Source organism: Octopus sinensis, linkage group LG3 (assembly GCF_006345805.1).
Source record: "Octopus sinensis linkage group LG3, ASM634580v1, whole genome shotgun sequence".
In the NCBI taxonomy this organism is placed as follows: Eukaryota; Metazoa; Mollusca; class Cephalopoda; order Octopoda; family Octopodidae; genus Octopus; species Octopus sinensis.
This window is the reverse complement of record NC_042999.1, coordinates 69,733,618-69,805,706: the sequence shown is the minus strand read 5'-3', so window position 1 is coordinate 69,805,706 and position 72,089 is coordinate 69,733,618. Positions and strand designations below refer to the sequence as shown.

At 37.5% G+C, this 72,089-nt stretch overlaps 3 protein-coding genes across 7 annotated transcripts in view; 1 reads left to right on the top strand and 2 right to left on the bottom strand.

Moving 5' to 3' along the window:
• Positions 1-1,664, top strand: part of LOC115209609 (fibrillin-1-like) — a 289,329-nt gene extending 287,665 nt beyond the window's left edge. Inside the window, exon 24 of the mRNA XM_029778049.2 lies at positions 1,364-1,664. The gene's annotated coding sequence lies outside the window, so the exon portion shown is untranslated. The remainder of the gene's footprint in view (positions 1-1,363) is intronic.
• Positions 1,665-12,493: 10,829 nt separating this feature from the next.
• LOC115209751 (ER membrane protein complex subunit 1) lies at positions 12,494-59,321 on the bottom strand. The gene is made up of 25 exons (XM_029778261.2): positions 59,165-59,321; positions 54,480-54,607; positions 51,827-51,892; positions 49,546-49,648; positions 48,320-48,351; positions 43,459-43,549; positions 42,647-42,805; positions 41,769-41,874; positions 41,510-41,671; positions 37,878-37,949; positions 36,672-36,776; positions 35,669-35,765; positions 34,280-34,396; positions 33,040-33,095; positions 32,251-32,433; positions 29,247-29,411; positions 27,696-27,866; positions 26,475-26,600; positions 25,861-25,942; positions 24,896-25,015; positions 21,374-21,495; positions 18,489-18,699; positions 15,534-15,618; positions 14,124-14,272; positions 12,494-12,758 (listed from the first exon to the last, which is right to left on the bottom strand). Exons 1-25 carry the CDS (start codon positions 59,263-59,265, stop codon positions 12,598-12,600), a joined length of 2,970 nt encoding a protein of 989 aa, XP_029634121.1. The 5' UTR covers positions 59,266-59,321; the 3' UTR covers positions 12,494-12,597.
• An 8,528-nt stretch (positions 59,322-67,849) lies between these two features.
• Positions 67,850-72,089, bottom strand: part of LOC115209295 (cytosolic carboxypeptidase 1) — a 93,801-nt gene continuing 89,561 nt past the window's right edge. For 4 of the 5 annotated variants that reach the window (XM_036501068.1, XM_036501069.1, XM_036501071.1 and 1 more), the window contains one exon: positions 67,850-68,190. In XM_036501068.1, coding sequence (XP_036356961.1) covers positions 67,920-68,190 — 271 coding nt within the window. In that variant the 3' untranslated portion in view covers positions 67,850-67,919. Of the gene's footprint in view, positions 68,191-72,074 lie in introns of all 5 variants that reach the window. The other variant, XM_036501072.1, reaches the window with a different exon arrangement.

The window sequence follows — 72,089 nt, the reverse complement described above, 5'->3', positions numbered from 1 at the left end:
TCCTTTCTACCAGAAGCACAAGATCTCAAATTTGGGGGAAGGGACTAGTCGATTACATCAACCCCAGTGCTTGACTGGTATTTAATTTAGTGACTCTGAAAGAATGAAAGGCAAAGTCAATCTTGGTAGAATTTGAACTCAGAATGTTAAGACAGATGAAAGGCCACCAAGCATTTAGTCCAGTGTGTGCTAATAATTCTGCCAGTTCATTCTACTACTTCTACTGCTGCTGCTGCTACTATTACTTGTAATAATAATAATATTGGGTTGCCTGGAAAGTTTGTGCCGATTTATAGTAGCTTACCTTTCGACTTATTTTAGAACATGGCTGAGTCCATAAAACAGGATTTGACTACACCTTCATTTAGAGCACAGTTTAAGCTATCTTTTCATGGAAGAAGGTTTATGTTCCTATAACCTGCGTGTTAATTCTGCAACCCTTTAAAATGGAAGATAAGAAAGTTCATTTTCGGGACTTGATGCTTTGGGAACCAGACAAAAATTTCTGCAGCTCGGCTGGGATGTGTTACCCCACCCTCCATATTCACCAGATTTTGCTCCTTCGGATTTCCACTTATTTAGGTCTCTGTGTGCCAATGATTCTGCCAGTTAAATAATAATAATGATAAATAATAATAATAATTAAATAATAATAATAATGATTTCTTTATTAACAACAAGGGATTTACATTAAGGAAAAAATGTTATGGACAGCACAGAACAAATACAATGTGGGTTTACACGAAAGTTGTGTAAACAATGAAAAAAACAATCAAATATAACAACAAAATTCCTCAGAAAGAGGGAGACCTCTTTGGACAGCTTGTGGAAAACCCACAACAATCCTGACCACAAGGGTAAGTGCCCTCTCCACTTTGTCTACAGGTCTGAAATTCGATGGAAGGGGACAAGTCGATTACATTGACCTCAGTGTTTCACTGGTACTTAATTTGACACCAAAAGGATGAAAGGCAAAGTTGACCATGGTGGACTTGGAGTGTAGTTGGCAGATAAAATATCGCTAAGCATTTCGCCCGGCATGCTAATGATTCTGCCAGCTCACCACCTTCATAATAATGATAATAAAGATTTCAAATTTTGGTACAAGGCCAGCAATTTCACTTTGTCTACAGGTGCATGCTTAGAGTAGGCCCATTCACTCAGTCCATTCGTGCAACATTCACCCACCTTTTAACAAAATTACTGGGGATCAGAATTTCCCTCTCCAGTCATTTTCCTTATCAAGTGAAACTTGGAAAAAAAGTTGAAGGCTTGGCCATAGAGGAAAGTATTTGTCTTCAGCCCTTTCAATCTGTGATGTCATATTAGTAGTTTCTTACTTTTTTTTTTTCTTTTTTTCCAGATGATGAAGCTGGAAGCAGATTATCCTCGAACTGAAACAAAATTTCACTGAAGCCTATTTTGTTGAAATGGTTCCTTTTACAAATCCCAATCTCTTCAACACATTCCATACAGTGATACCAAAAGTTTGTTGAGTAAGAAGCAATTCATTGGCTCTAAACTGGCACCACTTGAAGAAATCCGTGTCTGTCCAGGTTCCAAGGGTCAGGTCAGCTTGAAGTGAGCCCAACCAACTTCATGCAATGCTACTTATAGAATGATTACAAATAATCATAACTAATTAAAAATGAACATTCATCATTCATGCAGTGTTGCTACAAGGTGGACTGTGTCATGTGAGAGATAAGTGTTTTGGCCATGGATATTATGGTGTCAGAGATTGGATAAACACTGTATATTTCTCTATCAGACATCTGAGATATTGACCAGCTACATACCACCAATGGCATGTATAAACTGTATGTTGCTTCAAGCAACATTGATGGCAAGGAATTAAGTGAGCAGCAGATAGTTTAATGTCTGGCTGTTTACACATGATGTATATGTGATGTGGTGTATAAGTAATGTGTATATGCATGTGATTGTGTGTATATGTGTATATATATATGGAGAGTGAGAGAGAGTTTATGTCATAAGTATTTCAAGCATCAAAGGAATATGACATAGTTCATTTTTTTAATGGTGGAACTCAAAAGTAGATAAAATTATAGATTAAAAAAAACCATGTCAAAACAGACGCATAAATCTGGTGCAGCCTTCTGCCTGGCTGGCTTCTGTCAAACCATTCAACCCATGCCAGTATGGAAGGTGGACATTAAACAATGATGATGATTTTCTTTATAAATTTATCTAATTTGAGTCCCACTGTTAAAAATGGAATGTATATGTATATATAGATAAAATAGTGTACATTTAAATACAAGAGAAAACTACCTTTAACAGGTAATTTTTACAAGCTAGAAGAAGCAGTCAAAACGACCAAGACCACATTTAAGAGCAATTATTTTAGCTTGTAAAAATTACCTGTTAAAAGTAGTTTTCTCTTGTGTTTGAATGTACACTATTTTATATTGAGAATATGTTGTCTATTGACTTTTTATACATGCTAGGCCACTGGTGGTGAAATTTCTAAAAATATTCACCATCCTATATATTTACGTATATATATATATATATATATATATATATATATATAATGTAAATAAAACTGGTGTATAGGTAACAAGCATGTGCATGTATGCATATATATATATATAGTTTGCTGGTGTATAGAACATAGATGTATAAGTGTTTAGTGTATATGTGGCTGTCTAAATCACTGGTGTATATACATACATGGTTTGTGTATAGATCACTGGTGTTTTCATCACTAGTGTTTTAAAGTGAAATTACAGCTTTAAGAAATTTATAATATAATCTTGGGCCTGTAAGAAGAATGATGTGATGTAAGATTCATTCCCTGCCCCAACCCACTGCAAGAAATTATCAATGCAAGTGGAACAGCGTACCAAAACACTAGCAATTTTATAAAAGAGAGTTTGTGGAACATTGAATAAATTTAACTGCTATGCGAAGTAGAATGTTCAGTGTTTTAGGTTTGGAACACAAACATAGAAGCAGCCAGAGATATGTAGACCCCTTTTTATTGATAAGTCTTTATAAATCTCTTATCACTTTTACTTGTTTCAGTCATTTGAGTGGAACACCGCCTTTAGTTGAGCACATCGACCCCAGGACTTATTCTTTGTAAGCCTAGTACTTATTCTATCAGTCACTTTTGCCGAACTGCTAAGTTACGGGGATGTAAACACATCCCCGTAAACACACCAGCAGTTGTCAGTTGTCAAGCGACGTTGAGGGGACAAACACAGACATTCAAACATATATACACACACACACATACATATATATGACAGACTTCTTTCAGTTTCTGTCTACCAAATCCACTCACAAGGCTTTGGTCGGCCCAAGGTTATAGTAGACACTTGCCCAAGGTACCACACAGTGAGACTGAACCAGGAACCATGTGGTTCATAAGCAAGCTACTTACCACACAGCCACTCCTTCGCCTATATAAGTGTTTTATAAATATGTCTTTATTTATGACATATCTCAAAGCAAATTCATAGATAAATATTAGCTTATAACAAGTTGTGCTACAATCTGATATATTATATAAGCTTATTATTGTTTGGTAAGTTATTTAATGTTTTAGGCTGTTGGCCTTGGCAGTCATTGGACTGCAGGCATCATGCTGGAACACCACTTCGAGGATTTGGTTTTTTTCTAGTTAAACTTATAACTCCAGTACTTAATTTATTTTTTCTGAAAGTTTGACACTTATTCTATTGGGCTCTTTTGCTGAACTGCTAAGTTATGGAGATGTAAACAAACCAACACCCATTGTCAAGTGATGGTGGTGGTACAAGAAAAATGCACGCACACACACACATGATGGGCTTCCATACAGTTTCCATCTACTAAATTTACTCACAAGGCATTGGTTGACTTGGGGCTACAGTAGATGACGCTTACTCAAGGTGCCGTGTAGTGGGACTGAACCTGAAAACACATGGTTGCAAAGCAATCTTCTTAATCACACAGCCATGTCTCCCCCTATTTAAACAGTTTTAAGGAATAATTTCCAAGTAGATTGAAATAGAAAGAATTGTAAAGAAATAGTCATAGTTTAAGTTGAATGTAGCAGCAACTAGCTACAACAATCTGTGCAAAATGTCCTAAGATATAATATTGTTTAGTGTAATGCCATGCAGTTCAAGGGCCAACCTAACATTTTATACCTTGATGACAAGAGTGATAAAAATATCAGTTACATATAGCAGTTGATTATAGTGACTGTACTGTCTGTGTGCTTGGTAAATTTTTATTGTAGGTTACTGTGAAATGAAACTTATCTATTTTAAAATACTTATACCTGGGTCAGCCTTGGTTCTGCAGACTTATTGAACAAAACCTTTCCAGTTCTCACCATCTTGTCTTTCCTTTTTACACAATGTATTTTTAGATACATTGTGTCCTTCATTTTTTTAGTAGAGTAAGGTGTGGAATCTCTAGCAACTCCAGTGATAGTGTGGATGTGTCCCTCATCATTAAATGTGAAGTTTATTGAGAGGTTATTGAAGTGAATGTTTGTTAACAGTGTTATTTTAATTCAAGTAGTTTATATGATATTTTATAATAAAAACAATAATAGAAAATTGCAGTAATGAAGCTTGTTATTTTATTGTTGTAAATGTCTACAAGTTTACAATAATGTTGAATTCTTTGCCATGAAACCACCTCAGTTCTGGGAAGAGGGTATTTTCAAGTTAAAGGAAAGATGGAGACGCATTGTCCAACAAAATTTGGTTGATTAAAAATGTAATGGCAAGTATTTATTGACATTTTTCTTTCTTTTAAAAATCGACACAAACTTTCTGGACAACCCAATATAACAGTGTTTATGTCTGACAGACATAAACACTGTTATAGTATACATTTTGTCAGACATTAACACTGTTATAGCATTCTACCAACCATTAACAGATATAATATGCATTCTGTCAAACATCAACATAAATATAGCATTCTGTTACACTGAATGCTGCTATAACATACATTCTGTCCAAACATCAACACTGTCATAATACTTATTCTGTCAATGTTATTAACAATCATATACATCACCATCATAATGACAATCCAAGATGGATTTGTAATTATATATTCCTTCAGACTCTCTCTCCAGTGCATGCTAACATTCAATTTTTGATGTATTTGGATTTCAGACTTACTTCCCTTAACTATCCTTTACAATAATCATCATTAATGTTAATATTGTCCATTTCTTTTTTTGTTTTTCATTATAGGTGTAATTCATTAAAAAATATGTGGATGCTGACTATGAAGTCTATTAGATCCTATAGGTTAATCCTGCAGAAGGTATTGGAAATTTTCACAAATTATTTTTCTATGATATCGTAGGCAAGAAGCCAGGTTTTGTTGGAGCAATTGTTTTTACAACTAAATATATATATATATATATATTATGCAGGCATACCTGTGTGGATAGTCGCAGGCATGGCTGTGTGATAAGAAGTTTGCTTCCCAACCACATGGTTCCAAGTTCAGTCCCACTGTGTTGCATCTTGCGCTAGTGTCTTCTACTATAGCCACAGGCTGACCAAAGCCTTGTGAAAGAAGCCCATCATGTGTATGTGTGTGTAGCTCACAAAAAGTATATATAATCAATATATAATAAGTAAAAAAAAAACTATGTTAATGATACGCTTTTTGAGAGATAAGTAAACTTTTTTATTTAAGAAATATTATTGTACTCTATATAAATATTGATTGTTAAATATGAATTTATAATTTTTTATTTGTTAAATGATAATTTAGATATGTACATTTATCTAATTATTATATCTGAACGTAAATTTTAAGATATTAGTTAGTCACTTTGCGATCTAGATCGTAAAAATGTTTCAATTTAACTATAAGTTTCGTATTATATTTCTAGTCATCTTATATTACATTTAGTAATAATAAGTATTTTATAAAGATAGTTTATATGTTTTTAATTTGGTATTTTTCAATACTTAATATGTATAAATATTTTCTAAAGATATCTATAATATTTATGTAAGTAATAATGGACTAATTTATATATTGGTTATATGTTTATTGAGAGAAAAAATATAGATTTTTAATTACTATATTTGTTGATTATAATTAAGATACTTATTTTTATGTATTTATCATTTTATAATTATTATACGTGAACTAAAATCTAAAAATATTAATAGTTATTGTTTTGTTAAATAGTTTGGTAATTAAATATTAGAGTATAACTAGGTTAAAGATATTCTATAGTTTATTAATGTTTTTTAAAGCTAAATTATATTTTCACAGATAAATACATTTTTCTGTTTTTTTACCTTAAATATTTAACATAATAAATGTATTGTAGGAAACTTATCCTAATGTTTTCGGTTTCAAATTTAGTTAATGGAGTTTCTTCTATAATAAAAATCATTATTTTATTTATTTAAGAAACACACAAAAACCGTTAGATTCACTTCAACATTTAAATTTAATTTGTCAAAATATTTTCATTGCTTTGAGACAGCGACCAGTTCACTGACAAAATGTCATGCAGATGACGCTTTTTACGCACCACCTGCACAGGAGCCAGTCGGGCGGGCCTGGTATCGATCACGTCACCAGCACCGGCAGGATCACCAACTACCTTGCAAGGTAACAGCCCCTCAACTGTACTATCATACATTCCACATTTAAGGTGGTGAGCTGGCAGAATTGTTAGTGGCATTTTATTTGTCCTTATGTTCCAAGTTCAAATTCCACCAATGTCGACTTCACCCTTCATCCTTTCAGGGTTGATAAAATAAGTACTAGTTGAGCACTGGGGTCAGGCTTACCCTTTTCCCTGAAATTGATGGCCTTGTGCCAAATTATGAAACTAATGTATTTTAGATTTGCATCACTCAATCATACTTGTATACTTTTGTTTGTTTGGTACTGTTTAGCCCCAGGTCAACTCTGAGCGGACACATCATCAAAGCCATTCTAGCTGTGACCAATCAGTCTTTTTAAAGGTATCTAGGACTACATTTTCTAACTTATTCTTTCCTTGTTTAAGGCAGTACAGTGTCATTTGAAGAAGTTTTGGTTGCTATTTCTAGCAAGTTGAGCAACAACATAATTGCTCCTCTCTGGCTTCTGTTTCTTTACAAGCTGACTATTGGTCAGCAAGTTACCACTTTCTGGCCCTCTCATTGACAGTAGAAAGTTTTGACTAGTTTTTTTACCATTTATCTTTAGTTTCTGTTATAGGACTGTGGTCATGCTGGAGCACCACCTTGAAGGGCTTTAGTCAAATGAATTGATCCCAGAGCTTATTAATTCTTGAAGCCTAGTACTTATGCCATTGATCACTTATGCTGAACAACTAAATCAAATGCTAAGTGGTGGTGGAGGACAAACAAAGGCACATACAATAGGCTTCATTCGGTTTTCATTTACCAAATCCACTCACAAAGCTTTGGTCAGTCAAAGGCGCCGAGCAGTGAGACTGAACATAGAACCATGTGGTTGAAGAAGTAAACTTCTTATCACACAAGCACTGCTGTGCCTGTAAGTATCTCTTGACCAGACAGGGCCCTGGGATGATGGGACCTCAGGGCCATAATGTGCATTCGAGGTGTTAATGTTTACTGAGTCCTGTGATTCACATCATGCCGATAGCTGTGCTCTTCATCTACAATCAAGCCATGTTGTTGCTTGTCCTGAACACTTACTTGCAACACTTATACAACCAATAAACACAATTTTAATTCCTTACATTTAAATAATTTTCTTAAAAAAAAGTTTAAATCTGATTTTGAAAACAAAACAATGAAGTTAAAATATTTATCAAAATGATACTTAATATTAATTTTATTTATTTATTTCATTTGTTGATTAATCGATAATTTATGAGATCATTACAAATTTGTGTAATATGTTTATATCAAATGATATTGTCAGAAGCATAGTTTAGCAAGCTGTTTGTCGGGTGTAGTTAGCAAATAGGAGTGGCTGTGTGGTAAGTAGCTTGCTTACCAACCACATGGTTCCGGGTTCAGTCCCACTGTGTGGCATCTTGGGCAAGTGTCTTTTGCTACAGCCTCAGGTCGACCAAAGCCTTGTGAGTGGATTTGGTAGACGGAAACTGAAAGAAGCCCGTCATATATATATATGTATGTGTGTCTGTGTTTCTCCCCCCAAAATTGCTTGACAACCGATGCTGGTTTGTTTACATCCCCGTAACTTAGCAGTTCGGCAAAAGAGACCGATAGAATAAGTACTAGGCTTACAAAGAATAAACCCTGGGATCGATTTGCTCAACTGATGACGGTGCTCCAGCATGGCCACAGTCAAATGACTGAAACAAGTAAAAGAGTAATTCAAATTTAGTAAAAATATTATCATTATATAATGCAATAGAAATAGCTTATTTTATGAGTTTGTTTTAAAAGTCTCCTATTGTAATGAAGGGGCCAGTATACATTTAATGACAGATTGCAGTGACAAGTTAAATATTGTCAGTGAGGCTAAATATGGCAATTGTGCATTGGGGTACATGTGGTACCAGTCAGTTTACTTGCATTTCTCAGTAGACAGGTAAACATTTTTGGTCCCTCATCCTTTCTTAGAATCAATTATTCATGTAAACTATATTGTGACAGTGTCAGGAAGAAGAAAACATTTATCAAATCCATGTCCAAAGTGCCGCACAATGAGATTGAACCCTAGACCACAGGGTTGGGAAATAAACTTAACCACAGAGCCATACCTGTGTGTGTGTGTGCGCATGTATATATATATATATATAGTGTATGTGTATTATGTTGCCATGTCTTGACATCACATGACAGTTGTAAATGAGCAACACTATCATATAAGGGATATCTCACATTTCCAATCTTCAATGAAAGCATGGCTAGCCATGGGGACATATTCCTTGCTGGGCACAGAAAATCTGCCAGTGAATTCTACCGGGCCCATGCAAACATGGAAAATGGATGTTGATGATGCTAACCAAATATAGATTAGTTAAAAAAAAAAAAAAAAAAAAAAAAAAAAAAAAAAAAAAGAATTTTTGCCTACAGGGTCACATATTTAATACAGATGGCCAGTTCTGTTTGGTCTGCAGGTCATAGTTTGCTGAATCTTGGCTTAAAATAGCAAATTTATTAACAGAGAGTTTCAGACTTAAGAAATTCAAAAGAGTAATGTGAGACAAATACTCATAGAACATAGTAAGAAATGACAAGTTGCTTATGAATACCTTCAAAGATACCAAAAAATAGTAATTATGGTTGTGTATATAATTACTGGTACAAATCAACTGGTCTCAAAGAACTTGATTATTTCTATTAGAAAAAAAAACAAAAATAAATCTGAAAAGACAGTAAGCAGGAGTGTGTAGCTTATTCATCATCATCATTTAACGTCCGCTTTCCATGCTAGCATGGGTTGGACGGTGCAACTGGGGTCTGGGAAGCCAGAAGGCTGCATCAGGCCTAGTCTGATCTGGCAGTGTTTCTACAGCTGGATGCCCTTCTTAACGCCAACCACTCCATGAGTGTAGTGGGTGCTTTTTACGTGCCAGATGAGGCTGGCAAACGGCCACGATCGGATGGTGCTTTTTACGTGCCACCAGCACAGAGGCCAGTTGTAAAAATCCTGTCAAAACAGTCACAGAAGACTGCAGACTTCTGCCTGGCCAGCTCCTGTCAAACCATCCCACCCATGCCAGCATGGAAGGCAGATGTTAAACAACAATGAGATATATTTTTTAACTTCTTTCAGTCATTTGATTGCAGCCATGCTGGAGCACCACATTTAGTCAAGCAAATCAACCCTAGTACTTATTCTATCGAACTGCTAAGTTAAGGGGACGTAAACACACACATATATTTATATATATATATACGATGGGCTCTTTCAGTTTCTGTCCACCAACTCCACTCATAAGGCTTTGGTTGGCCCGAGGCTTTAGTAGAAGACACTTGCCCAAGGTGCCATGCAGTGGGACTGAACCTGGAACCATGTGGTTGCTAAACAAGCTACTTAACACACAGGCGGCTGAAGAAGGGGAATTTTCCTTGTGTTGTATGTCTTGTACTCTATTTTTTCGTTGTTTAAGAAAAATGTCCATTTCTTTGGTTTTGTGTTTGTTTTTGTTTCTCATTGTGTTCAAAATTTTTAAGGTGTCCTGTACCCATATATGCATGTATATATAGATGTAGGTACGTACATATATGTATGTATGTATATATGCATATGTTTTATTTATTAATTTGTTATTTTATATATATATATATATATATACACACACATATATATACATACTTACATCTATAATATAAATTGGACATGGGCGATTGTTGTATTCTTTCTTATCTTGAGGTTCACAGCCAAACGGCTGGGTGGATTCGCGTGAAAAATGGCACACATGTGGAGACGGGTACATAGTTTGGAATGCAGTTTGTATTTTTGTCCCAGCCCCGATACTTACCGAGAAAAATCGATTAAAAATTTTTCTAATGGAATTCCCCTGTTTCTTCCGCCATTAAAACAAGTTGCTCACACAGTTGGTATATACCATTTCGCTAGCAACAAGGGGAGTACAGGATGACAGTCAGCCAAAACTTTCGCTATACTGTCCCTCTTACTATGTACAAATACGTCAATCATCACGACACACACCTTCATTCACTCTCTCTCTAACTCTCTTTTTCACTCACATACACACGTGAAAGCACGGACGCACACACACACATGTCCATTTCATATATCTTCTTTCAATTTCTGCTCTCTGCAAATAAATTTTTTACGTATACAACTGCTTACAAAAATTGGGATTAATGTATAATTTATTTCTATGTTCATAATGAAATCAATGTTTTAATGATTAGACAGAAGTCCAATAGAATAGCTTTCAAACAGACTACGTAGAAATTTGTTCTTCACAACTCCTGAAGCTGTTTTCTGACTGAGATGGGAAGTCAGGAAATTTTCACAGCTGGAGGCTCCAATTGAAACAGGGGACCCGAAATGATAAGGTTGAGAAACACTGTTATAGATTATGCCAAACCGAAAACGATCACAGCCACATCATCCAAACAGACCGGGTGAAAACGGGCTTAGCTGCTAGTATATATATATATATATATAAAAAAAAAAAAAACTTACTTGGAGGAATGTATTTTTTTGTAATTGTATTTTTATTTTGTATTTTATTTGTATCGTTTTTACGTCCTGTTTTTGTCACATTTTTTTCTTTCCTTGTTTTTACCCCTCTGCAAAGGAATTTTATTTAATTCTTTCGCAGGAAGGGCTAGTTCGACGAGTCGTGTTCTGTCCTCACCTTTGAAACACGCATGGAGTCGAACTAGGGATAGTTGATGAAGGGGAATTTTCCTTGTGTTGTTTGTCTTGTACTCTGTTTTTCCATGTTTGTTTTTACGTTTTCGTTTCTCGTTGAGTTCTACGTCTATTTGTGGTGTCCTGTACTCACGTATATATATTTATATATGCATGTATATATACATGTAGAGGTAGGTACGTACATATATGTATGTATGCATATATTTTATTTATTAAATTATTATATATATATATAGATTCAGATGAATATGGTACTTAAGTTGAAGGCACAATAATTTAGTATGGTATTATCCTTGTAATTTAAAATAAGGTGATTATAATCAAAATAAGCAACAAGGATATCCAGAGGTAATGCAGTATGATCGTTTCATGCAACTCCATTTAATTGAACAATGCAAAACATTACATCAATTTAAAATGTAGAGCAATCTTCAGCTGCATAAAAATATAGAATTTAGTTAAATTCGAAGGATTCATTTGTATAGTTTTCTTATTATCCAAAATCACAGAGACGATAAGTAGATAGACAAAGAACATGTTTTACCAACATCATCATAGTTGTAACAGTTTCAACAATGATGTTGTTGATAAAACATGTTCTTTGTCTATCTACTTATCGTCTCTGTGATTTTGGATAATAAGAAAACTATACAAATGAATCCTTCGAATTTAACTAAATTCTATATTTTTATGCAGCTGAAGATTGCTCTACATTTTAAATTGATGTAATGTTTTGCGTTGTTCAATTAAATGGAGTCGCATGAAGCAATTGTACTGCATTACCTCTGGATATCCTTGTTGCTTATTTTGATTATAATCACCTTATATGTATACACATACGTTTACATACATATATACGTACGTATATATATATACATACACGAATATACACACACACACACACACACACACACACACACACACACACACACACACATATATATACACACATATACACACACACACATATATACACACATATATACACACACACAGACACACACACACACACACACACACACACATACATACACACACACACACACACACATATATACATACACATACAACAATAGCTTCCACTTGGCACCCAGTGGAGGTTTTGGTACTTCGAGATCGATCATTCAACAAAGATTTTAATTTTCTTTTTATTTGTAGATGTAGAAAAGAAATAAAAAAAAAACGGCACAAAAAAAATCTGATGAATAACAATAATAATTTACATAGAAAATATAAGAAAAGATTATTTAAATATTATTAATTAAAACAAAGTGACAGTTATCTCCACGCTCTGTTCAAAGCTTTTCGAGCTGCTAATTTTTGTGACACAACAGACACCACAATCATACCAATTAGTACACTGCTAATAAATATATAATCAAAGTCATCTTTAAGGACATCAAACATCTTTGAAGGATTCACCCGGGTGTAGAAAAGATCTGCAAACAGAAAGAATAAAACAAATAACTCAAGGGTGAGCAGATGAAGAAGACACTATTAGTGTGTAGTTATGAAGGGTTTCATTTGTATTGGTCGGGAAGGTTTTTTTTAAGCAACATTCACCCTTTTGATATTCATCTGCCTGAAACTATCTTCTTGTTTCAAACTGGCAGGAATTAAAATCTTTCATCAAAATCTTGTGTCGTAAACACCAGCTTAGTAACAGTTTCAAATTTTTGCCACAAGGGCAGCAATTATAGGGGAGGGGGTGAGTCAATTACATCGCCGCCAGTGCGTAACTGGTACTTATTTCATCTGAAAGGATGAAAGGTAAAGTCAACCTTAGCAGAATTTGAACTTATAACATAGCGATGGGTGAAATACCTATTTCTTTACTACTCACAAGGGGCTAAACACAGAGAGGACAAATGGATTAAGTTGATTATATCGACCCCAGTGTGTAACTGGTACTTATTTAATCGACCCTGAAAGGATGAAAGGCAAAGTCAACCTTGGCGGAATTTGAACTCAGAACGTAACGGCAGACGAAATACAGCTAAGCATTTCACCCGGTGTGCTAATGCTTCTGCCAGGTCACTGCTTTACACCAGCTTAATCATCATCATCATCATCATCATTTAGCGTCCGCTTTCCATGCGAGCATGGGTTGGACGATTCAACTGGGGTCTGGGAAGCCAGAAGGCTGCATCAGGCCCAGTCTGATCTGGCAGTGTTTCTACAGCTGGATGCCCTTCCTAACGCCAACCACTCCGTGAGTGTAGTGGGTGCTTTTTACGTACCACCCGCACAGGTGCCAGACAGAGCTGGCAAACGGCCACGGACGGATGGTGCTTTTTACGTGCCACCGGCACGGGGGCCAGGCAAAGCTGGCAAATAATAATAAAGCTATTTTACAAAATTTTTCATTATTTTCAAAACTAACTGAAACAAAGGTAGTGTATATCAGCAGAAATATGCTAACAAAAGGGTGAAACTGCTCCTCCGAAACTCCAATCCAGGAAGAATGAAATAAAATGGAGAGAAGGAATTGAACTACAGGAAGTGGCTTTGTGCTAGGTGAGAGGATAATAGAGGGATAGAGATGGGGGTCAACTGAGGTACCATATCTAAGGTCAGTGTTGTTCAAGTAGGGTACCACTGAACCTAGTGAAAGTTCAGTCTGAAATATATACATGTAAGAAAAACATTGGTTTTCAGAGGGTAGATGCTGAGAAGAAAGATTAGTTGTAATGGAGAATGTCGTGCTTGAGAAAGGTGAAACACAGAACGGTTGACAAGAAGTAGTGAGGGATGATACAATTGAATTGAGAAAACAAATGAAAAGTAAACATGGTTTAACTTACCGAGTCCATAGCCTAAGATTAGAGACGTTGATTCTAACCCAGCAGAACCAGTGTAGATACCACTGATTCCATAAACACTCTTGTTGTAGTTGACAATAGCTTCTATGTTGATAGGAATCTCTGGCATGTAAGGAATAATTCCTTCTTCCCTGCAACAACAAATATGGTAAATAGATAATACAATAGTAAATAAAGTGTATTTTCATTGTTAGTCTTACAGTTGTTTCTGGGATATCCCACATACTGCGACGGGCTTTTCCCGGTTTCTGTCTACCTAATCCACTCACAAGGCTTTGGTTAGCCCAAGGCAGCGAGCTGGCAGAAACGTTAGCACGCTGGGCGAAATGCGTAGCCGTATTTCGTCTGCCGTTACGTTATGAGTTCAAATTCCGCCGAGGTTAACTTTGCCTTTCATCCTTTCGGGGTCGATAAATTAAGTACCAGTTACGTACTGGGGTTGATGTAACTGACTTAAGCCCTTCGTCTGTCCTTGTTTGTCCCCTCTGTGTTTAGCCCCCTCTAGGCAATAAAGAAATAAATATATAAAGTAGAAGACACTTGCCCAAAGTACCACTCAGTTGGACTGAATCCAGAACCATGTTGTTGGGAAGCAAGCTTCTTACCACACAGCCATGCTTGCGCCTATGTATGCATGTATATAAAAAAATGCCTGAGTTTGATAAGCCAGTGAGGCAGCATCTAACACTTCAAAAGTGATCACCTGAGAGAGAGAAAGACATACATTTCCAGGAAATTTTCTTCTCAGTGCCACCTGACTGGCTCCCATGCCAGTGGCATGTAAAAAGCACCATTCAATTGTGGTCAATGCCAATACCACTTGACTGTCTCCCGTGTCAGTGACACGTAAAAAGCACCCACTACACTCTTGAAGTGGTTGGCGTTAGGAAGGGCATCCAACTGTAGAAACATTACCAAATCAGATTGGAGCCAGGTGCAGCCTTCTGGCTTGCCAATCCTCAGTCAAACCATCCAACCTATGCCAGATCAATAGACCACTCTGCAAATATTAGATTCCACTTCTTCCCATGACGTACCATCTTATACAAACTTACACACACACACACACACATTTAGAGCCGGTTGTCAGAAGAGTGCCTGATGCCATTCAAGAGACAACAAAATGCTTAAAGCCATCTCGTCCATCTTTGCATTCAAATTCTGCCATGGTCGACTTTGCCTTTTGTCTTTCCCAGGTTGATAAAATGAGTACCAGTTGAACACTGGGGTCAATGTAATTGACTTAACCCACTCCCCAAAAACTTTTCTTGTGTTGTGCCAGAATTTGAAATCAATATTTTTAACTTTGGTCAAGTCAGTCTCTGCAGTGAGACATAATTGCAATTAAGATAAGTATTTAATACTGACCAATGTGAATATAAAAGGACTTACATGTGCTGCTGTGTTGGTGTTACAGGCCGCCGAGGATCGAGGAAGGCTTTTGGCACAGACAGGAGACCACCAAATTTGAGGGCCACTGGAAAATAAACATACAACTTCAATTACAATAGTATGGACAACCACAGTGGCACAGGTGTATAATGTATGGGGAAGGGCCCAGTGCTTTGAGGAGATGGAACCTGAGGAAAATATGAAAGGATGTGATGAAGATGGATCTTAAGGGGAAGAATTTTATAACAAGAGATGACAAAGGACCAAGACAAGTGGTAAAATGTTGGAGAGACCTACCCTATCCATCCAGGCATGACAAAACAGATGTAATAAATGATGGTGGGAATGAGGTTTGAGAGGTTCACTATCTCTATCTGGGTTTCACATGTCCAATTGGTTCATTTAATGCCCCCCCCCCACACACACACACCAGCAACCATTGTCACCATCAACTATTGCTCTCATTTTTCATTACCATCACTATCCTTCTTCTCTTTCATCACCCCGCCTCCTCCAGTATAGTTTTTTTTTTTGGAGGTGGGGGATCGAATTGCCCTCTCCCCTCATTGCTGTGAACTGCCAGAATCGTTAATAAACTGGACTAAAAAAAATGCTTCACAGCATCTTCTGCCTCTTTATGTTCTGAATTCAAATCTTGCTAAAGTCAACTTTCATCCTTTTTAGGGCCAGTAAAATAAAGTACCAGCCAAGTGCAGCCTTGGGCCAAAATTTTAAAAATCATCATATAATGATAATTATTATTATTACCTCTGCCTTAGCAAAGGCATTGGTTTCAGTTGTGTTTGTTCGTGAACAAGATATCTGAAGAACCACTGGATGGATTCGGATGAAACTTTCAGGGATGTTTGGCCTCATGACTGGCACAAACTGATTAGATTTGGGGATCAATCCGCTGCTGAACAATGATTCTGGATTATTTTTCCTGTTTTTTCACTTAACTTTTGAGATCAGTCAGGTTCATTTTTAGTATTCTCGTTTGTGAGAGCAGCCCAGTTTATTTCAGATATTCTCATTTGAAAAATCATCTCTGGCTAATTGCTGAGAAGACATTGGTGTTGCTTTGGCAGAGGTTTACACTCTCTGAGTGCTTTCGTTGTTGTTATTATTATTATTATTAAGGTGGCGAGCTGGCAGAAATGCTTAGTTGTATTTCATGTCCTTACATTCTGAGTTCAAATTCCACCAGAGATGACATTGTCTTTCATCCTTCTGGGGTCAATGAAATAAATACCAGTTGAGTACTGGTAATCAACTAGTCCCCTCCCTGCAAAAAATGTCAGGTCTTGTGCCACCAATAGAAGGGATTATTATTATTAGACTTCTTAAGGCAGTGAGCTGGCCCAATTGTCAGCACACCAGGCAGAAATGCTTAGCAACATTTTTTGTCTGTTTTTATGTTCAGAGTTCAAATTCTGCTGAGGTTGACTGCATTACGTCCTACGAGGGTCAATGAAATAAGTACCAGTTGAAAACTGGGGTTTAAGTAATCGATTTACCAAAATTTGAAACCATTGTTATTCGACTTCTTGCATCACCAAACATTGGGTCTTTGACTTCACCTGTCCTGGCTGCGAAATTTTTTTTGCATGAGAGTTCCAGACCCCAGCAATTAACTCATTTGCATGCAGCCAATCAGAGCTCACCTTGACCTTGTTGTCAAGTTAACAAACACACTCTACCAAATAAACTCATGACGAAGAACGGTATTGGAAGTTGACCAATCACCAATTTATGCCTGATTTTAGAAGGAGACAAGTAATTAAATAGATTCGCATCTATACGTATTATTGGATTTTGTTAGGGCCCCATATGGTAAAGATGTGGATGGGAAAAATGTGGGTAGAGGGTGATGTGCTAGTTACCCTCTCCCCTTACTGTTTTACAAAGTAAACAATACAGATAACTCGCAGAGGCAGCCATGGTTGAAACAAGAACAACAAGCATTCTTAAAAAAGAAAAAAGCATGGTCATTCCTTACCCAAGTGACCTTATCTTGTCGCCCATCACTTGCTATCTGCTCGTAAATTAGTTTGATAGTTGAGCTTTGATTGGCTGTATGCAAATGAGTTCATAACTGGGGTCCAGAACTCATGGGAAAAAAATGTTGCATCCCGGCCACCCATGGCCTCCTCCAAGGTGTAGTTATGATTTTGTTAACTGAGAAGTTATTAAGTCGAATTTTCTTCTTCCAGGACATTAAGAAGTCATTACAAGTGACACGCCAATACTACAGTGAGATAGTCTCTACACAGCTGACTGATTTGCTGAAAACAATGACCAAATCTTCACTGGACAAGTGTACTATTTAAAGTAAATAGTTGGGTCAGTCATAGCCGGGATGTTTCTGACCAGTCCTGCTCCATCAGCACTGATCTGAGGCTTAACAACAGATCAGGGCTGTTGAGTCGGAAACAATTAAGGGTAAGATGGAGTCGGTATAGTTTTACCGACTCCAATTCTTTAATATAAACCAGTTATAACATCTAGGCCAACTCAAAGTACAAGCATATGACTTATGAGATATGTAGACCACAATCACTTAATTACATAAAGAGGAGTCGGAGGTGCCAATTAGTAGAAGAGTCAGAGTCAAAGTTTTTTGCTTTGACTCCACAGCCAAACACACACGACTGGAGTTGGAAACAATTAAGGAGTAGCTGGAGTCGGAATAACTATACTGACTCCGACTCACAATGTCTTTATTCCTTAATATAAACCAGTTATAATATATAGGCCGACTCAAAGTACAAGTGTATACATAGGCTTTATGAGATATGTAGACCACAATCACTTGATTACATAAAGAGGAATCAGAGTTAGAGGTGCCAATAGTGGAGGAGTCGGAGTCAAGTCAAAGTTTTTTGTTTCGATGCCACAGCCCTGTAACAATCTTAACATGTACAAAGTTACCCTTAAGCAAGTGACTTAACTTACCAATCACATGTTTGCTTGTGATGCCTTTCTCTGTCACAGTGGCAGCCATGTTGGAGATATAAGCTGGGAATATGTAAGCCTGTCTTGTAACCAATGGTGCCAATATAGGATTTAGAGATGAGAAAGCTGTAGAGTTGCTTTGTTCTTTCCCTTCGTACATCTCAAGGACTACCATTTCGTTGCGTCTGTTCTTCTGGTTGTAGAAGTTATACTTGATGGAAAGAAGAGAGAGGGAGAGAAATGGTTAAGTGAGTGTTGTGTTCTAATCTGGAGCAAACAAAAGGAAAGAAAAAAAGAGAAAACCTAAACTTCTACATCAATGAAACCATTTCTTAAGCGCAAATAACTGAAAAAGAATGACCAATTATTGTGAAAATTATTATTATTATATAGGCACAGGCATGGCTGTGCGATAAGAAGTTTACTTCCTAACATGGTTCCTGTTTCAGTTCCACTACACATGATAAAAAGTTATTATTATTGTTATATGAAGGTAGCAGTCTGGTAGAACCATTAGCACGCTGGGTGAAGCACTTAGCGGTATTTCACCTGTTGCTAAATTGTGAGTTCAAATTCTGTCGAGGTTAGCTTTGCCTTTTATTCTTTCACCTTGTGCCTTTAGTAGAAAGGATTATTATTATTATTACATGGTGGAAGTCAGCTACCTGACAGAATCATTAGTATGTTGAACAAAGTACAGGCATACCTCAGCTTCAGTCATTTCGATTTAAGCCTTTCTCAATTATGTCGGTTTTCAAAAATAATATATGGAAAAATAAAAATCAAGTTAATTCACTTTACTCGAGTTTACATCTGTGCCCCACAAGTATTGGAATCATATAATTACTAGAAAACCGTTAAAGGCACATAAAATCATGTTACTGTACAATAAATAAGAATAAAAGCGTATAAAATCATATTGAAATACGTACAGTAAATCTTAAGATACACACCGTAAAGTGATGTATCTTAGTAAACAAAATCACCAAACTGTATGTACATATTGGTAAATTTTAAAATAATTTAGTTTTTTTACTATTGCAAAATAATAATTAATGAATTTGTTTTTTAAGCATAAAAAAGGCTTTTATTTTATCATGTCTTATTGCAAACCACATTCATAAATAAAGCATCCACAATGTACGGTAAACACTGCCAAATTATTTTCTTAAATTTAGATTACATTTTTTTTTACTGTACTGTATTAAAAAATAAAAGTTATTTGTTTGTAAGCTTAAATATTGAAAATGCATTCATAAATAAAGTAGAGAACTGGGAATGGTTAATATCAGTTTAGCCCAGAGACAAGGAAATTCAACCTAGCCTAGCCTAGAGACAAGATAATTTGACTTAAGTTGTGTCTCCTGGAACCAATTAATGATGTAGGGTGAGGTATGCCTGTGCTTGGTGGTATTTCTCTCAGCTCTTTACAATCTGACTTCAAATTCCACTGAGATCAAGTTTACCTTTGTCCGTTACGGATTGATTTTTATGATTGTTAAGAATAAAATTGACGCTAACCTCCACTGACTGAATTGAAACGATAAACAGTTTGAATATCTCCGCAAGACTTACTAATTGAATTTTCTTAATTTTCCGACACCTATTTTGAGTTCTAAAGAATTTGCATTAGAAGCAATGTAGGTAAGACAACTGCACTTTGAAGATGAAATGAAAATTAATAAAACATCAAGAAGTGTTCATATATTTCCATGAATTTGCATGGACTGACTTAACAATAATATCTTATCGATGGTAAAAGAAAGCACCAGTCAAGTACCCGAGTAAATGTAATTGGCTAAACTTTGTTCACCTAAAATTGCTGGTCTTGTATCAAAATCTGAAATGGTTATTACTGACATTAAGGTGATGAGGGTGGCGAGCTGGTGGAATTGTTAGCATGCTGGACAAAATGCTTTGCGGAATTCCATTTGTCATTATGTTCTGAGTTCAAATTCAGCTGTGAATGACTTTGCCTTTCATCGTTTCAGGGTCAATAGAATAAAGTACCAGTTAAGTACTGGGGTCAATGCAACAGATTAACCTCCAACCTCTCAAACTAATAACCTTGTGCCAAATTTAGAAAGAATTATCATCAGGCCACACTGATAAGGGACAGGCACGGTGGTGTGGTTAAAAAGTTTGCTTCTCAACTACATGGCTTCAGGTTCAATCTCACTGCATGACATCATCATTTAACATCCATTTTCCATGCTGGCATGCATTGGATGGTTTGACTAAGAGCTGGTAAGTCAGGAGGCTGCATCAGGCTTCAAATTCCTCTCAGGTTGACTTTGCCTTTCACCCTTTCAGGGATTCATCATCATCATTGCTAAACGTCCGTTTTCCATGCTGGCATGGGTTGGACAGTTTGACTGAGGACTGGCAAGCCGAGAGGCTGCACCAAACTCCAATCTGATCTAGCAAGGTTTCGACAGCTGGATGCCCTTCTTAACACCAACCACTCCGAGAGAGAGTAGTGGGTACTTTTTATGTGCCACTGGCACAGGTGCCATTGACCTGACACCAGCATTGGCCACGACTATGATCTCACTTAGCTTGACAGGCCTACACAAGCACAGTATACCTTGGGTAAATATGAAGCTTACCAAACCCTTGTAAGTGGATGTAGCTGATGGAAACTGGATGAAGCCTGTGTGTGTGTGAATAGTAAATGAGCATCACTATCATATAAGTGGGGGTTGTTGTTCTTTGGAAACAAGTGATGGTTTGTGACAGGGAGGGCATCCAGCTATAGAAAATGTGGACATCAACATGATGATGTTGAGTGAAGGTTGTATCCATTCTTTATTTGACCGCCTCTTTCATCAGGGCAGTTACTAATTAAAATGTGTCTTAAATGAAGGGTTAATTAAAATACCTACCACGACCCAGTTCTCGGAATGTACCACATTAACAGGCCCTTTCACTCTGCGATGGTTGGAATGGTAAACAACATTTCCAGTGATCAAATCAATCAAATAAATATTCAGAAAGTTGGATGGAACTGTCAAACAAAAAGATAAACAGAAATTAAACAAAATTAACTAATTAAGCATTTATTTCATATTTATTCTCACCTGATTGTTAATGAATAAATAATCACACTGTATTGTCATTATAAAACTTTAATTAAACACTATGGAAACACCCTGGTAGCAGGTGGGGAGGGTCTCCATTGTTTTATAATGATTCACTCGTTTGATCTAGACTGAATTATCTGCTCCTGAATTAATTTGTAATTGGTTGAATATTTCACAGACCTTTAACATGATTCACAGGCAGAATCAATGAAACACAATCATCATCATCATCATCATCATCATCATTTAGCGTCCGTTTTCCATGCTAGCATGAACAAAACTAAATCTTTAAATAATTTCAAGTACAATCCATGATGGGCTTCCATACAGTTTCCATATTCCCAATTTCACTCACAGAGACATAGGTCAACCTAAAGCCATGATGCCACACAATGGGATCAAACCTGGGACTTTCGCCATCATCATTTAATGTTTATGTTCCATGCTGACAAGGGTCGGATTGGTTTGATAGGATCTGACAGGTCCAAGCATTGCATTACATACCACTATCTACTTTGGTTTGGTTTGGTTTCTAATGGTTACATATCCTTGCTAACAGCAACCACTTTACAGGATGCCCCCAGTGTATTTTTGCTGCACCAGCCCTGGTGAGGTTGCCATGGAGCCTGCCAAACTAAGTTTCTTTAATACAGTTCTATATTTAAGAGATGAGGAATTATATACATTATTTACATTAGATGGATATTTGTCCTCATCTTGTTTGTTGTTAACACAACATTTCGGCTGATATACCCTCCAGCCTTCATCAGGTGTCTTGGGGAAATTTCAAACCTGGGTCCTCATTCCTACTACGGACATGTGGTGTAGTGGTTAAGAGTGCAGGCTACTAACCCCAAAATTCCAAGTTCCAATTCCACGTAGTGACCTGAATAATAATAATAATAATAATAATAACATCAAAAAATACCTTAGGAATGAGAACCCAGGTTCGAAATTTCCTCAAGACACCTGATTAAGGCTAGAGGGTATATCAGCCGAAACGTGTTAACAACACGCAAGATGAGGACAAATATTTGTCAAATGTAAATAACGTAAGATTCCTTTGGAGTGGGACTACAGTGGAGAGGAAGGTGTTAAAGTGAGAAAAAAGGGACCAGAACAGAACATATTTCTTGCTGTAGAAAAGCCACATGGCTACTTGAGACTGCAAAGCTATCTTCTTAACCATTCAACCACAATGCACCTATACAAACTCTCTCATCATCTTCAAGACCTCCAGTTCAATCTTCTTTCTACTGAAACAATTGGTTAGCCAACATACCAGCTCCGTGCTAAGGATAATAAAATTTCCAGCATCCATCTCCTCCCAAATAGAGAAGTACCACAAGGCTGTTTTAAGCCCCAACCTCTTTAAACTCTACTTCCACATTATTTGCATCAGCTACTCGTTCTTCACTCAGTCTGTTCACTCGTTCTTCAGTACTCACTCTCCCATACACCCTTGCCACCTCCACATGTCCAGGTCTTCTGTCCCCATTCCCCCTCCACACCTCATAGGTGTGTAGGTTAGGGTTAAAACAGGGAGCTCATCTCCACCAACAACAACAAAACTCCTAGATTAGCCCTGACTGAACAAACCTACAACCAAAGTTATTCCAGCCATGACCAGCCAGCTGGATTTCCCCACCCCAAGCAGTTTGAATTTTCAGGATATTATGATCTAATGCATCTTTACCTTCATTAAAATGGTAAGGCATGATTTGAAAGAGATTTATATGCTGGGTTACAATCATCATCATCATCGTCTTCATTTAACAGCTTTCTTCACGGTTAGCATGAGTTGGACAGGTTAACAGGTCTGAAGACTGAATCAATGACCTTTTTAGCCAAGGCTTACTTTTGAAGATTGCAACAAATTTTTGAAAAAGAACATCAGGATTGGACAGACGAAATGAAAATGCGTCTAGTGTTAAGAAAACTAGCGCAACAGAGCATGGGAACTAGAGTAACTTCATCATCATCATCATCATTTAACGTCCACTTTCCATGCTGGCATGGATTGGATTTTTTGACTGAAGACTGGTGAGCCAGAAGTCTACACCAGGCTCCAATCTGATCTGACAAAGTTTCTACAGTTGGATGCCCTTCCTAATGCCAACAACTCCAAGAATGTAGTGGGTGCTTTTTACGTGCCACCAGCACGAGGGCCAGTCAGATGGTTCTGGCAACAACCACGCTCAAAAGTGTTTTGACATAAATTTCACCAACACAGTCGACATTTTGTTTATTGAAAAGAGCTCACCGTTTAATACTAGACGGACATGTTTAAACATAGAAAAGAGCGTTTAACATCCGCTTTCCATGCTAGCATGGGTTGGATGGTTTGACTGGGGTCTGGGAAGCCAGGAGGCTTCACCAGGCCCAGTTTGATCTGGTAGTGTTTCTACAGCTGGATGCCCTTCCTAACGCCAACTATTTCATGAGTGTAGTGGGTGTTTTTACGTGCCACTGGCACAGGTGCCAGGCGAGGCTGGGAATGGCCACAATCGGTTGGGGCTTTTTACGTGCCACCAGTATGGAGGCCAGTCGAGGCGGCGCTAGCAACGGCTGATATAAAAAAGCAAAGTATTTTCTGAAGACTGAATCAATGACCTTTAGCCAAGTGGGCTCTGCTAAATGTACCCCAGGTGCTAATTGGTTTAACATCTCCAACTGGCACCTAATGTACCTTTTGCAGAATCTGCTCTGTTGGAAGCATTTGAGCCAGGTTTCCACTTCAAGAAAACTTTTCTCTCTCCATCTAGCCAGCCCCTGAGGTTATGGGCACTGCCCTCTCTCCTGCCTAAACAATAAAACTCACTTACACACAGAAAAAAGAAATAAAAAAAAATCCTTTACAATTAGGAAATGAAAGGATCGTTATCATCATTAACCGGTCATTTTAAAGACTGATGTCCACCTTTCCATGCTTGTATCAGTTGAATGGATTTTATTGAGGTAGATCTTACTGCTCTATGTCCTTCCAGTCAGCAACACTCACCTATTCCTAAACTTTGTACTACTTCCTTGTGGCCAGACACGTTTCTCACACAGTATTGGAATTGAATGACACTGCCTCTATAACACTATGTCAAGAGAAGAAAACATTCACACACACACACACACACACACAAAAATATACACATGATGAACTTCTTTCAGCTTCTGTCAACTACATCCACTCACAAAGTCAGGCTAGCCCGGGGCTATATAGAAGATGCAATGGGGCTGAACCCCAAACCTGTGCCTATCAAAGAATCAATCAAAGGATACAGAAGATTTAAAGTCAGCAGGTTCAATATCAGTGTAAGGAAATATAATTACATTTCTGTGAAGGTGACGGGGTGTCCTCCCCTTCAGCAGTGACAACCACCAGATTGGGGTTGAGGTATTTATAGAGAACACTTCTGTCACCAAGGACACGGCCCAAGGAATGGACAACTTCTGAAAATATAAATGAATAAGTAAAAAAATGTGTATGTTAAAGCATGGTGAACTTAATTGGGAAAGAAAATGTTAAAAGAATGATTAACATAGACAGGTAATCAAATGTATGTGTTGAAGTATAGCAAGCATATATCATCTCTATATATATAAATGGCAAAATGTCTGTCTGTGTGTGTGTGTGTATCCTTTATACAAATCCACAAGTTTTCAGTTAGAGGGCTCACACTTTCTATGGTCATTCAAAACCGTCCAAGGGTGGTCGTGTACATCTTTACATTTCCCCAGTCACCCTACAAAGCCATTAAAAAATCAATAGAAGTGACTTTTTTGGGAATTTTCTATCCAAAACCCAATCAAAATGCCCGAAACTTGATACACCAATTGAATGCCAGCTAGCTGTATGTGATTGGTCAGAGATTTGGACAGTTCTTGCGTGTATGTGCACATGCACGCTGCTGTATATGCATGCACTAGCACTATCACCCAGCGTTGCCAGGTCATAGTGCTAGTCATTATTTAATGTCTGTTTTCCATGCTGGCATGGGCTGGACGGATTGACAAGAGCTGCACTGGTGTTGGTGTGTTTATGTCCACATAACTTAGCAGTTTGACACAAGTTACTGATAGAATAAATATCAGGCTTAAAAAAAAACAATAAGTGCTGGGGTCGAGTCATTCAACTAAAAATTCTTCAAGGTGGTGCCCCAGCATGGCCACAGTCTACTGACTGAAAGAAATAAAAGAAAAAGTAAATAACTGCCCACCCCACCCCTCATGGCTAATACTGACCAGTAGGCAGTACCTAGTGATGATGTAGTGGGTAAAAAAACTGAGTGACTTACCTGAGTTTCTCTTGGTAACAACGTTTGTTATGGTCTGAATTTTGTTCTGCATGTTGACTGTCCAGGTTTTCTCAGCCATAATCTACAACACATTTGGACATGTGACTTACATTAGCAGACAACAAGACCGGGCAGTGGCATTTAAAGAGACCGGTGTGAGTGGTCAGTGTAGAATTGTCTTAATGTTCTGGTCAGTGTAGGTGTTATAATCGGTGTGCGTGATCAGTAACACTACTGTTTAGGGTCAGCATAAGTGGTCAGTGATATTGCAATATATTGTTTTGGTCAGTGTAAATGATCAATGAGACTTATAGGTCAGTGACATTGTAATGTTATGGTCAGTGTATATAGTTACTGACACTAATGGTCAGAGACATAGTTATGACCACTCTTAGCAGTCAATGACTGCTTACAGTCAGACCACTCTTAGCAGTCATTGACTGCTTACAGTCAGTGGTCAGTGACAGTAATATCATGGTCAGAGTAGTCACGGACACTGTAATGTTATGGTCAGTGTGAGCAGTCAGAGATGGAGTAATGTTAAAGTGGCCAAAACCACTGCAAACAACACCAGAGTCCAGTTATACAGTTAAGAGAGACATAAAAATAATTACCTTATCTCTGTTACTAATTAATCGATAACCTTGCATTTGTCCTTCCTCTACACTAACGGAGTAGAAAAACACTGCGGGTAGGCATTTACGGAGAGTCATCTGATAGGAAGCAGGGTACGTGTGAACCTGAAACATGAGTTAGAATATTAAACCAATCCAATATTGACATTTACATACAGTGTGTTGTGTGTGTGTGTGTGTGTGTGTGTGTGTGGTGTGTGTGTAACTGGCTGCCATTGGTTCTAACGTGTGTTCCAGTTGAATCAATCAAACAGAACAGCCTCCTCATAAAATTAATGTGCAAGTGGCTGGGTACTCCACAGACATTATCATCATTGTTTAACATGCGGTTTCCATGCTGGCATGGGTTGGACGGTTTGACTGAGGACTGGTGAGCCAGAAGGCTACACCAGGCTCCAATCTAATCTGGCAAAGTTTCTACAGCTGGATACCCTTCCTAATGCTAACCACTCTGAGAGTGTAGTGGGTGCTTTTTACATATATTTATATAAATACTACATTTAGATACATATATGCATGCATGTGTACGTATATTGTTTTACACAAAGAAGTGATGCACAGTGCCAGAATTTTCGACTTGAGTCAAATATAACTACACTGAATTGTTGTTAGAATATCCTCATAAATGGAGACATAAATGTACTGGCATCATGTTGCCAAATTTGTAATAACGAAGTCAAACCAATCAGTGATATTTTGAAAGCATTTAGTATTCTTTTACTTGTTTCAGTCATTTGACTTCAGCCATGCTGGAGCACTGCCTTTAGTTGGACAAATTGATCCCAGGTCTTATTCTTTGTAAGCCCAGTACTTGGCCTATCGGTCTATTTTGCCGAACTGCTAAGTTACGGGGACATAAACACACCAACATTGGTTGCCAAGTGATGAGGGGGGAACAAACACAGACAGACACACACATATATACGACAGGCTTCTTTCATTTTCCGTCTACCAAATCCACTCACAAGGCTTTGGTCAGCCCAAGGCTATAGTAGAAGACACCTACCCCAGGTGCCATGCAGTGGAACTGAATCCAGAACCATGTGGTTGCTAAGCAAAGGGATGTATTTCCTATTGTAAAATGTATATATTAAATGCTTTCGAAATATTTTTAATTGGTTAGACCTCATTATTACGACTTTTATAAAAACGTGTGCATGTGTGTGTGGGTGTGTATGTGGTTAGTGACTTGTAACTTACAACGAAATTACTGTCCAGTATAAGCACTCCTTTCAAATAGTTCTTGTCCACCTCAGAGTACATAGCTGCCTGAACCACTTGGTAAGCGAGATTCTTGCCACTGGATGGAATGTCAGACACAGGATTCCCAGTTACAGGGTTGAAGGCATAAATCACCCCTTCACCATTCACCTAGTTACAAAAGCAAAGGAAACAAATCCACAACAAGATATTAAAAGACTTTTACATTCCAGTTTGTTGATAAAACAAAATAAATTAAAAAATTAAATTAATTTAAAGACAGCATCATTGCCCTCAGCATAATTTTATCTCCTTTCTATTTGTATAACTTCTTCCTTAAATATTCTATCATTTGCTCCCTCTTCCCCTCCTCTTTCTAGGATTCTTTCCCTTTCACTGTGTGTGAGTAGTTCCTTTACTCAATGCCTGCCACCAAGCCTAGTATGTGCATTCATCCAGCACTTCTTACGTTAACCCTCTGTTTCTCTCTTTTATTCCCCCTCTATAATAAAACATATATAGATCATCATCATCATTTAACGCCTGTTTTCCATATTGGCATTGGATGAATGAGTTGACAGAAGCCAGAGAGCTGCACCAGCCTCCAGCTGTCTGTTTTGGTTTCTATGACTGGATGTTCTCCCTAACAACCACTTTACAGAATGTACTGAGTACTTTTTATGTGGCATCATCATCATAGTTTAACGTTCGTTTTCCATGTTGGCATGGGTTGGATGGTTTGACTGAGGTTTGGAGAGCCAGTGGCTGCACCAGGCTCCAAACTGATCTGGCAATGTTTCTACAGCTGGATGCCCTTCCTAATACCAACCACTCAGTGAGTGTAGTGGGTGCTTTTTACGTGCCACTGGCAAAGGAGCCAGTCACGGGGTACTGGCATCTGCCATGATTGGTTGGTGCTTTTTACGTTCCACCGGCACAGGAGCCAGTCAGGTGGGCCTGGCATTGATCACATTCAGATAGTGCTTTTTACGTGCCACCGATATATATACACACTCACAAGCAACCTCCACACAATTTCCAACCAACCAAATTCTTGACAAGATATTGGTTAATGTGAGGCAGTAGTAGAAGACATTTGCTCAAGATGCCACACAGTTTGTTTTCAACTGGTGTAATGGCCATCTTAATTCTTCTTATACATAACCCAGCAATGATTGATGTCTTCAGCTTGTACTTGAACTTCACAGTTTCACTCTACCAATTGTCACTCACAAGGTATTGGTCAGCCTGGAAGAATAGAAGAAGACTCTTGCCCAAGGTACCAAGCACAGTGGGTATTGAACCTGGGACCATGTAGTTGCAAAGCAAGCTGCTTGACCATGCCTGTGTCTGCTTTTGCAGCAGTTTTCCAATGAAATACCATTCCTACCAGTGATGAGTAAAAAGATAAGTGAAACCTATTTGTCAGCCAGTCAGACTGAGGCAATTATAATTACAAAACACAATGGAGTAAAGGTTTTAAACATAACTGCACAGTTGTTGAGTGAAAAAATATTTTAAAAATACATGTCTGATAACGGTTCCACTTACTTTGTTTTTACCAAGAACCAAACACTGAGGGTGGTTGCCAACATGTGCTGTAGTTCTCTGGACAAAGAGCATGAGACTTGGTTTACCATAGTTGTTGAATGGTGCCATCTTGGAAATATAATGGCACCATATGATACGACCGTTGGTACTTCGGATGCCAAACAGCTGGAAAGAGATAAAAAAACAAATTATTTTAACTCTTCTGATATGAGCCACTCCCAGTTCTGTGATACAACCTTTAAAAGGGATCTAAATTAAAAGCCTTAATTAACATTTAATGTTGATTAATGTTCCAAACACCAATTTAATAATGACAATGTTATTTTAAGGAATTCTTTATTACTTTCTAAATTAACTGAAGGCAGTGTATTTGAATAGAAATATGGTAACAAAAAGGTTAAAATGTTCAAAAATAAACAAATATACAAATGTCAGTCTGCTTCTTTTGCATTCCATGTTTTAACACAACCACCCATTGGGCACAACTTTTACTGTCATTGTTTTGTATATACATTTTGTTCATCATTTTTCAAATTTTTGTCTACCTGTTGTAACCACTCACGTTTTTCATCCGTTTGCCTCTCATTTCCCTCTTTCCATTCGTGCTATTTCACCTGTTTATCTATACACACACACATACATATTGCCATCAACATCTGCTTGGATGGTTTGACATCGAGCTGTCCAATTGCCATTTCTCTGCTATGGTATGGTTTCTATGGCTGGATGCCCTCCTTAACCCTTTCGCTACCAACCCGGCTGAAACCGGCTCTGGCTCTGAGTACAAATGTCGTGTTTTCATAAGTTATGAATTAAAATCTTCCACCAAACCTTAGTCACAATTTATGTTAGCTAAATGATAACTAAGTTATTTTACTAAATTCTTTGTTATATTTAAAATTAACTGAAAGAAACACAGAACATCTCAATAGAAATACAGTAACGAAAGGGTTAATGCCAACCACTTAACAGAGTATGGTGGGTGCATTTTTCATGCCACTGGCAGGAGTGTGTTGACACAACACCAGCATGGGTCTTTTTATGTGGCACTGGCACCCAGAAGGATAAGCCTGTATATATGGAAGACAGCGATTTTACTTAGCATGACAATTCATATCAAATACAGCAAATCACTATATCTCCCAGTCCCTTGTCATTTCCTCAGTGAAGCTCAGTATTCGAAATCCCTTCTTACCACTGCATCCCATGTCTTCCTGAGTCTACCCCTTCCGCAAATAACCACCACAATTAGAGCACAGCACTGTGCAGGGAATCTGAGATCTTTTCCTGTTTTGGATACATATTAAAAAAAAATATGGTCACCTTAATTCTGTTGCAAGAATTCAGATCAGATTCCTACTTCCCTCTACACCTATGTTTTCCCTGTAGATGTTTGGCCAGTAAATTATACAGGCATTGACCTCTCCAACCCAAGTGGTTTAGAAAAATTCATCATCATCATCATCATCGTTTAATGTCCATCTTCTATGCAGGCATGGGTTAGACGGTTTGACTGGGGACTGGAGGCCACACCAGGCTCCAATCTGATCTGGCAGTGTTTCTACAGCTGGATGCCCTTCCTAACGCCAATCACTCTGAGAGTGTAGTGGGTGCTTTTATGTGCCACCAGCACAGGAGCCAGTCAGGGCAGAGGTAGGCTAGCATCAACCACGTTCGGATGATGCTTTTTACATGCCACTGGCATGCGGAACCAGAAAGGTGGTGCCAGCAATGACCCACACATGAATGATGCTTATTGCACGCCACCAGCACAAGAGCCAGTCAGGTGGCACGGCATCAGCCACAACTACAATTTCTATTTTTATTGTGGTTTTGATTTTTGATTTTACTTGACTCAACAGGTCTTCTCAAGCACAGCATGTCACCCAACAATTCAAAGGTACTTTTCAAATGGGCTGGTTATACGACACTGGTATAGGCTACAGCTGTGATCTCACTTTACTTGCCGGGTCTTCTCAATCACAGCATATCTCCAGAGGTCTCCTTTCATCACTGCCTCTGTGAGGCACAAAGTTCGAAGATCATGCTTCATCTCGTCCCATGTCTTCCTCTACCACAGGTTTCCACTGTTAGGGAATGACACAGCTCTCCTCATCCATACGCAGCACATGGCCATACCAACGCAGTCATTTCTCTTGCACACATCTGATGCTTCTCATGTCCAACATTTCTCTAAGGGCGCATACACTCTGCTGTGTGTACATACTGACATTACACATCCAGCGAATCATACTAGCTTCATTTCTTTCAAGCCTATGCATGTCTTCAGCAGTCATGGCCCATGTTTCACTGCTGTGTAGCATGGCAGTTCACATACATGCATCTACCTTTCACTCTGAGCAAGAGGCTCTTTGTCAACAGTAGAGGTAGGAGTTTTTTGAACTTTGCCCGGGCTCTCTATTTGATAAATAACGTTTACCAGATTGCATGTAAGATGATCAAGAAAAGAAAGAGAAACTTGACTTGAAACTGTTATTTATGAAATGGTAATGGTCCTGAGGGATACGAGAAAATCTTCAGGAAATCAACAGGCTTAACTCTTTAACCAGCCATATCCAGCCAAAATATTCTAGCTGTTTTATGTTCAAACTGGCAGATCCAGCCTTTCAGACCTACTCTATAATGTCATTCTAAAAATAAACAACCACATCATCAAAATCTCGAAGCTACAACATAATACAAGATTAATACAGAACAATGTGAATAAATTATATTTGGCAGGCTAAACTGAATGCTAAAGGATTAAGTCAACAGGATTGTTCCCATGTTGAAGGTTACCCAACAAAAATTTATGTTTCATGTTCAAACTGGCCAGATCAGACCTCTCTCACCTAACCTACAATGTCATTCTAAAAATAAACAATCACATCTATAGGATGATGTATGATTAATTGAAAACAATGTGAATGAATAAAGAACATTTGACAAAGTAACCTGAATGCTGAAGAGGTTAAAAAAAGAAAAGAATAAATGAAACGTTAACCTTTCCAGGACGAGTGATGGCGACTATAATTTTGTTGAGGTTGAAATCATCTCTGGTCAAATCTTCTTCGTCCTCCTCTGTATCATCTTCTTCAGACTCCACATCTTCGTCGTCATCTATCAAGGAAGATGGCTGGTGGTGTCGATGTCCCTGAAGTCTTTGTAATATGTACTGCAGTAACATCTGCGGATTGAGAAAATATCATCTGGGAACATTAGAAGCCTTCAAATCGAAGAGGGGGACGGGGAAAATAACAGATAGAAATGGTTTCAAATTCTGGAACAAGGGCGACAACTGGTATTTATCTTATTGACGCAAAACAGACGAAAGTCTAAGGGGGTAAATTATCTGTAAGAGAAAAGATTTTGCTGAATAACTGTATCAGGCAGTGGTAGTTATTTGACATTGCCCAGTTAAGCTTTCAGATTTTTTTTTCTCAAAGCTTAATCGAAATTGTAAATCATCCCACTAGCTTAGAATATACATGGTATATCATAAATATAAGAAAAATAAAGCACGCAGATATCTAATAAAGTTTCTGGCACAAACTACGTTAGTGAAAGAAAGAAATGATTTTGCTGCTTTGGAAATTAGACATATTCAGAGATATATATTTTGGCCACTAGCCCCAAATATATAAAAAGTTTCTCTTATCAGCTGAAGTTGTTGATGTACTGTAATTAGGAATACTAGTGGTACCCTATATTGATGCTTTCGAAATTAGTCTTATTTTAAATATATTTGGGTCAATACAGAATATAAAAACTGACAATGGAAGCATGGCATTACCTTGACTTGTCCAATTTGAGAACTGATTCTTTTCATAAACATAGTCAAAACATCATCTAGAAAATACCAAATGATATAATTACATAAATAATTAATGAAGGAAATATTTAGGTTTCTGAAGATTTTATAATTACTATTTACAATTTAGGTTTCTAACTTGTAAATATAGACTGGGTTGGTTTATAACATAGCCCCTAACCTCCACCCTTCTCACTATTTCTATTAAACAGATGTTTTTGAATTTGGAGGTAAGCATGGTCATGTGGACACTTCGTTTGCTTCTTAATAACTTCAGCAGCTTCCAACAGAAGCTGTGGTGATTGTGCTTGGCTCAATAGAAATTAGAGTAATTGTGGTTGGTGTAGTGCCTTGCCACAGTAGGAATTGTGATGGTTGTTGTGGATGTATCTGCCTCCAACTGAAGTTATAATTGTTATGTTGTAGTTTTCCTCATACAAATCCAATATTAAAATTTGATTTGATGTGGTAGAATTGATTCAACTAGAAACTGCTCTGTGTGTGTGTCAGATGCGCAATCTGAGGGCTGCCAAGATCAATGATGTTACAATGAGATGTAGGTCTGAAGAGATGTTAGAGTGGAGGCAAGTAAATGTGTTTTGAGTTCAAGAGGTAAGGTGGAGGACAGCTTCAGTCAGACTCTTTATCGGAAAGAAACACTGGTGCAAATTCTTCTGCATTAGTAACAATCCCAGAATTGCTGGAGTAGTCATATTCTTGGCAGAGGAATAGATACCTGAAGTAATTGGTGTATGTGACAGAATGATTAAGTTTAGATTAATCATAGGTAACATGATATATCCGCTGATCAATCAAGATTCACAGATATACAAAAGACCATTTCTCTGAGATCCATCTAGCAGACTGCTTTGATAACAGAAAAAAACAACCTTGTTATCATGGTTGGTGACATTAATGGACATGTTAGGTAACAATATGATGGCTATTTCATTATACATAGAGGCTATGGTTATGGCACAAGGAATGAAGAAGAGATCAAGGTTCTTGAAGTTCTATAAGACAAATGACTTAACCATGTGTAATATTGACCACAGAAATTTGTTAGTCACCAGTTCATCTACCACTCAGGTGAACACAAGCCAAACACACAAACCAATTGAACTTTATACTAACAAACTCATCTAGAAAAGCAGAAATGATTCACCCAACCCATGGAAAGTGAATAAGAACAATGATGAAGTTGAAATTAAAAAGTGATTACTTTGCTGGGAGCCAAATTCATCTTCAAATTTTGCCTGGGATTCTGACAAAGGTAAATCAACCATTTCAACTGCAAAAATGTAAGCCAGTGCTTCTTCTCTGCGCCATGCGACACGACCTGAAACATTCAAAGATATATCTATGTACATGATGATGGCATTACCTCAGGAAGCATATGTTTGAAAAATTGAACAACAAAAACACTTACACACACAATACACAAACTTCATTCCAAAAGCATTCTGCCATTGTTTTTCTGAGATGTTTTAAAATAATTAATTTTTATTTTTAGAAAGTCATTCTTCAAATACTGTGGCTGTATCAAATACTATTTAAAAAACTTCTAAAAAATGTGAGTGTGTATATGTGCGTGTATCATCATCCTTTAACATCCGCTGTCCATGCAGGCATAGGTTGGACAGTTTGACTAGGGCTAGTAAGCTGAGGGGCTGCACCAGGTTCCAGTCTCATTTGGCATGATTTCTACAGCTGGATGCCCTTCCTAATGCCAACCCTTCTGAGACCGTAAGTGGTGCTTTTATGTGCCAGCAGCACAGGTGCCAGTTGCGTGACACCAAGACACAGGCATGGCCATGTGGTAAGAAACTTGCTTCCCAACCACATGGTTCTGGGTTCAGTCCCACTGCATAGCACCTTGGGCAAAGTGTCTTCTTTTTTTTTTTTTGCCCTCAAGGGGCTAAACATAGAGGGGACAAACAAGGACAGACAAAGGGATTAAGTCAATTACATCAACCCCAGTGCGTAACAGGTACTTAATTTATCGACCCCAAAAGGATGAAAGGCAAAGTTGACCTCAGAATGTAATGGCAGACGAAATAGCACTAGGCATGATGAAATAGTGCTAGGCATTTCGCCTGGCGTGCTAATGGTGTCTTCTACTATACCCCTAGGCTTACCAAAGTTTTGTGATTGGATTTCATAGAGAGAAACTGAAAGAAGCCTGTTATGTGTGTGTGTGTTCTTGTGTATTTGCCCTCACTACCACCACCATCTGGTGTTGGTGTGTTTACATCCCTTAACTTAGCAGTTTGGCAAAAGAGACTGATAGAATAAGTACCAGGCTTAAAAAAACAGTAAGTACTGTAGCCGATTCATTCAATTAAAATTCAAGCCAGTGCCCCAGCATGGCCACAGTCTAATGAATGGCAGAAAGCCACAAATTTTGAGGGGAGGGGAGGGAATGGTGGATGATATTAGCCAGTATTTGATTGGTATGATATTCTATCAAGCCCTGCCCCAGAAAGGTGTAAAGCAAAGTCAAACATGGTAGGATTTGATTTCAGAGTATAAAGAGTCACAACTAAATACTGCAGGGCATTTTGTCTGACACTCTACTGATTCTACCAAACCATCAGAATATTCGACTCACCAGCTTTGTGTATTAAATGTAAGGTGTAATCCTCAGAACGAAGCATTGTTTTATAACCAATTCGACCGTCTTTCTTGGAGAACAGAAGCGTATCGATCTAGAAAAAGACACAAGGGGGAGACTCAGCCAATGTCACAATTTCTGTGAAGTAACAAAAATTCCTCAGAAACACATGCAAAAAATAATACTGAAACATTAGTAAATTTATACCTTTAAAATGTTTTAGTCTACCAAAAAATAATAGGTTGCACAAAAGATAAACTGAAAAAGCACCCATGCTGATGCCATGCAAGAAACATTTGTGCTGGCACCACATGAAAAGCACCCATGCCGGAGCCACTCATGTTGGTGTTATGTAAAAGGCACCCAATACATCTGTAAAGTGGTTGGCATTAGGAAGGGCACCCAGCCCTGTACAAATCAGACCAAAACAGACAATTGGAGTTGGGTGCAGCCCTCTGGCTTGCAAGCTACTGCCAAGCCAGCATGGGAAAACAAAAGTTAAATGATGATGATGTTAAATTTCATGCAATCCCTTTCTAGTCTCAGCTGAAATCTTCTGAGATTATTGGAATTGTTGCTTTTGTTTTGATTGAGCAGATCTACAATGAAAGATGTTCCAGCCATGACCAACCTATTTTTTTGTATATCAAGGACTACACTGTCCAATGTGTCCTTCATTTTCTAAGACATCATTGTCATCCACTTTTCCACTTGAGTGTAGTGGGTGCTTTTTATGTGCCAGGGGAGGCTGGCAACAGTCACAATCGGTTGGTGCTTTTTAAATGCCACCGGCACGGAAGCCAGTCAAGGTGGCGCTGGCATCGACCACGTACGGATGGTGCTTTTTACGTGCCACCAGCCTAGGTGCCAGGGGAGGCTGGCAACGGCCACGATTGGTTGGTGGATTTTACGTGCCACTGACACGAAAGCCAGTCAAGGCGGCACTGGCATCGGCCACATATGCATAAATCAATACAGATTCTCATTGAGACACACTTACCTTCACTGGTTTTCCATGCGATTTGGAATAAGATATTTTATGTGTTAAATCTCGAACAGGAACCAGGGATCCAGAAGAAAGTTCAAACCCAGACATTTTGAGAAGCTGTTGAAAGAGAAAAATATATATCAAGGAAAACTAATACAGATCTAGAGATGAAAGAACATTAAGGATCATAGATAAAGTGGTATTTTGTCACACCATGTCAAAGTCACCGAGAATTCTTCATGTGGACATTTGATCAAGTTACCAATGTCCAAGCAGTCTTACATGAAGACTCTATGATCAGGGCCAATAAGAGGTGGAATTCAGCTGGTTCAGGGTCTGAAAATCTAAGAAGGAAGTACCACAAACTTTTAATGGTGAGGAACTTCTACTCCCTTCTCAGGAGCAGTAACATACAGCACATTCAACCTGGGACTAATTTTCTTTAGAAGCCCTGCTTATGATTTACTGTGAAGAATTAGAATGATAGAAGATGCAACAAACTTAGAGAAATGCTGGTTAAGAACATCTGCAGCAACGTCTGATTTTGATAGTTCCATCTTTGGTATCATCTTCATCATCATTTAACACACTCCTTTCATTCTGGCACAGATTGGACACTCTGAAAGGATCCAACAATTCACAGAACAGCATCATGCTCCAATGATGTCCTTCCCAATGTCAACCATTTTATAGATGGAACTAGGTGCTTTTTATGTGGTACTGGCACCAGCGACGCCAACAAATAACTCCCAACACTAAAGATGCCCCTCAACTGAGTGGGAATATAACAGAGAGAGAGAAGTGGCTTTATTTCAAGTGTTGAGAGATTAAAGCAGAATAAAAAGCCAGGAACAAGTTTCTTGTTACATTGTTTACATTATTTACATTTGACGGATATTCGTCCTCATCTTGTTGTGTTCATGACAAACAAGATGAGGACAAATATCCATCAAATGTAAATAATGTAAACAATGTACATAATTCCTCATCTCTTAAATATAGAACTATAAGTTTCTTGCTGCAGAGGAGGCACCTGGCTACTCTCAAATTATTTCAATTGTAAGTAATTTCCAGCTCCAAATTTGGAAACAATAAAGGGGAAAAAGTTACGATTTTAGTCAAGGATTTCAACTTATAATTTCTTTGACTGTCCGGAGATGACCACAAACTGAATGCCGTGTTATAAGTGTGTGTGTTACAGCTATTTAAATATCATACCTCTGTACCAGTCATCTCCAGGGTAATCAGCATTGATTTATCTCCATGTTTGGTTAAATGGGCACACAGGAGCTGAAGGTAAAGGTTAGACATGTTATTAGATAATATCTGCTCTTGAAAATATTCAGTTTACATAAGAATGGAATATTTGCTCATTACATGAGACAAGGAAATGTCATAGGAAAAATCAAATCAAATAGAAATATTGTATCATCATCATCATCGTTTAATGTCCGTTTTCTGTGCTAGCACAGGTTGGACAGTTTGACCAGGGTCTGAGAAGCCAGGAGGCTGCACCAGGCTCCAGTCTGATCTGGCAGTATTTCTACAGCTGGATGCCCTTCCTAACGGCAACCACTCCGTGAGTGTAGTGGGTGCTTTTTACGTGCCACCGACAGAGGTGCCAGGGGAGGCTGGCAGCGACCACGGTCGGTTGGTGCTTTTTACGTGCCACCGGCACAGAAGCCAATCAAGGCAGTGCTGGCATCGGCCACGTTGGGATAGTGCTTTTTACGTGCCACCGGCACAGGTATCGCAACTACAATTTCCATTTGATATTTATTTTGATATTGATGTATAGTTGTGCATTTCAACTTTGCCAGTACAACCAATGTGTTATGCCTTACATTCTGTACAGAAATCTTGTTTTTTAGTCTTCCTGATGAAGGAGTAACAACATAGCTGATCAAGGTGCTTGATATAGTGGCTCATCATCATCATTTAACGTTCATTTTTCCATGCTGGCATGAGATGGACAGTCTGACAAGAGCTGGTAAGTTGCATCAGACTCCAGTTTTCTGTTTTGGTTTGGTTCCTTTGGCTGGATGCCATTCCTAAAGCCAACCACTTTAAAGAGTATACTAGGTGCTTTTTACCTGGCACCAGCACCAGTGTTTTATACGAGGCACCAGCACAGGTGCTTTTTGCATGGCACTAGTACTGGTGGTTTATATGTGACACCAACACCAGTACTTTTGACAAGGCCCCTGCATAGGTGCTTTATATGTGGTGCCAGCACAGGTGTTTTAAATGTGCCACCATCAAGTAAATAAAAATGAGATATTTTAATTCATCATCATCATCATCGTTTAACATCTGTTTTCCACGCTGGCATGGGTTGGATGGTTCGACTAGGTCTGGAAAGCCAGGAGGCTGCACCAGGCTCTGATCTGGCAGTGTTTCTACAGCTGGATGCTCTTCCTATTGCCAACCACTCCGAGTGTAGTGGGTGCTTTTTACTTGTAACTGGCACAGGGACCAGAGGAGGCTGTCATTGACTACGTTTGGATGGTGCTTTTACGTGCCACCGGCACAGGAGCCAGTGAAAGCGACGCTGGCATTGGTCACATTCGGATGGTGCTTTTTACATGCCACTGGCACAGGAACCAGTCAGGGCAAAGGGACTGGCAAATTCCTAAATATTATTTCATTGCCCCACTTAAGAAAGGGGTAGTATGGTAATCTCAGTCCCTCGTATGCTACAAAAAACAAGTGAAGTTTCAGCTTTATGAATCCTGGGGACTTACAACAGACCTAATATATTAACCGGGTTTAAATTAACACCAGGCTTGGAAATGAAAACCAGATGCTACTTAATCTTTTTGAAACCAATCCACCATAGACCACCCTTAGTTTTATGATAAAACTCCCCTCTTGAAAATTGATCTAAATTAAAACTTGCCATCAAAATTTCTTGTTAATCTATGTTTGGAAGTTATTTTTTTTTTTAATTCTTCATTATTCTAAAAATCAATTGAAACAAACACAGTATATTTCAATATGAATATGGTGACAAAAGGGTTCAATTCAGATAGTGAGCCTGTACTAACACATCAAGCATGTGTCAATTTGAATGCTGGATCTACCAACACAGCAAATACAACTTTAGGTCTAAGCATTAGATCTACAGATCTCCAAAGGTGTGGAATTAGCTGCTCCAATGCCATAGATTTTCTTAGGGCTTTACAACAAAAACAATTACTCATCAAAGAGCGTAGGCTTGAAAAATAAAAGACTTTCTCACTTCCTAAGCGTTAAACTAATACATCTGTTTGTTGTTTACACACCCGTCTTCATCTTTTGTTTTTTTGTAAATTCTCACTATATATTACACTAGCAGAGATACCCGGCCTTCCGCGGGATTAAAATGGCATAGTTTTTTTCTTGTTTTACTTGTTTCAGTCATGACTGCGGCCATGCTGGAAAAAAATCAACTACAGGATTTATTCTTAGTAAGCCTAGTACTTATTCTAACAGTGTATTTTGCTGAACTGCAAATCTAGGGGAATGTAAACACCACAACATCAGTTGCCAATCAATGGTCGGTTATAAACACAAATATACACATATATATATATATGACAGATTCCTTTCAGTTTCCGAGTACAAAACCCACTCACAAAACTGAGGCTATAATATATATATATATAGAGAGAGAGATTTATTATTGTTTATATATATATATATATATAATCAAAATAAAGAGTTATTTCCCTTGCAATGGTTTAATATCTTTAGATTAAACTGGTGGAGTGAGTCACGTCCCTTGTATTGAAGACTTTTGTTACCTGAAACATAAGGGGTCGGTTTATCGATTTTTTTTAATGGCTTTGCTGGGTGACTGGAGAAATGTAAAGATGTGCACGACCACCCTTGGACGGTTTTGAATGACCATAGAAAGTGCGAGCCTTCTAACTGAAAACTTGTGGATTTGTATAAAGGATACACACACAGACATTTTGCCGTTTATATATATAGAGATGCTCAAGTGGTCGCACTAGTTTTATCCCGTCTCTACCTCCACTTCAAACTTTTCTTGGTCTATTCTACCTGGACTTTCTTCTACTCTACTACACTTCAGCTGCACCTCTCCTACCCATGGATTACACTGGACTCTTCCTTTGATGAGAAATCGCTCCAATACACCACAAACCTTTTCAACTTTTCAAAACTTTTTTGTACTTTCTGCTTTTTCCTATTGTTGTTTCTCTCAATCCGCACTTGTTACCTCTCTCCCTCTCTTTCTTTTTCCCTTTTGTCTTCTCCTGTGTGACCCATCTGTCCGGTATTCGCCATAATAGATCGCTAGCCACTAAACCTTTTTCTACTTTCTCTCCCTGTTTATTTCTGTGTTCCTTTCTGTCAAAGAGTGTAGGCTCAAAACGTAAAAGACTTTCTCACTTCCCAAGCGTTAAACTAATACATCTGTTTGTTGTTTACACACCCGTCTTCATCTTTTGTTTTCTTGGCTCCAATCTGATCTGGCAGAGTTTCTACAGCTGGATGCCCCTCCTAACGCCAACCACTCTGAGAGTGTAGTGGGTGCTTTTGCCGGTGGCAAATAAAAGCACCCACTACACTCTCGGAGTGGTTGGCGTTAGGAAGGGGCATCCAGCTGTAGAAACTGTCAGATCAAGATTGGAGCTTGGTGCAGCCATCTGGTTTGCCAGACCTCAGTCAAATTGTCCAACCCATGCTAGCATGGAAAGCGGACGTTAAACGATGATGATGATTATGACAGCAATTGTTCAAGGAGTCAAATCTACGCAAAAGTCTAACTCATGTTAACCACAAGAAAAGAAAAACAAACAATATGATGAAAACAAACAATAAATGGTAATTCAAAACGTTACCTTGTCAAATGGTGCCATTAACGATACTGAACCATCTAAAGCAACTTTAAGTAAGGCTGTGTAACCGAAATGTAAACGTGCCAACAACAGGCCAGATTTCATACTGAATATCTCTCCACCTGCATATTCCAAAGCAGTTATAGAGTCAGAAATACCAAGATCCTGTAAATATGCCGAAGTAAATCATTATAAAGTTGTAGAGGAGAGGAACTGGTCAGTGTGCAGATTGGAGAGAAATGTGAATGAGATTTGGACTTACAGTGAGTAAAGTTGGAATAAATGTTACACCATTATTCAAAGGTAGCAACATTAGACTCAAGGAACTGTTATCAAAGCAGGTAAGATGATATGATGTCATTATGCAACTGAAAAACAAAAAATAATAACGAAGAGTCATTTAGAATTAAATAATCACACACACACAACTAACAACTCAAACATCGAGTAGGAGTTATGTACTTTGTCCTGGGATACACATCAAAGGGTCCTAGCCAATGTGATAGCACAGACCAATTCGTGATAAACATAAAGTTCACAACTGAGCATGTGATGTTATCTCGGATAAGTGAAAAATGAATCAAGGATAATCAAGGATGGATGTACACGGAAACATTGTGGAAGAATAGGATTATCCCTATCGTTGGGATGGTGACATCATCCATCTCCCTGTTTAATACCATCCAGATTTAGTCAGTTAAATGTAATGCCTGTTCATTTCCATTGATTTGAATTAATCATGCTTTATCTCATAACTTTGAAATGTCAATGACGTGATTGCTTATTTCTAGAATAATATGTATTTTTTTATTGCCCACAGTGGGTTAAACATAGAGGGGACAAACAAGGACAGGCAAAGGGATTAAGTTGATTATATCAACTCCATTTAATCAACCTCGAAAGGATGAAACACTGAGTCAACCTCAACAGAATTTGAACTCAGAATGTAGCGGCAGACGAAATACTGCGAAACATTTTGCCTCATGTGCTAACAATTCTGCCAGCTTGCCACCTTATTTCTAGAATAATATTGTAGGATAAGTGTGAGAGGCCAGACTTGGCCAGTTTAAACAAAAAACAAAAAAGGGATAGAATATTTTTCATTATCATAGTTGCAACCAGAAGAGAATTAGAACTTACTTGCTGTCACTTGATAACCATGCTGCTGAAATGGTTTTTGAAGATTTGGGATTTCCTTCATTGTTAACGACAATGATTTCAGCATGAGAATTAGGAACTATACCAACAACATAAACATCTCGCTCAATAATATTCAAATAAACATTCTTTATATTCTTCCTGCAAAGAAGAGAAACAATTTGAGAGATATGTGTATTAGTAATTAGACTATTGGGAAAATATATAAACACACACACATACATACATACATACACACATAATGAACTACTGAGGTATTTGTTGAGGCAGGTTTTCTACAGCTGGACACTCTTCTCGGCACCAACCTTTACATGTCTCCAAGCAATGGAATATTTCCCTACAGCCAGATATTTTGTCCATGGACGACTGGAAATGAACAGCATCAACTGTATGATGGTGATGCATATTTTCAATCATCACAAGATGTTTAGACAAAGGTATACATACACACACATTTATATATCTGATGGGCTTCTTTCAGCTTCCATTCACAAGGCTTTGGTCAGTCAAGGGCTATAGAAGAAGACCACTCACCCAAGGAGCAGGACAGTAGGGCTGAACCCAAAACCACATGGTTTAAATGGGATTTATTGCCAATCTTCACTTGTTTCCAACTAAGGTGATATTTCCCTTGGTTTTTCAAATAATGAACAATTCAACAGTAAGACACATTTTCACAGCAGATGTAAACAATGGCACCATCTCTATGGTGACATTTTCATATGGCACTTACATGAGAGTGAGACAATACAAGACATAAACACACACGACAGCTTCCCATAGTGTCAACTTACATTTTAGGCAAGGACATTCTCCATATTTCAGAACCATCAGCAATTCTTAGATTGAATAAGAGATCATCATGAAGAACGACGACACTCTCAACTGCAAACAGAGATAACATTAACAGCTTATTATTATTATTATTATCATTATTTAAGGTGGAGAGCTGGCAGAATCATTAGCATGCTGGACGAAACGCTTAGCGGTATTTCACCCATCATCACGTTCTGAGTTCAAATTCCGCCAAGGTCAACTTTGCCTTTCATCCTTTCAGAGGTCAATAAATTAAGTATCAGTGAAATACTGAGGTTGATGTAATCAACAATCTCCCTCCTCACAAAATCCAGGCCTTGTGCCTATAGTAGAAAGGATTATTATTATTTGCTACCACCGTTCTTGTTATTGCTCTCTTTATCTTACTCTCTGACTCACCTTCCTTTCTTTTCTAATTAGGGTATCCATGTATCTACTATACAGCAGAACACCCACAGAAAACACTCACAAGGCTTTGGTCAGTCCAAGGCTATAGTAGAAGACACTTACCCAAGGTGCTATGCAGTGTGACTGAACCTGGAACCATGTGTTTAGGAAGCAAGCTTCTTACCACACAACCGCATTTGCAGTAAGCAAAATGGTTAAGAAGTTCACTTTGCAGTCATGAGACCCTGGGTTTGATCTTTCCCAGTGGCATCTAGGGCATATCGTGTCATGCTGATTCACACTCAGGAACACTCAGCCACTTACATATTAATTCAGTTAATTAGCCAAATGAACCCAACCTGAATGACAAAATTATATATATATATATATATATATATATATATATATATATATAAACAAGAAAAAAGCACCAAGAATGGATTAGTTGTTCAGTACAATTGTTTCATACGAAGAACAGCTTTATTAAAAGCTGCAAATATTGCAGCAAATACAAGTGTCCCGTATTCATCAGCCAAAACACATATGAGTTTTCCAAACATCCTAGGAGGTGAGGCTACACTCATGAAGTATCGAAGAGAGTTCTATAAAAACCAAAGATAGATTGTAAGCAGACTTCAAAAGTTCCCTAATGATGCACATTTTTATAAAAGGTTTTAAAAAAAGTTTGTTAGCTTCACAGAAAAGGTAAATCCATCCATAATAATGCAGGTGCAATTTCCGGAGATATGAGGAGATATTTCATACTCAGAGACGATGAATTTATCCATAATAATGTAAGTATAATTTCCTGATATATGAGAAGATGCTGATCACATTTCTGTTCATTTCACAAAACTACTATGTTGGAATTATATTGGCTAAAAGAAGTTAGTGTAGCAGAAAAATCGCCCAAATAGGGCATTATGGGACAACTGAGAGGAAGGGGTGTAAGTACACAACCTACACAGAATAGTCTATTTCTGTGGTGACAAAGTCTAGGTCAGAGTTGCAGGAATCTGAGATTTATAAAAGAGAACATTACTTTTGACCAGCATACAGCTGTTAACTGCCAATCCTACAGAGTCAAAAGGCAGATATAAGAATATAAAGAGAATAAGAGAAAGTATCAAAGGGGCCAAAGGCTATCAGTAGAGGAAAATACATTAAGAGGTTTAAGTGCAATACTAGAACAAGAGGTTATTTATTTATTTATTATTGTTACTATTTATACAAATGTTTATACATTGTAAGACAGACTTTAGGTCTATACCTAGAGGTCAATTAATTTCTATAGTAAAAGGTGTGAGAGTATTGTTTATTAAAAAAAAAATAGTGAAAATTCCTTATATTATTATTTATTAAGGGAGTAGCATTACTTATTTAAACTTATAATAGAATTATGAAGTATTAGCAACTTATTTGATTTAAGTTGGGTTAATTAAATTAGATTAAAATTAGATTAAATTAAATTAACTATATAGTCAATTTAAATTTTTGGCAACGTACAAATACCATTTATTTCTGTGTTCTAAACCAGGTACAGTTAGAAAGAAAGAACACCAGTGTAAGAGCTCGCAGATATCTATTTAAAAATATATTAGAGTTTTGCTTTTTTAGTAAAAGCAAGATAGACCTAGCTCCATACGATTATTCTATACGATTTTTATTTAAAATATTTAAGAGTCTTAATTTTCGCGTGAATACAAGATCGACCCAATTCTATACGGTTATTTAACAAATTTTTATTTTTTCTATGCCTTAGAATTTCATATGTCTCCATGGAGCAGAGTTGGCAACCAACCCTGTTATTTCTATAAGGCATCGCTCTTCTAACTATTTCCCAATTAAGGTTATATTTAATATTATTATTTTTGAGTTCCCAGATCTTACTTGAAAGTGTGGTGCAACCAGCTTTATGACGTAACTTAAAAGAGGAGATATGGTTGCTAACTCTTTTTTTTAATTTTATAGTACAACCTAAATAAAAAAATTTGCTATTCTCAGTAGTTATGGTACATTTATAGATTACGTTATTTACCCCACACAGACCAGGTGCCAGGCATTTTGACCTAATTCTACAATTACACCTAGGGGGATCATCTTCAGATGTAGAATTATTTAATTATTGTCCCATAATGCCCTATTTGGGCGATTTTTCTGCTCCACTAACTTCTTTTAGCCAATATAATTCCAACATAGTAGTTTTGTGAAATGAACAGAAATGTGATCAGCATCTTCTCATATATCAGGAAATTATACTTACATTATTATGGATAAATTCATCGTCTCTGTGTATGAAATATCTCCTCATATCTCCGGAAATTGCACCTGCATTATTATGGATGGATTTACCTTTTCTGTGAAGCTAACAAATTTTTTTAAAACCTTTTATAAAAATGTGCATCATTAGGGAACTTTTGAAGTCTGCTTACAATCTATCTTTGCTTTTTATAGAACTCTCTTCGATACTTCATGAGTGTAGCCTCACCTCCTAGGATGTTTGGAAAACTCATATGTGTTTTGGCTGATGAATACGGGACACTTGTATTTGCTGCAATATTTGCAGCTTTTAATAAAGCTGTTCTTCGTATGAAACAATTGTACTGAACAACTAATCCATTCTTGGTGCTTTTTTCTTGTTTATAATCACCCCACATTATTTTATGGTTAATACCATATAGATTTCTGGTGCATCTAAGTTAAGTACCACATTCATGTGAATTCATTGGAACTCACTTGAATCTTAATTGCTTTTACTGAAAAAAAAAAATATATATATATATATATACATATATAAGTATGTCATCATCATCATCATTTAACGTCCGCTTTCCATGCTGGCATGGGTTGGACAGTTTGACTAGGGACTGGCAAGCCAGGAGCCCGCACCAGGTAATGTTTCTTCAGCTTGATGCCCTTCTTAATGCCAACCACTCCGAGAGTGTAGTGGGTGCATTTTAGGTGTCACCAACATGGGAGCCAGTCAGGCGGCACTGGCATCAACCACACTCGAATAGTGTTTTTCTATCATTTTAATTTCTCATCAACTGGCACAAAGCCATACCCTCTAACCCTCACGACTACCCCCCCTCCTAACTGAAGGAGATTTTGTCTTGCAAGTTACTTGATGAACTTGTCAGTGTTGGGGCCATGTAAAAAGCACCCAGTAAACTCTGTAAAGTGGTTAGCGATAGAAGGGCATCTTGTCATAGAAACCATGCCAAAATAGACAATTGGAGCTTGGTGCAGGCCCCCAGCTTGTCAGCTCCTGTCAAACTCTCCAAATAATACCAGCATTGAAACAGACATTAATTTACAACAACAACGACATCAGCGGTGGCTACCACCATCATCATCATCCCTATTGTTCAGTTCTATATTTAAGAGATGAGCAATTATGTACATTATTTATATTATTTACATTTGACGGATATTTGTCCTCATCTTAGTGTTTAAGAGTGTGGGCTACTAAACCTAAGATTCCGAATGCGATTCTAAGCAGTGACCTGGAGGAGGAGGGTGGCGGAAGCGGCGTCATCATCATCATCATCAAAAACTACCCTAGGAATGAGAGCCCAGGTTCGAACTTACCCCCAAGACACCTGATGAAGGCTGGAGGTTATATCAGCTGAAACGTTGTGTTAACAACAAACAAGATGAGGACAAATCCGTAAAATGTAAATAGATCCCTATTGTTATTGTTATTTATTTCATAACAAATGATGAATTAGCAAAGATCTTAAATTGATACATGGCAAAAATGATAAATAATCACAGAAATTAACATTAAATTACAGCAAAAATAAATAAACAAACAGTCACCTCAATTTGTGCGGATTAGGAGAGATTTGTACTCCAAGTATTCCAAGGAGATTTACTCTCCATAACCAAGAAGTGGGTTACACTCACTGTCAACAATGGAGTACACTTAAAAAGCACTATTCGAGCGTGGTTGTTGCCAGTGCCGCCGAACTGGCTCCTGAGCAGGTGGCACGTAAAAAGCACTATTTGAGCATGGTCAATGCCAGTACTGCATGACTGGACCTTGTGCCGGTGGCACATAAAAGCACCCACTACACTCTTGGAGTGGTTGGCATTAAGAAGAGCGTCCAGCTGTAGAAACTTTGCCAGATCAGATTGGAGCCTGGTGCAGCCGTCTGGCTCACCAGCCCTCAGTCAAACCATCCAACCCATGCCAGCATGGAAAGCGGACGTTAAATGACAATGATGAAGTCTTCAGCTGAGTCTTGATCAAAATACAGTCAGTCCTCCTTGTACCCTATTTAATAGATGTTGACACCCAATGTTTCCTTCTAGACAGACACTGCATTTGATGTCCCTAGCCCAGTTGGGGGTTGACTTCAATTCGAAGCCAAAACCTATACCATGGAATCAGTTCTTCTATAACCCTCATTAAAATGATAGAATGATAAGAGGAAATTACATCCTTACCTTTGCGGCTACCCATGAACATGGCAGCAGTTCTGCAAAATAACAAACATACAAAATAAACAAACAATATATACGTAGATGCATATATGTGCGTGTGTACAAAGATTCCTTTTAGTGCTTCTTGTTTTTTCCATGCTGGTATGATTCATGCAAATGAGGGCTGTTTTTACAGTTGGATACCCTTCCTGCCACTAACCCTTACCTTTTTTCAAGAAAGGGATAGATATATCTTAATCTTATCTTTTACTTGTTTCAGTCATTAGACCATACTGGGGCACCACCTCCAAGAATTTTAGTTGAATGAATCTACCACAGTATGTTTTTTGCGTCAGGTACTTATTTTATTGGTTTCTTTTGCCAAACTGCTAAGTTACAGAGACATAAACAAACCAACACCGGTTGTCGAGCAGGGGTGGGAGACAAACACAGACATATATATGACGGGCTTCTTTCAGATTCTATCTACCAAATCCAATCACAAGGCTTTAGTCAGTCCAAGGCTATAGTAGAAGACACTTGCCCAAAGTGCCATGCAGTGGGACTGAACCCGAAACCATGTGGTTAGGAAGCAAGCACTGATCCACCTAATACACTTCACACACTTGCAGTAAGCAAAATGGTTAAGAAGTTCACTTTGCAGTCATGAGACCCTAGGTTTGATCCTTCTCAGTGGCATCTAGGGCATAATGTGTCATGCTGATTTACACTTAGGAACACTCAGCCACTTACATATTAATTCAGTTAATTAGCCAAATGAATCCTACCTGAAAAACAAAACCATCCATCATTACCGTAATATATATATATATATATATATATATATATATATATATATATATAGAGAGAGAGAGAGAGAGAGAGAGAGAGAGAGAGAATTTTTGAAGTGATGAACAGATATATATGTATCTCCTCAATGGTAAGATGGTAACCTTTGTCCCCCTCTCTTTCTCTCGGTTCCACTCCCTTTCTCAGCTGAAAGGTCCTTGTCTTGTGATCTCGTGGGTGCTGGTGCCATGTAAAAGTACCCAGTACACTCTGTGAAGTGGTTGACTTTAGGATGGGCATCCAGCTGTAGAAACCTTGCCAAAACGGACAATAGAGCCTGGTACAGCTCCTGTCAAACCATCCCACCCATGCAAGCATGGAAAACAGACATCAAATGATGATGATGATAATGATGATGTGAATTTCTAAGAAGGAATATCAAGATTTTGCAGTATCCTTACCTCAAAGTTGGTTGAGCACTGAGTACCACTTCCCACTGCATGAAACCAGAAGTTGCCACCCAGGACCGAACTATTTTTCCATTTCCAGAGACACTCACCAAGGCTAGAATTGAGAAGAGAAAACAGGATAAACAATTGCAATAACAGGGAAAATCTGAAGATTTTTTTTTTTAATCACTTAATTAATAAACTAAACTACTTGCCAGGAAAGGAATGTATATCTCATTCCTTAAAGGAAAGACTACACATTCATCCCTTATGTCATCTTGGAGAGATTACAAATGTCTTTAACCCTTTAGCATTTAAACCAAAATGTCAGGTCTAAATATCCTGTTTTATGTTCAGAGTGGTCAGATCTGGGCCCCTCACACCTACCCTATGATGCCATTCTAAAAATAATCACATCATCAAAATCTTGGAGATATGGGATAATGCAAGATTAATTGAAAACTGTGAATAAATAAGGATTACATTTAACAGAGTAATCTGAATGCCAAAGGGTTTAAAGATATTCAGACTATAGGTCAGGTGGATCAGAAATGACTGGGATTAACCCTTTCATTACAAACCCGGCTGAAACCGGCCCTGGCTCCGAATACAAATGTCTTGTTTTCATAAGTTTTGAATTAAAACCTTCCACCAAACCTTAGTCACAATTTATGTTCCTAACACTAGCTTAACGATAACTAAGTTATTTTACTAAATTCTTTGCTATATTTAAAATTAATTGAAAGAAACACAGAACATCTCAAAATAAATACAGTAACAAAAGGGTTATTTTAAACTACAAGTCAGAAAATAAAAATTATAATTCTTTATCTAACAACCCATCCAAGATCATTATCTTAGGCACTTTACTCTAAAACCTCCAGTTTTCCAATAGTCTTATATAAATATAAATCTTCCATCAGAATTTTATACAAGGTCTTCATCATCCTTTAACATCAATTTTCCATGCTGGCATGTGTTGACAAGAGCTACATCAGACTCCAGTTATCTGTTTTGGTATGATCTCTACATTTGGATGCCCTTCCTAATGCCAACCACAGTATTGAGTGATTTTTACAGGATACCAGCACCAGTGCTTTTTATGTGGTACCAGCACAGGTGATCGTCATCATCATCACTTAACATCCGTTGTTCATGCTGGCATGGGTTGGACAGTTTGACTGGGTTGGCATGCTAGAAGGCTGCACCAGAATCCAGTCTGGTTTAGCATGGTTTTCTAAGGCTAGATGCCCTTCTTAATGCCAACCACTCCAAGAATGTATTGGGTGCTTTTACATGCCACTGGCACATGTGCCATTTGCATGACACCAAGGTTGCGTTTACATGTGCAATTTGCATGACACTGCTATCTGCCACATCTGTGATTTTGCTTGGCTGCATGGGTTTTCTTCCCAAGCATGACATAATGCCAAAAGTCTTGGTCATTGCCTCTATGAGGCCCAACACTTGAAAGGACTCAGACACTTTGCCTCTGTGAGACCCAACGCTTAAAAGGATCTCAGCCACCTTGCCCCTGGGAGACCCAACACTTGAAGGAAACTCAGCCACTTTACCTCCTTGAGGCCCAACGCAAGAAAAAAGGAACTCATTTTATTAACTGTATTCTAAACAAAGGTGACAAGCTGTTAGAATCATTAATGATTAATAGCATTCGATGCTCCAAATGTGATCAATGCAAGGACCACCTGACTGGCTTCCATGCTGGTGGCACGTAAAAAGCATCATCCAAACGTGGCCGATGCCAGCCCCGCCTGACTGGCTCCTGTGCTGGTGGCACGTAAAAAGCACCCCACTACACTCTCAGAGTGAATTGCAAGGGTAACTCATTTTTGCCAGCTGAGTGAACTGGAGCAATGTGAAATAAAGTGTCTTGCTTAAGAACACAATGCACTGCCAGGGATTTGATCTTACGGCCTTATGGTCATGAGTCAAATGCCTGAACCATTAGGACATCTACCTTCACAATGAGTAATTAACACTGTTGAGTTTGGAGCTGTGACATTTGTAAGTTAATGGTCTAATAAGGATTCAATAGAAGTGAGGTCCCAGTTGATGAGGAACTTGGCTTCTGACATTAATAGGAGAGAGAGGCAAACAGAAATAGAGAATAAGAGAAATAGACAGAAGGAAACAGACAAAGAGAGGAGGAAGAGGGTTAGAAACAGAGAGAGAGAGAAAAGGGATGGCGGTAGAAGATTATAGGCAGAGAAAGAAAAGAAACAAAAAAAGGAAGAGAGAAAATTTAAAAAAAAAAACAATTAAAAGAACAAACCGTTTCCATGATGAAGAAGATTATTTATCCTTCCTCGTTCTCCTTCCTCAAACATCTGTCGCCAAGCTGCAAAACAAAACAAAAGAAAAAGACAATTTAATGAAAACAGTACCAGTAATACATTGGTTTCAAATTTTTGGCACAATGCCAATAGCTTCAGGGGGAGTGGGGTAAGTCAATTATATCGACTTTAGTGTTCAATTGGTACTTATATTATCAACCCTGAAAGGATGAAAACCCTATATATATATATATATATATATATAGAGATATAACAGGCTTCAACTTAGAAGGCTTTGGTCAGAAAAGGGTTACAGTAGAAAATATTTGCCCAATGTGCCTTGCACTGGGATGGAACCCAAAATCATATGGTTTCAAAATGCCTGAGCCTAAATCTTGTTCTTAAGATGTGAATATATATATATATAGGGAGAGTTTATGAAGAAAACAAAAGACGAAGACAGGTGGTGTACAAAACAAACAGATGTATTAGTATAACGTTCAGGAATAGAAAAAGTCTTTTACGTTTTGAGCCTATGCTCTTCTACAGAAAGGAACGCAGAAAAAAACAAGGAAAGAAAAGAATGTGTGTAGTGGCTTACGATCTATCATGGCTGAATCCTTGGCATCATGTTTTTATTTTGATCAATATATATATATATATATATATATGGAAAAAAAAAGTCAAGGCAGAAGATGCTAAAATAATTTTACAAAAAACATTTCAGTACCGGTTCTGGTCATTGAGACCTTTTCAACTGTAAGTATGGAAAGCAATTGAATTTTGGAGAAATTAAATGAAAAGGTTTTTAAAAGAATATTTGCATAGTATTCAAATACAAGTTGCATTTTCTTTGTTTCTGCCTGTCTCTGTCTCTCTTGTGGGTTCGAGGTTGTTGTGAATTCTTGGCAGGGAAGAAGAAGGAGAAGATGAATCTTCTTTTTCTTCTTTTCCTCCTCCTCCTTCTTCTTCTCTGTCAAGAATTCACAACAACCTCAAACATAGTTTTGATGTTCTTTTCCTTATATATATATATATATATATATATATATCAGTGTGTCACACATTTTCAACTTTACTCCTAGAGGCTATAGCCCAACATATACCATTTTGGAATCAGGCTGACTCAGTGAGTAAATTAAAAACATTCCGGGCCGAATCCAGACCCGCAACCCTGAAATTTAGGATTCCCAAGTTTTCATTACTGCTAATTGTTTATGGCAATTTTTTATGTGACTTTTTTGCGATGAAGTTTTTCCGTACGATAACAATTTTTACAACTTGGAAATAAATTTGGGGAGTAATCAAAATTAATTACGAAATCCAGCAATTATTTGTGGCGATTTTTTAACATGATTTTTTTGTGACAAATATAATCATCATTGGAATATGATGCTGGAGGAAGCAACTGCAACAAATTCTCCAAAACAAGTCAGAGATTTGTTTGCAGATCTTCCCATTATATATATATATATATATAATATATATATATATGATAGATCGTAAGCCACTACACACATTTTTTTCTCTCCTTGTTTTTTTTCTGCGTTCCTTTCTGTAGAAGAGCATAGGCTCGAAACGTAAAAGACTTTTTCTATTCCTGAACGTTATACTAATACATCTGTTTGTTTTGTACACCACCTGTCTTCATCTTTTGTTTTCTTCATAAACTCTCCCTATATATATATTCACATCTTTAGAACAAGATTTAGGCTCAGGCATTTTGAAACCATATGATTTTGGGTTCCATCCCAGTGCAAGGCACATTGGGCAAATATTTTCTACTGTAACCCTTTTCTGACCAAAGCCTTCTAAGTTGAAGCCTGTTATATCTCTATATATATAAACGGCAAAATGTCTGTGCGTGTGTCCTTTATACAAATCCACAAGTTTTCAGTTAGAGGGATCACACTTTCTATGGTTATTCAAGGGTGGTCATGCACATCTTTACATTTTCCCAGTCACCCAACAAAGCCATTAAAAAAATCAATAAGTGACTTTTTTGTGAATTTTCTATCCAAAACCCAATCAAAATGCCTGAAACTTGATACGCCAATTGAATGCCAGCTAGCTGTATGTGATTGGTCGGAGATTTGGACAGTACTCGCGTGTATGTGCACACGCACGCAGCTATATATGCATGCACTAGCACTATGAGTCGGTGTTGCCGGGTCATAGTGCTAGTAGGTATATGTGTCAGTGCCACTTAAAAAGCACCCAGTACACTCTGTAAAGTATCAGGCATTAAAAAGGACATTCAGTCATAGAAACCATGCCAAAACAGACGACTGCAACCTGGTGCAGACCTCTGGCTTGCCAGCTCCTGTCAAACCATCCAACCCATGCCAGCATGGAAAAACAAATGCTGATATGTCTGTGTCTTTATGTTTGCACCCCCACCAAAACTGCTTGACAACCAGTGTTGGTTTGTTTATGTCCCCATAACTTAGTAGTCCAACAGTTCAGCAAAAGAGTTTGACAGAATAGGTACCGGACTTAAAAATAGGCACTGGGGTCAATTTGTTTGACTAAACCATTGAAAGTGGTACTCCAGCATGGCCACAGTCTAATGACTCAAACAAATAAAAGATAACAATACATATATATATATATATATATGATATGTAATTTAAGATACAAATTACTACTCACCAATACTTCCATTGTGGACATTGATAGCTGCAATAGTATTTTTTTCGGTGCCAACTAATATTCGTTTCCCAACATAATGAGATTGATCCCAAAATAGAAAATCTACTCGACCAACATATTTCTGCATCCTAAAAAATCAGAAACAAAAGAAAAAAAGATAAATAAAAAAACACACAAAAAATTTTTTTTTAATTCCCCAATTTGTGTAATCATATCATCATCACCATCATCATCATTATCATCTAAAGTTTTAATGGTGAAGGTATGTGGCTTAGTGGTTAGGGTGTTGGATTCGTGATTGTAAGATGGTGGTTTTGATTCCTGGACCAGGTGATGCATTGTGTTCTTGAGCAAGACACTTCATTTCACATTGCTCCAGTCCACTCAGCTGGCAACAATGAGTAATCCTGTGACAGACCAGCGTCTCGTCCAGGTGGGGAAATATATACGGCAAGCCAAATGAGACCATAACCTGTGGCCTACGTCAGGAGCGTAACCAGCCTGCTTATGCATACCTTTTCCTTCTTTGGTCACTAAACTCCGCTTACGAAGACCTGTTGAGGCAAGTAAAATCAAAATTAATTAGATGACTGGCATCCATGCTAGCGGGGTGCAAAGAGCACCATACGAGTGTGATTGTTGACAGAGCGGCTAACCGGCTTCTGTGCCAGTGGCACATAAAAGGGCACCATTCGAGTATGATCGTTACCAGTGTCACCTTACTGGCACTTGTGCCTGTGCTAGTAGGGTGCCAAGAGCACCATCCGAGCGTGATCATTGCCAGAGCAGCCAGCTGGCTTCTGTGCCGGTGGCATGTAAAAGGGCACCATTCGAGCATGATCGTTACCAACGTTGCTTCACTTGCACCTGTGCCGGGGGCACGTGTAAAAAGATTCGAGCGAGGTCATTGCCAGTACCTCCTGACTGGCTCCCATGCCGGTGGCATGTAAAAAGCACCCACTACACTCTCGGAGTGGTTGGCGTTAGGAAGGGCATCCAGCTGTAGAAACTCTGCCAGATCAAGATTGGAGCCTGGTGCAGCCATCTAGTTCGCCAGTCAAAATCGTCCAACCCATGCTAGCATGGAAAGCGGACATTAAACGATGATGATGATTGAAACCAGCCCTTAGGAGTTGGTATGACTCAGTAAAGAATTTTACTTTTTTTAGTAGTGAAGAAATGATGTCAGGTCAGGTGCTACCTGTTAATGAGGCCATAAAACTATTAATACAACCTGTGCCATTGACAAGTGGTCAACAATAAACCATCAGTCACAACCGTAGAGGAAGAGGTGTGTGGCACTACAAGATTAAAAATATAAACTATGAAAGGATGGAAGAGGCTGTCACAGAAAAGGCGACAGACAGTAAAACCTGGAAAGAAGATTGGCACCACCAGATTATCTACCTTCACTACTGAAAGAAAACCAAAACCAAAAATCAAATGGAAATTGTAGTTGTGGCCGATGCCAGTGCCACCTGACTGGTTCTCACGTTGGTGGTACGCAATAAGCACCATAGGTCGTTGCCAGTGCCACTTGACTGGCCCCCCGTGCCAGTGGTATGTAAAAAGCACCATCCAAACATGGTTGATGCAACCAGCTGTAGAAACATTGCCAGATCAGATTGGAGCCTGGTGAGGCCTTGTAGTTTGCCAGTCCCCAGTTAAACCATCCAACACATACCAGCATGTAAAATGGATGTTAAACGATGATGATGATGCTCAACACTTGTGATATCCTTGGGCTATGAATCTTGATTTGGCAAAGAAATACGTTGGAATTATATTCCTCATAAAAAAATTAACTTGAATAAAGGATGGAAAAAAAATTAACTCTTTAGTAATCAGATTACTCAGTCAAATATAAATGTTTATCTATTCACATAGAAACTTTGCCAGATCAGGTTGGAGCCTGGTGCAGCCTCCTGGCATTCCAGACCTCAGTCAAACCATCCACCCCATGCCAGTATGGAAAGCAAATGTTAAACAACGATGACGATGATTGCTTGGAAATATTCCTGTATTATCTCATGGCTTAGAGATTTTGATGATGTGGTTTATTTTTAGATTGATATTTGTAGAGTAGGTGTGAGAGGCCAGATCTAGCCAGCTTAAACATAAAGCAGGAAGAATATTTGGGATGGATATGGTTGGTTTAAATGCTAAAGAGTTAAGGAAATAAATTGTTAAAATATTTCTGAAAGACATTTCTCAATCGCTGGAATATATTTTTAACTTACTACACTTAAGTCAGTTTGAAGTTAATGGTTAACGAGATACATGCATTTTCCTTCTTCTTCTGAATGTTCCATTCCTCCAGTTATCAATAATCATGAACGTCCAGCCCCTCCTATCCCATACACAACCCCATTACTGGATCAGTCCTTCTGAGGCCAGTAAAGCCATAAGTGTAGCTTTGTCTCCCTCAGATTCTTCTTCTTTTCCATTTCCCAAATCTCACCAAATGCTCCAAGGCATTCTTTTCAAACATTGTCTAATGAACCGTTGTCTCTTTACATTGATGAGAAGCTTTCCAGTGAAAGTCACTCATTTAAAAGACTTGTATCTTTACAATGCTACAAATCACTATTTAACGTCCTACTTCCATGCAGATATGGGTTGGATCATCTGACAGAATCTGATGGGTCCAAGGACTGCATAAGACTCCAATTGTTTGATTTGGCAAGGCTTCTATGTCTGGATGCCCTCCCTAATGCCAACCACTTTACAGTCTTTACGGGGGGGGGGGTTGTGTGTGCCAACAGCACCAATGAGGTCACCATGCCACTTGCAAGATTACAAACCCTGAGAAAGGCAGCTTTAATCTGGATGACAGAAGGGATCAAAGCAGAGCAGGTTTCTAGTGACAGAGAAGCTACATAACTATTCATATTTTAGAAGATAAGGTGTGGATGATCAGGGTGGAGCTGGATATAGATAAAATAGAGGTGAAGAGGTGTCTGGGATGGACCCTCAAGGTATGAGATGGGTTGAAGAACAGGGTATGAAGGAACATAAGAACTGGGAGTGAGGGTGGGTGGAAGGTGATGGGGATTGGGTTCCTGTTTTAGTGTTAGTTTATAAAATAAAATATAGAAAGAAACATCACAAATTTGTTGATGGTGAAGCTGAAGAGAAGGCAATGTTTAGAGCTGTAACCAAATTTCTGCAACATTACTCAGTGAACTTCACACTAAATAACGACAAAACACCTATTTTGTGGGGTGGGAACTGAGAGTTCAATGGTTATTGATTAATGCAAAAAAGATGTTAGCCTAAAACATGACCAAGTGGACATGCAGTGCAGGGTCCTGAACATTAAATAGCAGCTGAGCCGGGATTCTTGGTTTTCACTCAAAATTTTAAAGCTGGATTGCACTGATTACTAGGATGATATAGCTGTGGTCCCAATTCCTATTTTCTTCACAATCAGAAGGGACAGATCGTGTAAGGAGACGTTATCGGGCCCAATTGAGGGCTCAAGATCTCAAAACCGAAAATTAGTCCTGAGATGCAGCTGGACGAAAACAACTTAGTTAACGTTGGATACACAAGCCTGTCCTGAGACGACAAACAACAACTTGTGGTCAGTCATCTTAGGCATTAAGTAAAATCTGAAAGAGGAGGGTGCTTTAGACGTGAGCTGAAAGAGTCCATTTGCTTAGTGCGTAATTATCAGTGTATATGTTCCCAACAATATAAATAAAATGATTATTTACGCAAAGGTTATTTTATTATGAACACTGTACAATGATGTTGCCTAATTATCGAAGCTCGTCCCCTGTTTCTCCTTTTTTAAATTACGTAGAAACAGTTATCGGAGATTTTATTTGGTTTTCTTTCGCAATTACATCTCGACCAAGAAACAGAAATATTCCAGAACACTTCGTATAAATAAATATACTCTATATGGATATTTTGAGTACTCTTTCTCTCGTCTGTGGGGGATAAAAACACTGAAAAATACTAAGTATGTGTTTTATGTTGGAAGCCGGTAATCGCACTTCGGCGTGTTAGAATGATTTTCTTAGATTCATTAATGAAAATGAATTTACGTGGGTCAGAACATTTTCCTATCTACCTATTTGAAATAACACAAACGAAATATCGCTTATTTTAAACATTGCTAACAAAAAAAGAATCTACAAGTCGGTATATAATAAAGTGTAAAACTAAAATCTGAGTGGTGGCTTGTGTCGGCAAAAATATAAATAATGATAATAATAATTAATGCAGTTAATAAAATTCATAAAGCGTGCACTGACATTTCGGGAAGAGACTTTGTTGAAGAGAACTGAGGGAGAGCCTGGCCTTAAAGGTCAAAACTCACTTTCCTCCCAACGGTCTTCGGGTTTACCCTAATTTTACGAATCTTTTTTTAAATCGATAAACCCCGTCTCATTCAAGGCATTTTAAAATAAAAATACTGAAAATGTGTTTAACCAGTATGAATGGTCTGAAATGATAGGTTTTTTTTTCATCAGTTATCCGATATATCATTTATAGATACTACTTAAATCTGTTAATTATTAAAAAATTGTGATATTTTAAGATTAAGGGGAAAAAAAACAGCGAAGAGAAAGCATGCGATTAAAAGGCCAACGGACGAGACAAGAACACAACTAGGTAAATATGGGAAATATGACGTTAAAAAATATTTGCAAATATAAAAAAAGGTAAAGTACCAATCAAATTTTCCAGCTTGGTCTTCGAACAAAGCAGAAGCTGCATTAAATGATAAAACAAACAACAATGTTGATAAAGTTGACAGAAAAAATGTGGCCATTTTCGATCAGCTGGAAGAAATGCTTCTTTTTATTATAGAGAGTTCCATACAAGGGCTGTAACTCATGTCGGCAGCTTCGAATTCTGAAGACTAAAGTTAGATGTGGATATTCCATCTAATTCCCTTTGCAGCTTTTAGGACCCTGAATTGAAAGGAGAAAAAATTTATGGGCTGAATCTCTGACTTGAATTTCAATTTATAGTGATATCCACCATTTCGCTTCATTCACATTTATTAGTGGAGAAGTTCATTGCCATCACAAAATTCTGTCTTTATTATATAAAACCTATATTACATGGGAAAATGTGAGCAAGAGAAATAATATTCTTAAGATTATAAACCTGGGAAAGTACAGGACAAGTTCTTACACTTGGAAAAGTTCAGGACAAATTATTACATCTGATAAAATACAGAGCAAGAATTTTTTTACTTAAAATACTGCAGCTGAAGATAAAATTTCAAATAAAATATTTAGATTTAGAAAATATTAGCTTTTATTAAAACTAAAAATTGCATTACTAGTTATTTCTTCTGTTTGTTATTACTTGTTACTTCTATTAAAAATTTAAAATGACTCTAAATATTTTTTGCACTTTAAAAAAATCCATGTTTTTAATTATTAATTAATAATAAGAGATTTGAAAATAAGTAATAAAAAATAATAGTAGCACATAATTAGTTAGTACAATAAATAGAATTTCAAAAATTAGTTCTATATTACAGTAAAATCTACCTATAACAACAAATTCACAGTAAAATTTGCTTGAGTTATTGCCTAAGTTATTGCCAAGTCTTCATATTTTTAATCTTGACCCAATGCCTATTTTTACCCACGCCTTAGCAAAGGCGGGGGAATTGTTTTCAGTCATGTTTGTTTGTTCGTCCGTGGACAAGATATCTCAAGAACTGCTGGATGGATTCGGATGAAACTTTCAGGGATGTTTGGCCTCTAACTGGCATGAGCTGATTAGATTTTGGGATTGATTTGGTACTTGACAAGGATTCTGGATTATTTTTCCTGTTTTTTTTTCACTTAATTTTTGAGATCAGTTGGGTTCATTTTTAGTATTCTCGTTTGTGAGAGCAGTTGAGTTTATTTCAGATATTCTCATTTTAAAAATCATCTCCAGCTAATCATTGAGAGGATGCTCGTGTTGCCTTGACAGAGTTTTGCACTCTCTGGGTGCTCTTGTTTACATAATAAATTTGCCTACCATATACTATTCTACTTTGCATAAAACTTTAGCTATATCGATACTTCTGGCTCTCATTTTTAAGTATTCTAGTGTGTCAGTATTTTAAGAAAATGATGGTACCTTTTTTAATTATAATGTTACTTCGTAAATTAAAATCAAATAATTTTAATATTCAAATTTTATCCTGGGCTGTAATATTTTAAATAGAAAGTTTCTTGTTCTGTACTTTACCACATGTAATTACTTGTTCTGTCCTTTCCCAGCTTTATAATCTTAAGAATATTATTTCTCTTGCTCGCATTTTTCCATGTAATCCACGTTTTTTCCAGGCTATTCCATTATGCTAATTAATAATGTGTCAATTAATAATTTAAAATTTTACGTTATTGAAAATTGAATAATAAATTCAATAAATCTCTAGTATTTTAATTTTTAATACAAATGACATAATTAAACAAATTGATGCTGGTGACATATATTAAAAGTCCCCTTATAAAACTATATTCATAAAAAAGTATATACCTATACTATCACCCTCAAATTTGAGAAACAAACACTCATAACTTTGTTCTTTTAAAACTTCATTGCATGAGATTGATACCATGAGATTCCTCGAATTAAGCTCAATCATTTAAACTTAGTTAAAATATAGTTTGTTTTTAAAATAAAAAAGTTAATTACACTTAAATCCAATTTTTTGCCTTACTTTTAGTTTTTTTCATGATATTTTACCTCACAACATTTTTGATACAAATTTTTGTTGCATGGGACCAAAACTATGAAATTCTTCATGTTTTCTTCTATCATTGAAGCTAAGATAAATATATTTTGCTTTTAAAATGAAAATGTTATTTAGATCTAAACTTGATTGGAGGCATTACTTACTCTCCTATAAAATTTACATCAAAATTTTGATGTAAACTCTTTCTACTGGACCAAATCTCAATTTTTTATGCCAAAATGTAGCTAGGGACCAGTCCTCTTCAAAAATCTTAACAGTTTTCAATTTGGTTAAGAACTGAATTAGCAACAAAACTCTGAAGATGCTGCATGTGAGTAAATTGCGGCCTTAAGAATATTATTCAACTACTATTGTGGTTGAATGATTCAGTTAAACAAACCAACACAATTAATGAAATGAAGGCTACAAGTTTTGTTGGATTTTTTATTTTGTCATTCAGTAATATTCACAAATTCTTTGAATTATAACTGCTGTTTATTTACTTTTATTACTTAATTATTTTACTTTCTTTATCTGGTTGGATTGCGATTCTTTATCTGTTGGATTGCGACCATGCTGGGGCACTACCTTGAAGAGTTTAGTCGAACAAATCAATCTCAGTACTTATTTTTAAGTCTGATACATCCGTGCCGGTGGCATGTAAAAAGCACCAACCGATCGTGGCCGTTACCAGCCTCCCCTGGCACCTGTGCTGGTGGCATGTAAAAAGCACCCACTACACTCACGAAGTGGTTGGTGTTAGGAAGGGCATCCAGCTGTAGAAACACTGCCAGATCAGACTGGAGCCTGGTGCAGCCTCCTGGCTTCCTAGACCCCGGTCGAACTGTCCAACCTATGCTAGCATGGAAAACGGACATTAAACGATGATGATGATGATGATGATACTCTTTTGTCGAACTGCTGAGTTACAGGATATGTAAACAAACCAATGCTGGTCGTCAAGAAGTGTCAGGGGATAAACAAAACAACCAGAAAGGCACATACATACACACACTTCCTGCAGAAGATAAGTCTGGAACCCATACAACTGAAGAAAGCTAACAAGGTATTAGTCATGGCGGCTGAAACTAGTACCACAAGTGGAACCCTTCCGTAGGTGAAAACTAGATCAGTCTTTGCTGCCCCACTTAGGTGAAGTGCACAGGTTAAGGGGCAAAATGCTTGTGGCCCTGAGTTAGCTTCTGATTATATGGGAGGGTTTCCAGCATTGCGATGGATTTAGAAGGAAAGCTTGCAAAACCTCTGAGTATCTCCTGCAGTTTCTGTAGAGGGCAAAGCATCTCTCTTGTTTGTTTTCCCAATACACACACACACACACAGGCACATGCATACACACACTCAGGCACACACACACAAATGTATGTTTGTAAGGCTTTCTCACAGTTACCACCCACCAAGTTCATTCACAAGGGATTGGTCAGGCCAAGGTTACAGCAGAAGTCATTTGACCAGATTGCTGCACGATGGGACTCAACCTGAAACCACATGGGTGCAAAATGAGTTTTTTAACCACCCAGCCATGCTTGCACCTTAGACATCAGGTATTTAATGTTGGTTTTCCTCACAAAATAAATAGCAATGAAAAAGAAAAGAAAACAAAGGAAGAAAGTAAATAAACAAATAAAATTAAAAGGTAAACATCTCATTAGGAGGTTCTGGTGTCTTGTCTCTAAAAATTTTTGAAGTAACCCAAAGCATTCACAGCCTTACTGTGAATAATCTTGAGGCTAAATGGTAGGAACAAGCAAACAAAGTGTTTTAATATCTCTGACTTTAAAAGCAGCAAGCTGGCAGAAATGTTAGCACACCGGGTGAAATGCTTAGCAGTATTTTGTCTGTCTTTACATTCTGAGTTCAAATTCTGCCATGGTCAACTTTGCCTTTCGTCCTTTCGTGGTCAATAATTTAAAAACCAGTTGCATACTGGGATTGATCTAGTCAATTGGCCCCCTCACAAAAATTTTAGGTCTTGTGTCTTGAGTAGAAAAGAATATTTCTGTCTTTGTCGGTCACTCTCTATATATTTATTTAAAAGCTATATGTGGATATGATATGTTCACACTTAAAGTTTGCATCTCCAGTCTATAGGAAGTTGGCCAGAGACATGCAACTGGACGAATAAACAGTCATTTACCATATCTTGAACAAATTGCTTTTCTGGGCATTGACACACTAAATTTCCAACATTTAGCAGCATTCTTGGTAGAAACTCACAAGATTATCCATCATTTTCCAACAACAACTTTGGCCATCTTTTTGAATTCAATACTTCCATTTGTGGAAAAGCTTATAAAATCAAAAAACAGCTGTATCCATGACTTTTGAAAACATTTTTTTCGTGCTGAGAATTGTCAAAGCATGAATAAACTTTTCACATCAATTGCTGGCCCTTAAAGATTCCATGCTTCCTAAAATTCACCAAAACCATTCCTGATAGACTTATTCACCATTTCCTTTTTATAGCTCTACTGCTATTGTTCTTTTTCATTTATTCTGTCTCCTGTCTATGACTTCCATTATTGTCTTTCCTTATTGCTGCTTTCTGTTCCCTATTTTTACTCTTTCTCAATGAATTGTAGAGCATCTGAGCACTATATACAATAAGCTCAATGTTGTTACCATTATTGGCAGCAAATTGGCAGAATCATTAAAATGTTGGACAAAATTCTTAGCAATATTTCATCTGCCTTTACATTCTGAGTTCAAATTCCACCAAGGTCAACTTTGCCTTTCATCCTTTTGGGGTCAATAAATTAAGAACCAGTTGTATACTGGGGTTGATCTAACCAACTGATCTCCTCACAAGAAATTTCAGGCCTTGTGCTTAGAGTAGAAAAGAATTATTATAATTATTCTCCAGGGCAGCAAACTGGCTGAATCGTTAATATTCTGGTTCGTCTTCGCATTCTGAGTTCAAATTTTGCTGCTGTCGACTTTGCTTTCCATCCTTTTGGGGATTGATAAAATAAGTACCAGTTGAGAACTGGGGTCGATGTAACTTGCCCAAAATTTCTGGCCTTGTGCCAAAATTTGAAACTATTGTTATTATTGTTAAGGTGGCAAGCTGGCAGAATCGTTAGCACACCAGGTGAAGTGCCTGGTGATACGTCACCTGTCACTACGTTCTGAATTCAAATTCTGCAGAGATCCACTTTGCCTTTCATCTTTTCAGGGTCGATAAAATAAGTACCAGTTGTATATTGGAGTCGATGTAATCAACTTAAACCCTTCCCAAAATTGCTGCCCTTGTGACAAAATCTGAAACCATTATTATTGTTGTTGTTGTTGTTGCTGTTGTTAAGGTGGTGAGCTGGCAGAATCGTTAGCACACCAGGTTAAATGCTTGGTAATATTTCGCCCATTGCTAAGTTCTGAGTTCAAATTCTGCTGAGGTTCACTTTGCCTTTCATCTTTTTGGAGTCAATAAATTAAGTACCAGTGAAACACTTGGGTTGATGTAATCGACCAATCCCCTCCCCCAAAATTTCAGGCCTTGTGCCTTTAGTAGAAAGGATTATTATTATTGTTGTTACCATTCGAGCACCAAGCACCATTCAAGCATGATCGTTACCAGTGTTGCCTTACCTGCACTTTGCAGGTGGCACATACAAAACACCATTTAAGCATGACCGTTGCTAGTACCACCTGACTGGCCCTCGTGCTTGTGGCACGTAAAAGCACCCAGTACACTCTCGGAGTGGTTGGCATTAGGAAGGGCATCCAGCTATAGAAACTCTGTAGAAGCTCCACAGACAAATGTACCAGGCACATGCCATCAGTAATTATTCAGGGTAGGCAGTTGGTGACGTTTATGTAGTAAAAAACGCAAAATGAATTAGCAAAACAGGCACACAACTGAATTGGAGGCAGAATTACATGCATAAAGATAACGTTTTTGTAGGAATGTACGCAGCATATGTACTACAGCAGTCCTATGTGTAGTTTTAAAACTGAGATTGAAAGGCAGGGGTGAATTATGCCTACCTAATCTACAAAAAAATAAGATATTTTGCATTTTATGCATAGTAATCAGAGTAACCTTCATAATTTTATTGAATTAGGTGCATATTTTGCCATAAAGGGAAAGTGTTGCTATTGATCTACTTTATTCAGGGTAGGTACTGCCTGCCTTGCCTACCCAGGTGGCATGTCCCTGACATGTATCCTTAACGTAGTTCTCAGGGAAATTCAGTATGATACAGAATGTAACAAGGCTGGCCTCTTTGAATTACAGGTACAACTCATTTTTGCCAGCTGAGTGGACTGGAGTAATGTGGAATAAAACATCTTGCTCAATGTGCTGTTGGGTATTGAACTCACAACCACATGATCATGAGCTGAATACCCAAACGTCTAAGCCATGCACCTGGGACTAAACAACAACGACATCAATGTTTTATTTGACATGCAATGGCTGAGAGGATTTCTATAATGGCTAAGTAACTTAACATACTGTAATGATTTTATATATTTCATATAGTTTGAATGATTCACTCGCCATCATCATACTCTGTAAAGTGGTTGGCATTAGGAAGGGCATCCAGCTGTAGAAACCAAGTCAAAACAGACTATGGAATCTGGTGTGGGCCCTGGCCTTGGAAGCTCCTGTCAAACTGTCCAACCCATGCCGGTATGGAAAAACAGGCATTAAATGATGATGGTTTTACATCTGCTTTCCACATTAGTAAAGGTTGGACCATGTCATCATGATTTGGCCCATTTCTTAATGCAAGCCACTGCTGCCCACAGACTGGTGTTTGTACATGGCATCTGGCTAGGATTCTGCAGTTGGATGCCCTTCCCATTGTCCACCACTTTACAGAGTGTAGTGAGTGTTTTATCTATTTTTTTTACTCCAGCACTAGAGAGGTTAACAAGTCCTCAGTAAGATAGGACTAAATGGTTCTCAGGACTTTGTTTTATCCAGAGAGATTAATGACATCCAGAAGAGTAGAATGGATGGGTGAAAGAAGCTACAGTATGATGGGAGATAGAGGAATTGGGGTGTAGATTGGAAGGGAGTGAAGGGAAATAGCAGAAGTGGGCAAAGGGAAGAGTAAATGATGGGTGACCCTAGGCATGGCCCAGAGGGGAGAGAGAGAGAGATGGCTGGCAGTATTGAAAATGGGGAGTTGGAGTGCATTGAATGGATCAGATGGAACTAGATTTCTATGGCTGGATGCTTATTTTGTTAGAAACCCTCACCTGTTTCCAAACAAGGTAATATTTCCCCATGGCCAGATATGTTCTTCATGGAAGACTGGAAACGAACAACCCCACTCGTATGACAATGAAGCTCATTTACAACTATCAAATGATGCAAAGTTAGACAAGGACACACGGACACACACATACACACAGTTGAAATTTATACAATGGGCTTTCAGTTTCTGTCTTTCAAATCACTCACAAAGCTTTGGTCAACCTAAGTCTATAGCACAAGACATGTGCCCAAGCCACCATGCAGCAGGACTGAACCATGTAGGTCCTCCCACATGGTTGGGAAGTCAGCTTCTTAACCACACAGTCATACCCATGCTTTTCAAGTATGTGATCAATTGAGTTAATTAGATCTGGTCAAAGCATGGACTGTGGCCATGCTGGAGCACTACCTTGAAGTTTAGTTGAACAAAACAACTCCAGTACTTATTTTTAAGTCTGGTACCAATTCCATCAACCTCTTTTGTTGAACTGCTAAGTTATGGAAGCAAACAAACCAACACCAGTCATGAAACAGTGTTTGTCAATACAAACATAACCTGCACATACATATGACAGGCTTCCACACAATTTCCATCTACTAAATTCACTCAGAAAGCATTGGTCAGCCTGGGGCTATAGTGGAAGACACTTGCCTAAGGTGCCACACAGTGGAACTGAACTTGAAACCCTGTGGTTCCAAAACAAGCTTCTTAACCACAGGACCATACAAATGTAGAAACAAATCTAAAATTAATTATAATAATGAGACAGCAAACATTTCCAAAGTACTCTTTAATTATTTTGTATTGTATGTTTATTACAATATATTTTAATTAATCAGAATACTCACAACGTTAACTATAGTTAATAGTAATTAACAAAAACAAACAAACAACAACAATGACAACAACAAAAAACAACATCAATAAAAACAAAAGTTTTGAAATAAATAAATACATAAATAAATATAAATAAATAAATATATATATGTATACACAACCCATTGAAATAAACAAGACATTAAAATAAATTTTCCATTTAATAAACCCATTAAAATAAATAAATTTATAAAACAATTAAAATGTTCAAAGGCACTGTGTTTACAGATTAAAAAAAAATTTTAATGACAGTTTATCATTGGAAGAACAACAAAATATATATATATACATAAATATATATATACATAAATATATATATATATATATATACATACATACATACACACACAAATATATATACATATAGATACACATATATGTACGGATATATATATGTATGTATATATATGTGTGTGTATATATATATATATATGTATCTATATATATATATGTATGTATATATATATATGTATATATATATATATAGTGTATATATAGTGGTATATATAGTGTATACATAAAAAGTAAATAAAAAATAGGGTCTTCTTGAGATCATGTTTTCCATATTTTTTTACATGAAGCCAAATATTTTTAAAGGGGCCAGATCTGTGTTGCCTTAATGCTATAAAACTTGCCTCATGAAGGCAAAGAAACGATTTCACAAGCTTCATCGCTACTCTCATCATTATTATTATTTTCATCATCATCTTCATCGTCATCCTCCTCTTCCTCATCCTCCTCATTGTCATCCACCTCCTCTTCTCCATCATTATCATACTCATCGTCTTCATTGTCTTTATCTTCTTCGGAATTTCCAGAATCTTTATTGTTTGTTTCCAGGCAGACTTTGTCGCCATCTGCCCCAACCAGGCCCTGTTTGCCCTGCACCTCATCCACCTGGGTATCACTGCAAAGTAAAGAAGAAACATTCTTAGGCTCAAGCAGCATTTGATAAATTATTAGACACTAGGAATTATTAAATATTGAATTAAATTATTAAATATTACAATTATCATTATCATTATTATTATTATTATTAAATATAATTATTAAGGTGGCAAGCTGGCAGAATTGTTAGCACGCTGTACAAAATGCTTAGTGGTGTTTCACCTGTTGCTACATTCTGAGTTCAAATTCTGCAGAGGTCGACTTTACCTTTCATCTTTCAGGATCAATAAATTAAGTACCAGTTGAGTACTGGGGTTGTTGTAATCGACCATCCCCCTCCCTCAAGCACCATCTGAACATGGTCAATGCCGGTACCCACTGACTGGCTCCCATGCCGGTGGCATGTAAAAGGCACCATCCAAATGTAGTCAATGCCAGTGCCCCCTGACTGGCTCCTGTACTGGTGGCACGTAAAAAGCACCCACTACACTCTTGGGGTGGTTGGCATTTGGAAGGGCATCCAGCTGTAGAAACCTTTTCAAATCAGATTGGAGCTGGTGCAGCCCCCTGGCTTGTGAGTCCTCAGTCAACCCATCCAGCCCATGCCAGCATGTAAACCGCATGTTAAATGATGATGATGATGATGTGCCTATAATAGAAAGAACTGTTAAATATAATTATTAAATATTAGTGAAGGTATGTGGATTAATAGTTAAGGTATTCAACTCATGACAGTAAGGTTATGAGTTCAATTCCCAATAGCACATTATGTCCTTGAGCAAGACCCTTTATTTCACATTGCTCCAATCCACTAAGCTGGCAAAAATGAATTGGACTTGTATTTCAAAGGGCCAGCTTTGTCATATTCTATATCACACTAAATATCCCTGAGAACTACATTAAGGGTATGCATGTCTGTAGAGTGCTCAGCCACTTGTATGTTAATTTCCTGGGTAGGCTGTTCCATTCACTTGATGAACAGCAACCCTAATCATCAAAACAAACACAGTCACAGTTTAACCTTTTTGTTACCATATTTCTGTTTGGTGGAAGATTTTAATTCAAAACTTATGAAAACAAGACATTTGTACTACAGAGCCAGAAGAGGTTTCAGCCAGGTTGGTATCAAATGGGTTAAGAATTGTTTCTCTATTATATATTTTAACACTTTTCTTACCATATTTCTGTTGAGATGCTCTGTATTTCTTTCAATTATTCTAAATATAACAAAGAATTTAGTAAAATAACTTAGTTATCATTAAGCTAGTATTAGGAACATAAATTGTGACTAAGGTTTGGTGAAAGATTTTAATTCAAAACTTATGAAAACAAGACATTTGTACTTCAGAGCCAGAGCCGGTTTCAGCCAGGTTGGTATCAAAAGGGTTAAGAATTGTTCCTCTATTATATATTTTAACACTTTTCTTAACATATTTCTGTTGATATACTCTGTGTTTCTTTCAATTAATTTAAATATAACTAAGCTTTTTGTCCAGTATTTATGATGATATTAATACCAAGACACCTTTCAGAGGGAGTGAAATAAGTACCAGTCGAATGCTGGGGTCAATGCAATCAACCCACCCCCAAATATCAGGCCCTGTACCCAGGGTAGAAAGGATGTTGGTATCAAAACATTTATCAGAAGAGCATTGTGCATAGATACACAAATATTTATGATTTAAAATTACCCTCTATTTTTAGTAGCCAAAAAAGCAAAATGAAGAGCTAAAAGGACAAATCTGTCATAAAAAAAAAGTCAGAATTAGTGAACTATCCATTTTATATCTGGGGTTGCTAATGTGTCTAATAAGGGACTAATCTACACATTAACACAAATACCAGAACAAGATGACCACACTGTACTGAATATGTTTAGGTTTTACAACAGCAGTTCATGCAAATTAAGGTGAGAGAGGAGAGAACATAGGGACAAGTTAACCGTTTTAGTACCGTACCAACTGAAACTGCCTCTGGTTCTATGATACAATCTCTGTCTTAAAATGATATTATTTAAAGCATTCCATCATAATTACATGTTAATTTATGTTCCAAAAATCATTACAATACTGAAAGTTATTGTTTCAGATAGCCAATAGGCAGTGACATTAGAGCATCAGATAAATTGCTAAACAGTATTTGTTTAGGTGAGGTGGTGAGCTGGCAGAAACATTAACACGCTGGGCGAAAGGCTTAGCAGTATTTTGTCTGCCACTACGTTCTGAGTTCAAATTCCGCCGAGGTCGACTTTGCCTTTCATCCTTTCGGGGTCGATTAAATAAGTACCAGTTATGCACTAGGGTCGATATAATCGACTTAATCTGTTTGTCGGTCCTTGTTTGTACTCTCTGTATTTAGCCCCTTGTGGGTAGTAAAGAAATAGGTATTTGTTTCCACTCTCTATGCTCAGAGTCCAAATCTTGCCAAAGCCATCTCTGCCTTTCATTCATATATTTTAAAGGCTTTGAGCTGGCAGAATTGTTAGCATGCTAGGGAAAATGTCTTTACATTATGGGTTCAAATTCTATCAGGTCTGACTTGCCTTTTATCCTTTTGTGGTCAATAAAATGACTACCAGTAGAGAGCACTGGGGTTGATTTAATTGACTTAACCCCTCTCTGCAAATTGCTGGCCTTGTGCCAAAATTTGAAACCAATACAGACATTTATTTTACTAAATTCTTTGTTATTTTCAAAATTAATTAAAACCAGTATATTTCAATAGAAATACGGTAATAAAAGGGTTAATGCAGCACATTCATAAATCAAGTGAAACATTTTCAAAATGCCAGGTAGTGAAAACTCAGAAAAATGGAGCTTTACCAAAACACACAACACCAAGAAATGTGGAAATTGCTTCACAGAAAAAGTCCATAGCATTATGCAAAATTTTAAACTACTCAATAAAAAGCAAAAGTTAATATCAAAATACAGGCAAAAAGAATGATGATGATGTAAGAAATTTCAGTGCATTACGACTGAACTAACAGCAGTCCAGCAGCCATTAATTTATGAGATCCAATCAGAAAACCAGATAATGACCATGTGATGAGGAAGTTCATAACAGTCGTTATAATATTTCAGAGAGTGTACTGTTCCTCTGAAGAACTACACCATCAACACTGAATAGTGACTCTATAATCTGATGGGTAAATTGAGTATTAAGTGCTCTGCACTAACTATGCAGAGCTAATGAATGAATGAATGTATGTGTGTGTTCGTGTATGTATGCATGTAGATAGATAATATATATCATTTTGGTAATACAGATTATTTTCTCAGACAAAAATGGTTTTGTATCATTGGCATTGGTGAAATGTACACATCAGTGAATGTGAAATAAATATCTGTATATCTATATCAAGTTATCTACATACATACTTTATTTGTAGTTTAACAAGGCAACCAATGGTTTCATGTGAAGAGATATTCACAATTGTTCAAGTGTGCCACATGGAAGAGTTGACACTGGTCTCCACTTTGGATGCAAATATATGTGTGCGTGCACGTGTGTGTGTGTGTATAATATGTCATATGTAACACAATCTTATTAGGTACCTAGATCTGAAGATTCCATGTGATCAACCTTTTCGTTCAACTATACTCTTCACAACTGACCATAAAGCTGGTTGCACAAAATTTTCCAGTTCATATGTATATCCTTCTTTTCCTTACATACAACAAACAAACATTTATCAAATCCAACATGCTTCTAACTCTACAGTGTATTGACCATTTTTAGGATTTTCTACTGGAAATTACAAAAAAAAAAAAAATGAAGAAAGTATAGATACTTTCCAGATATACAAATAAAAGAGAATGAAAGGAATGGTAGAAGGTGGCACTTTACTAAACAAAAATCTAGATATCTATCTACACACATTTGTGCTTGTACTATATTTACATAGAATTCCTTTTC

Bases quoted from the DNA above. Each gene is read 5' to 3' on its own strand.
- LOC115209751 (XM_029778261.2), bottom strand. From the start codon at position 59,265: ATGGCCACATTTTTTCTGTCAACTTTATCAACATTGTTGTTTGTTTTA. The intron at 35,766-36,671 runs GTAAGTGTGTCT...GTCTTTTTCTAG, and splicing joins CGCATGGAAAACCAGTGAAG to ATCGATACGCTTCTGTTCTC. The intron at 21,496-24,895 runs GTAATTATATTT...TTTGTTTGACAG, and splicing joins CCCGTCACCTTCACAGAAAT to TTCCATCCAACTTTCTGAAT.